Here is a 60,217-nt window from a genome sequence, read left to right on the forward strand (position 1 = left end):
GTTTTCTAAGGGACAGGGAGCCAGCACACAAGTGTCTGCTCAGCAAGGCTGGCAGGGCAGGGGCCTCACCAGCCAGCGCCCAGTCCCCACAGCCCCTGAGCAAGGCAAGCAAGGTAGGCCTGGGGGTAGTAGTTAGGTAGCTATAGGTAGGGATAGGTAGTTATTCTGTCAAGAATACAGATCATCAGATAAGTCCATAATCATGAGGCAGGCTCAAAGTCAAGGCAGGCTCAAAGTCTAGCCAGGAATAAAAGCACGCCAGGGTCAGGATCAGATCCAATGAAAGAAACCAGGGTCAGACACAGTTCCATGACTGCCAGGCAAGTCCATAGTGATAAGCCATATTCGAGGTCAAACCAGGAAGTCAATTTGTAGGTCAGGATCCAGAACAACAGGGTCTATGGCCAGGCAGAGCTGTGATGGAGCTGGAGCTAGGAGATAGGTATACTTGCAACAGACCTCAAATAGAGACTGGAGACCCAGGCCCAAGCTTAAATGAAGCTCCTGGACCCGTGAGCACAGGACAGGGGTGAAGGCTCCAGGTGAGGCTGGTAAGGGCCATTAAGGCCTATTACTGCAGTAATGGCCCTGAAAACATAAAAGAATGGTCTGGTATGACTTTTATAAGGGAAATGTACAGGAAAGGAGAAAAGGAAGAAGATGAAAAGGAAGGACAGTGAGGAGAAAGTGATTTCTGAAATAAAAGATTTCAAAAGGCCTTTTTCAGGGAAGAACTCTCTTATTCATATAAGCAATGAGCTTATATGAATATTTCATTGTACTCTGTATTTGTCTTTTACAATGTTCTGATATTCATTTTGGGAGACAGTCACATTTGCCACTGTGGTTGCAGTCTTTTTCATGCCACCTGTCCTACTATTATTCAGTGGGATGTAGTCTAATAGTAAAGTTCATTGTCCAGAAAGTGGTGGTTTCTCAAAATAGAGCCATAAGGAAGCAGGCACTTTGTTCCAAGCCAAGCTTCCTCAGAATGTGGTGGAACCAGGAAGCCAGAAGTCCTGTAAGAATCTTAGAGGCAAGAGTTAAAACTTTCTAAGGACAATATAAATTCTTAGAAGATCTTACCTGCAATAAGAAGCAAGTGTTCCTAACACGCAACTCCCTCTAAAAATCAGACTACTTCTTGAGAGAGCACTATCTAAAAGAACTTAAATTGCCCTGTGACAACTCAGTAATCACTGCCCCTAATTCCTGAAAAAAATTGACTGGCTGTGCACTGGAAAAGGCAATGGCTTTTGACCCTGATCTTGTATCTTTGGAACTGTGGCTCACTTCAAGATCTGGCATCTTTTCTAAAGTGATCAGTTCCTCTCAACCTGACGATAGGTCCCGCTTTAAAAAAAAAAAATAATTAGAGCTTGTGACATGCTGGCCATTCAAGTATTGTTTCCTGGGCAATGTCTGAGCCATGCTTGTCTTTCCTCTTCCCTCCTTCTGTCTGTTTGCTCTACTGGACGCTTTTCTCCTGTCTGTCAGGCAGCAGTGAAATTGAGGAAGAAAAATGGACATTGTAACCAGCATACCCATGAAATGACCAAAGTGCAGCAATTCAGGGAGAACAAGTGTGAGAAGTAGAGCCATCATGGGAAGAGAGAAAGACAGGCAAGAGTCAGGGAGGAAGTGTGTTGAGAAATAAGTGGGGAAAATGGCCAAATTCATGAGTGAGAAAATGAGGGAAGAAAAAATCAATGGAAGAAAGACACACTTGTAACGAGACGATGGGAAAGATCGTGTTGAAAAAAGAAGGGAAAAGAAAAAAATCCTGCAAGTGTCAAACCACAGGAGTCCAGATTCCAGTCCCTCGTTCTTTCAATGCCTTGCTTCTCTGTACCTCAGCTCCCCTTGTAAAATAGCACTAAGATGGTCTCCCCTTCCTGGGCGACCACTTACTACCCTACTGCAATTGCATGCACTTAGCAGGGCAAAGGGAGAGAAGTTTAGGTCAAGTTTGCACACTCACATCCATACACATCAAGAAACCACACTTGGGAATTATGAGGATGCTATGGGGAGGGTGAGCATAGAGGAATATATACTGAATGAGGAAGAACAGACACAAGAAAAGGACAAAGGAAGCAGAGAGTGGGAAGAGGTAAGAATGAAAAGCTGCTAGTACGAAGGAGAAAATGGACACACAGTAAGGGTAAAATGGAGTTGAAAGTTTAGAAAGCAGGGAGAGAAAAGAGGGAGGGAAGTAGAGGTGAAAAGGATCTAAGTATGAAAGAAGAGAAGAAAAAGAAAGCTTATGTTGTCCCCACCCACCACCGGTTACAGGCTGGCAGCGAATGGAGGAAACATTTGTGGCCTCATCAACAGGGGAAGGAATGGAGGTGATCAACATGGTGCAGCATGAGGACTCACAGAGACTGAGGAATTCAGCGGTGAAGGATCTGCTGTTGGGTCTGGCTCTTTCCCTGAACACTGGCAGCGTTGTTCTCTTTTTTTATGTGTGACATAAGGCATGAAATAATTTCTATGGTTGTGGATGATACCAATTTGATAACAATTTGAACATCTACCCGTGTTTCATGATCACCTAGTAGGCATCATGGCTTATCTTCACCAACCACATCCCAGGGAACTTGAAAGACTGAGGACAAGGGCAGGGACCTTGTGTGCATATTGAAAGTGTTTCCTTCTCTCCTTGGGAAACACAATAAATTCTCAGTCCAAGACTTATGCAATTTTTTTCTAAGCCAGACCTCCTTTCTTGCACTTCCCATAAGCTCTTTGTGTAAAAACATCATCATTAGTAATAAACAAGAATTGATTCAACTGGTGAGTTCAAGGGTGAACTGGTGAGTTCAAGGGTGAGTTCAAGTTCAACTTCAAGGGTGACCCTGTCTTTTAAACTGAATATTCATAAATTCGTAATACATTGTAAGAACAAGAAAAAAATTGCATATCCCAGGGAACTGCCCCCCCATACACTTAACAAGATAGATAGATACAAGAATAGTTAAAGACTCCTCAAAATGCAGACTGTCAATAGCTTTTCCTTTTTCTATACACTATAAACAAAGAAACCAAGTAGTCTCAGTACACTGAAATAACTTCTATATTACACACAAGGTCTGGTACAATCTTAATTGCTATTAGCATCTAAAAGAAAGACAGTCTGGACATGCTGCTAGGATAAAATTGATTAAACAAGTGCAGAAAGAGTATACACTGTTTAAATGGTAAAGATAAGCACAAGCCCAATTTTGTTATTTTTTATGATGGGTAAATAAGTCAAATTATTATGAGGTATTATTCTTTATTACTTGTGAAGTTCAGCTAAGAACTCCAGTCATGCTGGGAACAATACAAATACAGAACAAAGAAACAAGCCTGGTCATAAAGAGTTTGCAATCAAAGTATTTTTTTTCTCTGAAGCAAACACTTTATTACTGTTTCAGTTAATTAATGAAAACAAAATCTCTGAACAGTCTGTTCTTGGAAAATATTTCGCTGCATTGGTCAGTACTTGGAAAGGATTAACACAGTTATTAGGATTTTCACAATTTTTACAATTCTTACATTGGTAAGGGATGTTTCCACTTGCCATTACCTATTCCACAAACAAGCCCCAGGCAGCCAATATAATAAGTAAAACAAAAATGCTCCCATAATTAAGAACAGTTTGAAGAGTATGCAAAAGGTAGGAGTATTTTGTATACTTATTAACTTTGGTAAATTTTAGAACATTGGTATATATTTTCTAATTATCGCAACCTGAAATTGCTATAATTATTATGTTGCTCTTGAGAATATGCCTTAAGCACTTCTCCTGCTACCCTAAAATATATTATTTCTTACTCTTTTTTTCCTCTAAAGTAAATTAATACCTAAAATTCAATTTCAAGGAGAAAGTAAAATCCTACAGCAGCTCTACTCCTCTGTTTGGATGGTAAATACTTATAAATGTATGGATGAGAGAACTTTTAGGGGTGAGAGACCCAGGTTCAGGATACAGAGAAGTTCTTGGAATTCTAATTGTTCAGTTTTCATAGACTTCTAGAAACCCTTGTGACTGTCCCAGACTCCACCCTCAACCATATCCTTAACCCTAAATAGAGACTAAAAGGATCTTGTTGGAAAAGAAAGCAAGCAGAGAGATAATCTGTTCTCAGCTCCCAATCCCCCTCCCATCAATGTGGATGCTTTCCTTTTTCCTTTTGTCTCTTAGGAGTTTTGCTGATGAAACAAAAACAGAACAGGGAAGGCCTTCAATAACCTTCATTATTAAGTGACTTATCTTTCAACCTAGAAGCTGGAGCCACTGAGTCTTTCCTACTGCCTATCTCCATTTATTGGGAAAAGAAGAGAAGAGGATTCTTTCCTCTCTGGTAACTGATATGTGTGGTTTGCAGAGTAACCCACAAGATTTCCCTAAGAGCCAGTCTTAAATGAACAAGTCTTAGAGCTCCAGCTTATTGCCTTGTCCGTTCAACATGACTGTGAGGCTGCTGGAATAGACAGGGAAATGCACTGAACAGAGGGACTAATAATGTAACAGTCGTTCTGTTTGCAACTCCTCAGAAGTTGTTGCCTACTAGAGACTGGGTAGTCACCTTGCTACCTTGGGACTTGCTAAACTCCAGAGTTTTCGCATCTGGGACAGAGTGCTGAGAGCAGTAGGAGGAGACACTCTTCCCTTATGAGGTCAGTTTAAGAATTTTGCTACCATCAACTGCTGAGGAAAGGATAACAAGAAAAGGAAAGTAGAGGAGTGAATAAGAACACCATGTCACCCTAGGGGCCCTGAGAAGATGGTCATACTTTCACGGGTCAGGCCTTCCTCTCCCTGGGGTCATATCTCTCTTCCTCCTTTTCCATGAAGATTACCAGATGTGGCACTTGTTGTCTGGGTTCATTGGGGATCCACTGGAACAGTGGAATTGCTTGGCAAAGTCCTGGCTATTGCTGACAGGCCCAGAGACACGAAGTGGCAAGGGACTGTGCGGATCTGTGCTCAGGGAAGACTGTAGTTTCTCAGGATCCTGATGTCCACACATTGCCTGAAAGGAAGCAAAATAGAAAAGTCAGTTTGGCTGAAAGTCCTCATGTGAACAAGACTTAAAGCTCCTCATGCCTCTGCACAAGTGACTGAGGCTGCTGGAGTAAACAAGGAAACACACTTACATGGTTGCCAACAATGTTCAGAACTTTCCCTTCACCACCACAATTTCTGACTGTTTTCCCTTTCCCTAAACTTCTCTGTCCCAATTTTCCTATCTGAAAAGCCATCCTCTCTTTTTCTATACTGTGTAGTCCAGAACACAAGATATGTAGACCACCTTGGAGTTTAAGCTCGTGCAACCTTGGACTCCATCTAAAATAATGGTATAGATGTAGTCTCAGTGTCTAGATTCAGCTTCTTAAACAAAAGCAGTAAGCGCTTATCAAGAAAGGAGAGCACTTACTTACACAACATCCCTTTACTACTTGAGAGATTGGGGTAAGGTTATGTGACCTTACTGGTATTAAACTGGCAATCCAAGCCTTCACTTTTGTGATTTCAGTCTTTATTCATTGACAAATGATGCAGTAGCTGCCAAATACCCTCTGAAATGCAGAGACCAAGACCCAATAATCTGTGATTGCAGAACTGCTTTTCTACACACTGTTCTGACCTAATGTCAATACACGCACAAAACTTTTCCCTTTGCACAATTACCGTAACTTATAAGGGTGTGGCTTTTCTGAGCACAGAAATCCAATGATCTATCATGAGGAACTGAACTGCACAGCTATGCACAACTGCACAACTTTGCACACATCGTTAAACCAGGTTCCCACAGAAATCTCAAACTATGTGTGCATGTACTTCTAGTTCTTTATCTCTAAATAACATTCTAAACTCTTTTTTTCACTATCAGTCACTCAGAATGACATGACATCTAGTTATTCACCATGACAGAGAGGCGGATGAATGAAGGGATGGAGAGATACGTGCCTTTTCCAGTAAAATTCCACTTTCCATGTGTAAGATTGCTCACAACAGCAAAAAAAGCTGGCAATGAAGCATGCTTTCCCTGACACAACTTGTCTGCTACAATTTAATTTTGGTAGATTTCAGAGCTTTGTAAAAGATATATTTGGAGACAGGCCTTTTGTTACCTTTGAGATCCATAACAGGTTAGGGGCCCTATATGTGAATTTTAGCTTTCTAGGTAAGATTCTGGATCCCCCAGAAACATTGGTCATTCCCAGTTCTGTGAAGAGGTGGAAAAGTGATTGAATATTGAGAAAGACAAACTGTAATAATGTGGAAGACAATGGAGAGTGAGAGAGAGACATGACTAGCCTAGAATTCATTACATGAGCAAAACTGAGGTAGAAAAGCTGGTCGTGTGAAAGTCCAATCTTAGGTAAATCCTTTTCTTTGTGTTTTTTCAGCCAATTCTTGTAGGCCTGTGGAGAGAGAAAATTAATAATAATAAATTCCCCTTCAGATAGTGTCCCAAAACCATGTCTTCTGTCAATGAAATATATCAATCTAATATACATTTAATAAATTAGTAAGTTTGTGTCTCTCTCTCCTCACTCTGAGGCTCCCTGCTGCTGGCCATGCCCCTAATAACTCTAACACGGAAGAGTAACAACATAGCTCCTTTGCTTCCCATTTCAGACACTAGCACACGCACATCGTCAGAAGAGAAGATATGGGGACTGCACTATGAAAGAATGACAACTACTTTCAAAGAAAGTCACAAATATTTGAATGAAAATTAGAAGACTTTCTACCTCCTAACATTCTTTGTGCAAGAATGTAACAAGTACCGTCTGAGCCCTAGAGATCTCAGAGCACCCTGCACTCAGTAATTAATTAAACTGCTGAGCTACTGCATGAGGAAATAAAACATTCTCTCTGGACTAAAGAATTGCTGAAAACATCATTATGGAGTCATTTTACCACCACACAGAATTCTGGTTCATCTCAGCTGAGTTCCTGAAGTATAACATAAACATATAAATAATAACATGCTTTTGTATGCATGACATAAATGGGGAAGTAAAGAAAGGCCCACCCCAGAATTGTTGAAAGAGAGAAGTGGTTTTACATGGAAGTACTAAGGTTATGAGCAAAGCTTTGTGAAGAACCTACGTCTGGAATAGCAGAGGACATGCAGGGCACATGCTGCACTGGCACAGGCGTGCAAGAAACCTGGAACTGGAGCAGCATGTAGGAGAGGGATGCAGCAGCAGAGCAATCTTGTGACATGGTCGTTGAGTTGTGTGGTGAGACTATGAGATTAGAGAAGTAAGTAGGCTACAATACCTGGTAAGCAATAGTGAGCCCTCCAGTGTCAGCTGTATTCTCTAACAGTGTAAAAGTACCATTGACCTTGAAGCCATAGCTTTCATACTGTTCAACCAAGCAGTCTATAGATTTCTGTAGTGCGCTCCTGTTGCATGTAGGACAGCCCCCAGGCAGCACTGTGGGAAAAAAAAATCCTAGAAAGTAAAGGTATTTCTGGCATTCACCTGTATTCCTCACATTAATCACTGAGTCTTCTTAGTAGTCAGCATGGCCTGGAACGGGTTTTCCTTAGCTTCATCTACTTTAATAATCTATGTATACATTGATATAGGGACCAGGATTTAAGATCCCCTGAGGGAAAGTGCCAGCGGGGACCTAGGAGAATAAACAAAGACACCACAGCTGATACCCACCATAACCATAGAATGTGTGAAGAAGTTCATGTGCCATGAAGACCCCAATGGCTCCAAAGTTCACAGCACTGAAATATAAACATGAGAAGAGTGCTTTTGAAAAGAAAAAGAGGATGAGCATTCTTTATAGCCACTGAGCACAACTGTGGGCTTCACAGGAGCATTCTACTCTGAGAGCACACAGAGGCACTTTCTATTTATTGTCTCTCAGGTGTGGGATACTCTGTAAAAATGCAAACACAAGTATAAATTACTCTACCAATGCTTAAAATTGTACTGTGGGCTTGCATTAAAGTATTCATAGCTATGAATATAATATGAATATAATATGAATATAATACAAATATAATGAAGAGTTTGTGAATGAGAACCTGCCTTTATTAACTCTAACAACATGTATTGTTGTTGAGAAAGGTCCTTATTTACCCACTACTGGCTGAACTGCTGCACAAACAGTAACTGCAGTGGTAATCATACAAAAGCAGGATGGTTGGAGAAGCAATATTGCAATAGTTGTCTAGTGAAAAATGATACATAAAACTGGAAAGGCAAATTAAAATCATGAAGGTTTGACTACAGTTACTCTGGTCTAGCATTGGTGATCTCGCTACAAGCAAGAAGTTGTACTAGAGCCCTCCAGCAGTTCTTTCCAATCAGAATTTCTATGATTCTATGCAATGAATTTATAAATGGTCACACAAGTAAGAGTACACTCAAAATACATTTCCATAATATGAAATGATGGGCTCATTCTTTCTTTACATGCACTGATTAATGCTGCTGAAGCATGAAGTGATTGTAGTAGATCATTATTACATCACTGGGAACTCAGTAGGAAGTGACAAGAACAGAACAACTCATCTTCTCTTAGAACTGCTCTTTCAGAAGTTCTGGAGCTGATAACTTATAATTGTTGCCCAGAGAAGTTGTGGATGCCACCTCACTAGAAGTGGTCAAGGCCAGGCTGGATAGGGCTTTGAGCATCCTGATCTAGAGGAAGATGTCCCTGCCCATGGCAGGGCGGTTGGACTAGATATCTTTAAAAGTGCCTTCCAACCCAAACCATTCTATGATTCTATGATTCTATAACAATTGTACTGCTTTGCTGTCTTATTTTAAAAATTATCCTCAGTCATCTGAATTGGCTTTTGTCAGTAAAGTTTAAACTTTGGACCATCATCTGAGAAAACGCTATTGTGCCAACTCTCCAAAAGCTGATCAAGTTTGACTTATCAGTCTACTCAACTGGGATGACAGTGAGAAAAACATATTTTACTAACACTGAATACAAAAGGAATAAGAAGTTGTAGGCACTTTTTCAGAGAGGAAGAATATGGTAAGTGATAGCCCATACCACTGGAGAAAATACTTTTTTTGTTATTCTTTTGAGGTATCCATACTATAATGAATTCATTAAATACTGCAAGCACTAGAAGATGTCATACAACTAGTGGTAGAAGATCACCATGGAGAAAATAATTACTTTTAACTGAGATATGTTTCTTTCAAACTTCAGCTTCTTGCCACAGTGTGAGGTTATCTTTCGGTACAACGGGATTAGGAGAAGTATCTATCCATTACCTTGCAAAAAAGGACATCAAATAATATTTTTACAGTCAACTGTTTTAAGTGCTTTTAATATCAGAAAAATATTGCTTAACAGATCTGTTCCATATGATGAAAGAACCCAGCTATAAGCGTATGGCCTACAGAAGTGTCATTGTTGCAGGGGAAGACCCAGAATTAAAAATCTATTTGCTTATTAGACAAGGTTTCTTTAAAAAAAAAAGAGAAGAACTGTGTTTGATCCGTTTGAAAAAGACTTCTGACAAGAAGTTGCTCTGTGAGGCTCCTGTTTTCTCTGGGTTAGATTTCTATAGGCTATATTTCAGGAATTCTTGGAATCTAGAAAATGAGAGGCAAAGGTGAAATGTCTTCTTTGCAGTTAACCTACATGAGACTTCTGCCTCTCTGCTCTGGAGTAATATACTTGGCTTAGCTTAGTTTCACCTAGATTCTGATTTTGCTCCAGCAGAGTCAATGATCATACTCTTTCAGAATTCCTAAGGCAGTATCCTTTAGAAAAAGCTGGTTTTCCCCCCTTTACTATGTCTTTCTGGAATGCAGTAAGAAAGACGTTAAAAACAGACCCGTTAAGAGGTTAAAGACAGACCCGTTAAGATTCTTCCTGGAAATATGGTGCAGCCAAGGGACTACATTCAGCTTCCGCGTTTGCAGCCCCTCCATACCTGGGAAACTCCATGTGGAAAAAAGGGCTGCGGAACATTCCAGCAGGAAAGACCACCATGTGCTGCCTTATTGAGTAGTATGAATGCACAGTCCAGGGGGACACATGCCAGCTAGAAGCAGAAAAAGAGAAGTGAGAGAATGTATTAACTCCTTATCTCATACTTTGCTCCTTTCCTCCACTGGGCTTGCAAAAATGGTCTGCTCGGTACAACTGTTCATACAGCAGCAGCAAATGATGAAATTCACATTACCTAAAGTTAAAGGTGTTTGAAATAAACTTTCACTTGTTTACAAATGGTCAGAGCTAGTAGCTTAGCTTTCATACACATTAAGGGATTCACACTCACAACATCCCTGTCAAGTAAGTCAGGATTAGTAACCTTCTGTGAAGTCCTGCACAGAATACTCTTCAGGTAGTATAAGGTCCCAAGCATGCCTGTCAACACTGCCTGTCTTCTGAAGCATCCTATGTCCTGCCTTTGAGGTGACCCTGCCAGCATTCACATCATCACAGTGCATTGCTGCTTGCTTTGCTGCTAAGTCCAGGAGAACCAGCTATCCCTCTTACTCAAGGGTTCATGGGCAAAAAAGGGTCTTTTTTCAGGGGTCTGGGGCTCCTTCCACAACAGAGGGGTTTTTTGCTACCATGGGCTCAGGCTGAATACACGACAGGCTGCCAGATTCAAGGCTTTTTTAAGCAGGATGCAGGAATGCAGCCTTGCAGCAAAGAAGGACAACAGCATCTTGTCTTGCATTAGGAGAAGTGTCACCGGCAGGTTGAGAGAGGTGATTATGCCCCTGTATTCAGGACCGGTGAAACCACATCTGGAAGTACTGTGCCCAGTTCTGCCCCACCCCCGCCTGCCCTCCTCCTTCTTCCCCAGTAAAAGAGAGATATAGACATACAACTGGGAACAGTCCTGAGTGACCTGCTCTAGCTGAGCCCACTTCGAGCAGGAGGGTTGGACTAGGTGGTCTCCACAGGTCCCTTCCAGCCTCAGTTAGTCCATGAGTGTGTGATTCTGTGATATTTTTCAAATCACTATCTGACACTTACTTGTCCTGTGAGTGATGTTGAAGGAGTTTCAAGTAGGAATTTTCCCTCAGTACTTTCAAGCAAGCCACCACATTGAGGAAAAAATTGTCTTCATTTATCTCCAACTGTGGGAAGAGACAGATAATGTGACTGTTATAGGACATGAGTGAGGAATGAATTGGGCAGTATGAGAAAGAGAAAAGTCCCATGAGTCAAAAAAGGGTTCATCAAAAGACAAGCCAATGGAATACTTGTGGTTTTTTCCTCCCAGTTCTAAAGACCTTCAATTTTAGATATGACAGGAATGTTATCTGCAAGCCAAACAGAACATACAAGCAGGTCACAACCAATCTCTATCAGGCCAGCCACTCTAAATAGGAGACAGCATAAGCACTATAGAAGCACTAGATAAAGGTTCTCTGGGCCCATATGTTCTTGGAAAATGAACTGTAGGAAATGCGCATTACTCCAGAGGTCATAGCCTCTTAGCAGCAGACAAGATAGCAGTTGGTACAGGTAAGCTGCCAACAATGAGGCAGGCATGTTTACATTATATAGCTCACATTCTGGTATTCCAGGTTCACTTTGGCAGTCTGGAGTATGTGAGCTGGATAGCCAATCTCCACTTGTAGTTTGGAAACCTAAAAATCATAACAAACAAACAAATGAACAAAAAGAAGCATGACCAATAGGAGGTTTTACATTCTAGAAGTCCTTTTTAAACTCTGTTTCTAAACAACATAAACACAATCTATGAATCAGCCCTTCAAAATGACAGCTACTCTGTTTCAACAAGACATCTTCTCTTGCTACTCTGCTTTTTTAAGTCAATGACCTGAGGCCTAATGTTGTTCTACTCTTCTTTTTCTTTATAGCATTATTTTCTGGCATTCAGCTTTATCGTTTTTAACCTCTCTAGGTGTATAAAGCTGAACTGTATCTCAATACAATTAGTTCAAAGTATCCATGGACAAACAAACACTGAGCCTTTCTATGTCTGCACATCAATGTATGATCATACGTGTGTGATGGCACTTATAAAACCACCTACAATTTTCAGTGTATATAAGATATCTATTTAAGATTGTGTGCCTATAGAAGCAGGTAGGAATATGTGAAGGTGCAGGCCCCTTCCATTCCTTCTCCAAAGGCTTCAGGGAAAGGAAGGCCTCAGTAACTTCTGCTTTCTGCACGCACCAACGCTTTAGCCTCTTGGCGAGTCTGTTCATCCATCCACTCCAACTGATCCAGTTGGCCATAGAGGGCATCTTGAATCTCGGAGAACATTTGCTCAGCCTGCCATGGAGAAAAGAAGGCATGGTCAGAACTGCAGAAAAACATTGTTCAGGCTTAGCTACCATCTTTCTATGTTCCAGCAATTCAACCACAGAATAACTGGGGGAAAATTCCTTTTCTTGTGATGAAAGAGGAGATTTCAGCTTCTACAATGATTTAGGCTTAAGCTATTTCGCATCCAGTCATTCCTTACAAGGCTCACCATTCTCTCCCACACACCTGTTCATCTTGCCTCTCATGATAACTAAGAGGGAAACATGATTCTTTTTCATTCAATCCCTGTTGGGATAGGAATGGACCAAAAGATTGCCCCACTGCTTGAGTGAAATGAAAATTCAGTATCCACAATTATTTCATGCTGGTGTCTCCCTTTCCAAAGTTATGGCAATCTGAGTCTCTCCTTCGCAAAATGATGTTTTGTGCATTCAGCTTTGTGCTTCACTACACATAGTCTTAGTTTTCCATTAACTTTTCTTGGGGTTATTTACTCTTGTTACTTTATATACTGCAAACTTTGTAAAACCTTGTGCCTACACTAATTTCCCTCAAAAGAAAAAGGAACTCTGATCATCAAAGGAAAAAAAAGAAATCTTTTCCATGCTGCTGGCAGGTGTTCCTTTTACTGTGGATCCACTGAGAACGTTTTGGCATTGATTTGTTTCTGTACAACTGGTCATATGATGGCTTAATTGCTTGGCAATTGAAAATCTTATTTAAATATGTCAGATTGGTAATGAATACTGTTAATACTAACTGTCATTCCAGGAAGCACACTGAGGTTGCATTTGTAGGGCTGTCATAGGTACTTGTGCTGCACAGATGACTTTGCTAACAGTTGAGATAAAGATAATAACTGGTATTTTAGCATTGATTATTCTAGCAAGGACAGCAATGTCTTGTTCTGACATCTTTCATTCCCAAAAAAGGAGGGCAAGTACGTAAGTACAGGAATCTGTAAAAAGGTATGAAACCTACACATGATTTTGCTGCCTTGATACGGTCTTAAGTTGGCATGTCAAAAAAGAAAGCGATGAAGGTGAGCTCTGCTTGGGGATTAAGAGGATGAGTACCTACAAGTTTCTTGGTCTGCTGAGGGAAAATTTCTTGCACGATCATCTGCCCTAGAACTGGCTCAAAGAAAGAGCTGGTATCAGTCAAGCACTTCCTCCAGCGCTCAGCTGGGTTCTGTAAGAACAGAGAAAGAAATAGAGACACATGAGAGTGAGGACAAAGAGATAGGAAGACAGTAAAAAGATATGTAAACGTGCAGTCAGTAGTATATACGCTGCTATCTAAAAATGACAGCAGTGAATGATAAGAAATGTAGTTCTATTTAAGCTACTTCAGAGAACGTTAATCAAGTACAACATTGATTTCCTTATGATTTACTCCACTTACTTTCACACAAGATGAAGATTCATATGCTAGCTGAGACAAATACATAGAAGAAAGCTGACCATCTGTTGTCCCCTACCCCACAACACAGTGCATTTAACTCTCTAGAGTTTTGTGTGTCATGTCTACTCCCACATTTCTTTGAGAAAATGGAAAAATTTAATGGCCTAGTGAGAGTAGTTTTCCTCCCTAAATCTAAGAAACTACATCCAGACAAGGCATCAAGAGAATATCCAGAAGGCCTGCCCTAGGGTGTTCAGCTTCTGGGGAGGCTGAAGGTGATGGTTAAAGGCTAACTCACCATTTTAGATCCCATTTTTCCATACAGAATCTTAGATAGCTCCAGGCGTGCATCTTGGAATCGACTGTCAAGGGCTGGGGAGAGATTCCCAATCAGACAAACAATCATATAAATGTGAAGGACCCTGTAGGAAAATGACATTTTAAAAGACTGAAGATTGAAGGCTGGTGACTATAAACACGGAGGCGTGGCAAGTGTCAGCGGAATAATTTGAGGCAGAGGAACCCTAGTAACCTGAACAATGACAACAAAGTACTCTGCACGGGCTACACCTGGGGCTATCAAAGGAGGATGATTTGACATGAGTCAACCAAAGAAACTGTCTCCCCAAGAAGACTCAAGGGATAATTGCCTGCTGCGGCACAGGATTCTTTATGGGAAGCAGGAGAAAGAGCATTTTTAGGACTGGGTGAAACTTATTCTAGAATCTTTTGAGGCGTCTGTGGGATTCTGTGAGACTTATTATGGGATGTTTATGGGAAGGACCAAAGGCAGGGAAAGGGAAGGATCGTGGTGGATTGGGAGGGAACATGCATGGGAAAATGGAGGGGAAGAGTGGTAAGAGGGAACGGTTGAATGTAAGCTTGTGGCTTGCCAGGATGTCTGCCTGATTGAGCCCTGTACATGATCACCAGAATCTGTCCTATCTTATTAAATGCTATTCTTAAATAACATTCTACTCTCTGTGTGTGGGGTTGGGACTGGATACTGGAGAGACAAGGAGTCTGAGAGTTGACTACTGGAGGGACTTTGGTTTAAGCTAGCTGCTGGATAGAGCAGAGGTCTGAGAGTTGGCTATTGGAAAGACTAGCAGTTTGGACCAACTACTGGAAAGATCTGCTTGTAGATGCGTGCTTGTAACAGGAAGAGTCTGGAGTACCAGCAACCAAAATAGGGCTGCAAGACTCAGGGGCTCATACATCCAGCTGCAGGCAGCTGTGGACACAAGGGGATCTGGGACCAGCTTCTGGACAGACTGAATATCTAAGGCCAGCTATTGGAGTGATCCATATTGTGTGTGTACATATATATATTTCACTAGTATAGACCAATGCTGATCAGCTGGAGAGGAGGAATAGGATCAGGCTGTCTGAGCTGTTCATGTTTGTATGAGTGCCATGGATGGGTGGGTGCCAGTAAAGGCACTGTGCCCCATCTCTGTTGATCTGTGTGACACACACACACATATATATTTATATGTGTGTACATATATAGGGCGTGTATGTGCAAGCCTATTGGGAATATATGCTAAGCCTTAGCACTGGCTGAACCTGTGGATACAGAGCCACAGCAGCCTTGCAATTGTTAGGCCACTGGGTTCAGCAGCCTCTAACACAGACCTCTTTAATTTATGGTATCTGAAGTTAATATTTCTTGAGGCATGAACAACTACAACCATAGATATTGACTCCTACCTTTCCTTGTGCCATTGTTCGATGAGCTGTGACATGCCTCTTAAGTAATCCATGTCATGCACTGCAATTGGCTGAGAGAGGTTCATTGGCATAGGATGGAAGACAGCCTGGAGACATGACAGCCAGTCAATAGCAGGTGCCTTTTCCTAGAAGCAAAACAAAGCTTACGTGCTGAACAGTTGACTGACAAGAAATAATAGGGAAACTGGGATAATCTCTCTAATACTGTTAAGAGATACTTTCAAGAAGTTAAACTGGTTTTATGATGTGGATATTGATTACAGAGAGAGAGCTGTGGGCCTGAAAAATCCAGCTGTTGTCAATAAAAACCGTAAGTTAATAGGTTATGTAAAGTTCACAGACTCCAAGTGTAAGCTGCAAGGGAAGGGCATCTAAACAGAGTGTCTCATATCACTTTTGATCTGGATCTTCAAAATGTGAATGTCACACGTAATCGTGTTGCTCTAGTTGTAAGGTATAGATACCTGTAGCTCCCTAATGGTAGTGCGAAAGAACAGCATCCCCCTCTGCTGCCTTTCCTGCAGTGGGGTGACAACTTGCTGGAGGTTAGAGATGAAGGACAAGGTAAGAGAAAAGGAATCAGGGGGACCATCCTGTGGCCCTCCAAGTAGGACCCCCAGTTTCTTCAAATATGAGAGATACACACGGAGAACCTGCAATACAGAGCATACGACCAGTGGGAGAAACATGACTGAAAATTAGTCACCCCATTCATCCATCCATCCATCCATCCGACCATCCATCTTCACCATATAAGTTTCAATCTTTCAAAACCACTGCAGCCCCATCCCTAAAACTGTCTTCTTCACTGCTACATCCCTATGTAATTCTTCATGTGGAATACAGTTTGCCAAGTACAGCTCCTCTCTCAGTGAAGAACACTGAATTCCCAAAAGGTTAGTTTTGTCCCAGCTTGCAATTACGTTAAATACCAGAATCATTTGAGAGATGTGGGCCTGCCATCTCTGGAGTCAAAGGAGAGAGATGTAGTGATACAATAAGCCAGTATTTTTGATGGAGAGAAAATGCCAGCTTCTTGCTTCTATGTTCATGAGGTATCAAAGTAATGCTTGTGATGGGTAGGCTTATTTTTTGAGGACTCTTCTGAAAGAGTCAGACTGAGAAACTGAAAGCAACTCAGTTTTTATAAAGTTCAGAAAAATGACAGAGCTGTGATGAAATTAACTTTGTTGCAATAACTCCCAAGGTCAAAGAGCTTGTTTCCCCAGCTTAGGTTAAAACATTTTAAAATAACTTTAAAAATGCTAGCTACCCCTCCCCCAATACACAGATTTTACATTATAAAGCCTTACTTTGGACAAGAACATTTTTTTAAACATTCATTCAAGGTGAAACCTAGAGGGAAGTCCAGGTTCACATTACTTAGCAAATACAAATTAAAACTATAACATTCTGTTTCGACACTAGAAGTTTTAAACCTGGCATCTAAAAATGGGTTACATTTTACAAACTATCTTTTTGGAAAAGTAGAGAGTTTTGTAAATAATTCCTTCTGGAGACATTTTCAGAAATCACTGACCGTAACCCATGGAAACAGACCACTCTGAACCAGGAGGCAATTCAAGGAGATCCCTACACCAAATAGCTATTTTTACCTTTCTTCTGCCTCTGATATGTTACCTCAAGATAATTTTTCTCTTTGAATTTACTCTCAGGTGGCATCTCAAACTCAGGATGGTCAATCTGCAAAAAGGAATAAAGGAAAAACATCTCGCTTTTTCCAGAAACACTGGAAATGTGAGGATATGTTCAACAGGCTTTATTTGTTTCTGTGTCACAGAATTTGAAATGTTAATAAATTGCTTTTACTTTTGGAAAATGTTTGCTAAGTAATTTTTGCAGATCTGTCGTATTCTGCAGCTTATTTACAAGATCATTACAAATCTGCAGTGACTGATATTCAAATATAAACCACATGGTTAAATATTTCTACACGGTGCACTGCTTTTGGCTAGGAGAGACTTAAATTTCTTCATAGTAGCTTGTATGGGGCTATGTTTTGGATTTGTCATGAAAACAGCATTGATAATACAGGGATGTTTTAATTATTGCTGAGCAGTGTTTATCCAGCATCAAGGCCTTTTCTGCTCCTCACACCACCCCACCAGCAAGTAGGCTTGGGTGCCCAAGAAGTTGGGAGGGGACACAGCTGGGACTGCTGACCCCAACTGACGAACAGGATAGTCCATGCCGTATAACATTGTACTCAACAGTAAAAGTGGGGGGAAGGAGGTTGGCCAGGGCTGCCATTGCTTGGGAACTGGCTGGGCAGTTGGTGGTGAGCAGTTGGGGTTTTTTTGCATCACTTCTTTTTTTTCTTTCTTTTATTTTTTTTTTTAGTTATTAAACTGTCTTTTTCTCAACCCATGAGTTTTCACACTTTGACCCTTCTGATTTTCTCCCCCATTCCACTGGTTGGAGGAGTGAACAAGCAGCTGTGTGGTGCTTAGCTGCCTACCAGGTTTAAACCACAACAGTGAGCTGCAAAATTCATAGTACACTATGTGTATTATACACATAGCGTCCGTTATTGTACTAGTCTTACCCATGAACATAAGAAGAACCAGACCCTTCCACAACAAAGTACAATCTGCACTGTCAGGCAGAAGAGATGAGAAGAAAGTAAGCAATTTATTCTTCCTCATCTGCTCATTTTCCAGAAATAAGTGCTTTTTATGTAATAAAATCAAGAAGTTTTTACTGAAATTTAGGAAAACTTTCTTCAGAGAAGAACATAGGGTTAACTTGAGCAAGCCTGGGTCTCATGGGCTGTGTAACTGACTCTTTATTCCCAGTGCTTCCTGATAGTTTTCTTTCTTTAGTCCACTCACCTGAATAATATTGGTCTTGAGGTCAAAAGGACTAGGTCCCACGTGGACTCTGAAAAAGGGAAAGGTGCTGTATCTGCCCATGAGAATCTGAAGAGTTTCATTAAAATCTTTTGCTTTCCCCACACCTGTGATATTCCATCCACCAACCTAGAGAGGGAGAGGCACAACATGACAGCAGGTGAGAAAAACACTTGTTTGATCCATATTTACAATTTTTTTTTTCCATTCCTATGAGCTCAGTCATTATGACAACTGAAAAGCGGCAAAGCAAATAGCAACAGGGGAAACTCATGAAGATTTCTACATACGCTGTTGGCTTTAAAATGACCTGTCACTTTCACTTAAGCAAAGCAACGAACTGCAAAGTGACACAGGGAAAAGGAATTATAATTATCAACAGACAAGGTGTACAGGAGAAAAGCAGAAGGAGGAGAGAGGAAAGAGGTCTTATTTTTCTAAAGCCACCCAGAAGGACAACCAGGGATCAGAGATTACAGGTCCTGCCTCCCTGACAAGCGAATTCACAGGTTCTGCTTCTGCTGGAATGTTCTGCATGCTCATTGGAGACAGGGCATAAATGCTCTTTGCTGGAGGTAGATGCACAACCTTCCCCAGCACTGAGAGGAGTCTCCCAGAATGGAAAGAGGAGCATTTTCCTCTTTAAACAAGCTCTCCTGAAGCCTGAAGGAGTGGATGACAATAAGATCTTAGACACAAAAATTTCAGCCGTTTTGCAAGATGTTCCCTGATCTGTAATTTGGATCCTATTGAACTGAGCTTCTGAGATTAAAAGTGATCCCTCTTTCCTTTTCCCTGGAGGAATTATCTTCTGGAGGGAGAGGAAATAGTACAAACATTCACCTGATTTAGGAGGTCCTTCAATGGTTGACTTCCTTGGGATTCTATCCGTTGGGTATCCATGCAGGAGCGATAGAACTGGATTGCTTTCTCCTTAGCTGAGCCTCTTATCCCAAACTGTGGGCCCTCTGAGAAAAAAAAATAGATGAAAAACTACAAAAGTGGTAAAAAAAAAAAAAAAAAGTTGGGGCAGTATTAGACCAGAGAAAAGTTGTAAGAAATATTACACTGTACTTTGATTCAGAACAATTTTGTAAATACATCCACTTTCCCACAGTCACTCAAAGCAAGAGACCTTCTAGTGCCATGGCTCTTCCTGAGTCCAAATATCTGAGTTTCTTTGCATGGAAACAGGAGCACAACAGGAAGGTGGTGCATATCAAGGCTTCAGTCCTACATGGAGTCAGGACACGACCAGAGTGCATGTTCAGACAAGCACAACAAAAAGGGTCTACTTTTACAAGGCAATAGGAAAATGGTTTGGGTTGCTGTCAGAATTTTAAAGGGTGACTTTCGTCTGTTACACTTGGCAAGGGGAACTAAAATGTTTAAACTGCAGCTATTGTAATATGACATGCTCAAGAATAAATCTGTACCTGTAATGACAGAAGAACGAAGAGACTGGACTCAGTCCCTGTTAGGAATGATTGTGCTCTCAGTTATTAGTATTCCCAGCTCTGATTGAGGAAGATGCTGAAGGTAACACACCAATCATCTGTCCCTACCTAAAAGCCTTTTCAGGATCAACTGGTTTTCTTCCAACAACACATCAAATACATTTAGTGATTCTTCTGTGGTTCTGCTTGACTGTTTGCCTTCCCAGCTGCCACAGGCATATTTGTAGAAATCCTCACAGGGGTCTACAGTGTCATTCCTAGAATTCAGGAGTCTGGCCAACAGTGTAAGACCCAGCTCGGCATCACAGGATCCTGGGCAGGAAGTAAATAGGAGAGAACTGAGCAGTGACAGTGGAGAGTGAGAACAACTCCAAACAAACAAAAAAAAAGAGTTATCTGTGGGACATTTCCCCAGAAAGATTTATTTTTGATATGAACTCCTTTGCATGCAGAGTGTTGAATTCCTTGTAAGGTTTTCCTGAATATAGAACAACGTGTGTTCTCTCTTTCACTTCACAGGAAATTGCCTTTGCACTTTATAAGGGAGAGTCTTTAAATAAAGTACAGGCAATTGGTCCAGAGGTGGTATTCTCTGTTCTTACTATCTAGGCAGTCACAGGTTGGATTATTCTGCCTTCTCAGTGTATTTTCTCCGAATCAGCCAAATTTGGCCAAATGATAAACAAGAAGCAACTGATGGTGTCAGCACATGAAGCAAAAGAAGGACATAGCACACAGAAAGTAAGGAGTTAAGTTTAAAACGTGGAGGGGCATGTTCAAGCATGGGAAACATTTCTCAGCAATGACATTTGTTAAAACAGGACAAAGACTTTCTAGTACATGTTGCTTTGATCTAAAACTCCCTTTATCTAAACCGCTGCAAATCACTGGGTATGTGTTCTCATTTTGGTTCAGTGTCTTGTATCAACATCAGATCAGATCAATTACTTGCTGAAATAAGCCACTTGTAAATCAAAGTAAGACTTTCCATACTATGGTTTCAACAGTTGACATGGGAGGAGATAGGCCGAGTGGAGACAGACAAGATCTAAACTAACAGTCTTTCCTTGGTCTCTCTAGTGAATGGTCTCCAATACATAACAGGGGGTAAAGAAAAATGCTAGGTGGAGTCAATAATGTTTATTTTGGAGCAGGGAATGTCTGTATCCACCAATATAAATGCACCTTCAGTTCTGAGTGTTCTATATGCATAAATATCTACATGGACCATTCTGCAGCCAGTTGTTTAGCAAATTTGAAAGGCAAATTAATATTTCTGGTCTATGCTTACAGCTCCCCCATTAGCAAGAGACTATGACTTTGTACACTATGACTGCACTGGTCTGTGCTAGAAAACTAGGACTAGACTTAGTAAGTCAGAGATGGAAATGTGGAGGAGGAGCTCCAAATGTCAGATTCAGTCCAGTTTCCTGGAGGTGACTACAGACAGAGCATGACACAATGATGAGATGCAAGACAATATAATGATGCTCTCCCTCAAAACTGGGCCCAGGCATATTAAATGGCAGGCAGAGGAGGAGGACAGGTGTGGGATCTCTCCCCACTATGACCCAAGGAAGAGGCAGAACAGTGTACCTTTTTTACAACTGGTGTTAGGATTCTTTGAGATTCTGAAAGTCTGATTCTTAACACAGATGTTAAGTCTAATACACAGTGGAGGAAGGTAGGAGAGAAAGGAGTCTTACAAATGGAGTGGATGAGGAAGCAGGGAAAAGGGTATCCCGTATTATACCTAGACCACAAGTCATCATGATGTAGGTGATAAGCAGTGTAAAGCCAAGGAGAGTACTGAGAAGAAGTGTACACAGAAGTAGGCTTTTCCCCTGAAGGCATCGTTCTTTCTTTGCACCTGTTCTCAGCTCCTGGTCAGAGGTCTAAAGAGAGAAAAATGAAACAAACAGAAAAAATGAAGAAAGAAAAATTCATATTAAAGTTAGCACTGGTCATATACTCCGTCTTCCACCTAATCTACTAGAAAATCACTCACAGGACTAGTGCCAGAACACCAACAGTCGTCCAAGTCATCTAGGTGACTATACTCTGGGGGATTTCTTACCTCTTTCATTTCCCTGTCTTTTCCAGCTACAGCTGTTGCACAGTGTTATGAATTATGCGTTGAAAAGCCAGCTTGCCATGAGGGAGGCCTGTCCCTCTGTAGTTCCTTCTGGTCTATGGAATCAACTTGCATATACCTCCTGAAGATATCAAAGCCTTTTTGAGCCCATAAAGCTAATAATGGGATGGACTGGTGATTCTTTATTCTGTTACAATCTGGCAACCTGAACACTAATTTCAGATCTCTCCTCAAGAAACAACTCCTGCATCCTAAGCCCTCTAGTCCAGTTCAAGTGGGACAAAAGATTTGCCCTATTCTAAAAACTGCAATAAGCTGTAAGTCACAGAGAAGATCTTATATACAGACAGGTTTTTATCTCACTTAAATTTAGTTGTGTTCATAATCTAGGTGTGTCTTTTTAGTCAGTGGAGAAGGCTAGGCACCTTATGAGTACAGCTTCTATTTCAGACATCTGTCTTAGGATGAGCTGAAGCATCCTCCAGTGACCTGTCTTTTTCTCCATTGACTGCAAAGGAAGCTAGATGACTATGTTAGGTTACGCCCCTAACATCTACCTGGATAAAGTTAGGTAAAATGGCATTTACTGTGTGAGTCCACTGCTTCTACATGCTTTGATGTACATAAGTCTGGAGAACAGCAGATTACAAGAGAACAGACATGGGAATAGATGCTGGTAATATAAGGAAAGGGAAAAAACTTGAAAAATGAAAAGCGGAATAACTGAATAAGAATATACAGTGAGAAAAAAGGAGGCAAAAGGGAAAAAAACAGAAGATAATAGAAAACCTGGGAGGAAAGAGGGATAGAGAAGAAACAGTATAGGAAGCAAGGAGTAAATCTCGTAGGTGTGAAAGCTGCTGGAAGTGCTACTTTCAGAGTCTTACATGCCAGTGTCAGGGCCTGGCCTGTATTGCCCCCACAGCCTCAAGTTTAGCTCCCTGTGCTTAAGCCTGGTTCTCTGATAAAAGCAAGCTGTTTGAGAAACCTTGACAGGCCTTGGAGCTCTTTGAGAAAAAGCTAGAAGCAGCCTCAGTGGACGTGCCCATTTCTTCACTTGGGAGCTGCTTTTTGCAGCTCTCATGAGTGATCCCCATCTGAGCTATGCTGCAGCAGCAGCCATGCCTATGGCTGGCCATGTACTCCATTGATCTGGATCCTGAGCTTAACATACAGACTTGATTCTACAGGTTTGACCTTGGACTTGCCTCCTTGCAATGGACTTGCCTGGCAGTCTACACTCTTGGTTGACCCTGGCTACTGTCACCAGACCTGCCTTACCTCCCTTCATTCCTATACTGTGGGGGTGTACTGCTTGCTGGTAAAATCATTACTTGTTGTCTGCCTTGTCATGACTCTCAGGTTCTAGATTGTCTGCCCTTGCTGCTCCTTTATATGCAGCAGCTAAAATGCATTTGTCACCGCACTCGGTATCGATCTTTGCCACAGAAAACATAGATCTTTACAAAAATCACAAGAAGAAATGAAGGAAAATCCTACAAGAATTAAGTACCTCACAGCATATACCCCTTCACCTGAGGAAAGGCTAAGGAAATGAATGAGTCTGCTGTTAATCATCTTGCCTAATATACTATGCACAATTCCCATACAAAAACATTAACAGAACAGAAAACACAGAAAGAAATACAAAAACAGACCTCATCCTTTTATATCTTTCAAACATGCATTTTATTCAGTCAGTAACAGAAGCCTCTCAAAAGCATATGTCAGCTTACTTGACTCATGAAAACTGCTGACAAGATTTAAATACCTAGCTGCTTTTCTCCCTTTAAAATCCTATTCTCCTGACTTCTTTAGGCAGGATACAGAATAACTAAGTGGAGAGCAAGTACATACAAGTAAATCCTGGCATTAAAAGGTGCTAGGTACAGAACATGACAATACTGGCAAAGTACTGTGTAGGAAATCTAAACAAGGAAATCCAAATTCCTTTCATACGCCCCTATAGTAAAACGCTTTAGCTTTTATTCCTCAAGTGGAGAGTAAGTGTCACGACCTAACAGTGTGGCAGGGAAGTGAGCAAAAGAAAATTTGCTTGGCTGAAAAGGAAGAAGAAAAAGTATTCTTCAATGTACAAGCCCTCATCTCTCACCCTTTAGGAGAGAGTGAATGATTTGCATCCACAATACTCCTGACTTCTCTGTTGCAACAGACTTCTTGTTTTTCACATTGGAAATCTGGCCTATTCCTACTATGAAATATTTATAATTTTGCAATTCTTTGGTCTCATGTTATCAGAGGACATCTGTTTCTCTCTTTCGAGTACTAAATGGCATGGCTGTGGAGATACTATCAAGAAATTGGTATTTCAAGACTGTCACTGCAATTTCTGCCAGACTTCTGGTTAACAGTAGGTCTATATCGGGCCTGTACATTATGTTCCTTTTGAAATAGAAAATGCATCAAATAATAGATTTTTAAAAATCTGTAGGAGAACTAGACTGTCCCCCTCAAGACTCCAATGTGAAACAACTAGAGAAGTAGCCGTCTGAGAACAGTATACCCCAAAAGAATAGCGTACCCCAAAAGAAGAGACAGGGGAGTGGAAATCGGTTGTGTACCTCTACTTAGAAACTGGATTAAGGTCTGTGTTATGTGAGCCATAAGGATAAAAAGTGTTCTTCAAACACTTCACCTTCCATAAGGAATGTCTTTCTAATCTTGCCTCTGTTACTGGGGCTGGATTTGAGAGAACTTGTGCACCTACATGAACAGAGAAAAAAGAGGAGGGCAGTCATACTTCGTTGTCCCTTATATCTTTTTCATGACAATAGCTTAAAGAAATCTAGACAAATACCTGCTCCTTCAGTACTCTTATAAAGAGACTGACCCGGGCAATATTCCTGTCAGATTCTTTATCTAGTATGAACTTCACTTTTATGCCACAAATGGACTAAGTGGTTCACAGAACACAGGCACTGAAATACAGAGCCCATCCGAGTTCAGTGATTCTTGGTCAAGGAAGTGTAGATGTAACTAGACAGAGCTGGAGGTGGGATATAAAACTTCCAGGGCACAGGATGCAGGAACATTGCATAGCTTGCAGGAAGCAGAAGCACTGTATTGTGGCATGTTTTGAGGCTTGGTTGCCTGATCCAGCATGCTCCATATAAAGAGACAAGTGAATAGTTTGAACAAGCCTGTGGAAAAGGATAAAGAGCCTTTAATCTCTGACAGAGCTTTTCCATGTGGGCCTCTCTTATGAGTAAGTGAGAAGAATGATTAGTATTTACATGAAGTTGAAGATCAATGCAATTTCCAGTACAGTTTCAGTTCTTTCATGCTTTTCTTTTAAGACTGTGCAAGTGGTCAAATTCAAATGGCTTCACTGTAAGTAATTGAGATCAAATGCCTGTAAAATCACTAAAAGCTGACTTCTAATTGTCCTTAATTATAAAATGAGTAATTTTAAATGTATGTACTACATGAATCATCTGATTCAAATGTGAGCATGACTTAGGCTAGCAGAATCTTGATAGGTACTCTTATCACTAAAGTAAGAACTGTTTGATGCAACTGAATCAGCCAAAGAATTTGATTTTCCTTTAGCATCTCCTTCTTTCTGTTTGTGAGCCATTCCTGAATTCTGCAGGGAGGTTGAAGTTCCTCTTCCTAATTCTTCCTCACCTTGCATTTTCCCAGTGTTTAGTGCTGTTGCAGAAAAAGAAGCATCTAACTTTCATGAAAATAAAGTAAATTAAAATAAAGAGATCAAAAGCAGGGAGAATTAGAGTTATTTTTCATAACTATTTATGAGACAATTTAGGGGTATTATTTTTCAGCCAGTAGATTATTCATGAATTACTGACTTTGGCTGTTACCCAAATTGTGTTTATCACATTAGTCATGTGGATGACATGTTTTCAGACTAATGCTCCAATAGTCACAAAAACTTCAACGTTTTCTTAAATTTATCTTTTGACAGCAAATCACTTAAGCACATAAATTGAACACATTAAATGCCATTTGAGAAATAATATTTTAGCCTGTGTTCAAAATATAGTACCTGCTAACATGAGAAACTAAACAGAAAGTTTGCTGAATTATATTCTAGACTACTAAAAGTCTGAAGCATAGCCATGGCCAATAACTATTTAAAATTACGATTGTTGTCTCATCTTTATCACACAGAAATATGAGAATAGATATACAAAACAAACATTTCTGCAAATTTTTCAGCCAGAAAAATGCAGACAAGATAAAGTGGCCATTTGCATTATGGCCCCAGCTCTTGCAACACTGAACAGCTCTCAACATAAGAAAACATACAGATTTCTTTTTTTATATTTTTTAGTTACATAGAAAACTTTACTTATCTCTATTGTCCTTGAATGTTTTGTACATTTTAGCAACCCTGAGCTAACAGTTCAGTTCAGTGTGATTTTTCTGTAAATATGCAATTAACACTTTACTAGTTATTTATCTAAGACATCAAATCGGGAAAAGGACACCACACTACCTGGGGAGCAATTAGGCTTACAATGTCATTCTCACATTCAAAAAACTATGCCATGTTTACCCACAAGTATTTGTGGGGGAAAAATTTGCATGCTTCTGCATAAGTACTTTCTTAAAAAAAAATCGTTGAAAAAATGGGGATATAAGAAAAGATGCAAATAATCAGATTATTATTATTACTACTACTACTACTTATTGGTCAGTGCTTCAAACAGATCTGAACACAGCCTCAGAATGGCCATTAGGACGACTAACAGGAAGGACAAAAAACTCTAAATCCCACATCCCACATCATTAATTCTGAGACCTGGACAAGCCTCTTCTGGATACAAACTGTCAAAAACTCAACTGCTCCAGTTCCCTAGGGCAATAAGCAGTGTAGCTGTGACAGGGGAAGAAAAAGAGAGGGGTGCAAGGAAGGTACCTCAGCAGACTGCAAGACAGACCCATATCCTTACCTCTAGAAGAGTCCTCATCCTTGTCACTGAGCAGGCTTTGCTCCTGTGGTTACTACAGTTGTCAACTCTATTTACTTGTTTACTATCAGTCTTCTGTGCCAAGACACACTACTGACTTCAGAGACAATCTCTTCTTCCCAGCTTGCCTGATTGCTGTGGGGAGGAGAGAAGAGAGGAAAAGCTCTGAGAAAAACACCCTTAAAGAAAATGGGAGGGAGAGAAATTGATACATTTCTGCAACTCTCCACCCACCTTCTCTTCCTAACACCTCTACTTCTCATAAACCTATGTATTTTTTTGTTCCCTTCTGCATCTCCCTGTGAGCCTTGTGTCTTTCTGTCTCTTGGAGCTGCACTGAAATCTTTTTGATTAGAAGTACATGATTCTGTATCTCCCCCAGCCTCTTCTCAACTATTCGCGGCTTCTTTTCTCTCCAACAGCGTTACTATCCTGTGCACCCAACAAGCCTGTTTTGGTCTGATATTCTCACTGCTACTAGCTTGTTTCAACCTGCTGCTCTGGGGCCTGGAGGCCTCTGCCTATTGCAAGATAATGTGGGTTATGGATCCTAGTGCTCCTTCTCCCTCAAAAGAAAGGCCAATATGCTGACTATTTTTGCTCTCTCATCTGCATCCAAAAGTCCATTCAAGCGGTGAACACAAATCCATTTCTGATTCTTTTTCTTTTACATTAAGAGTCATAAAAGAAATCGTTCATTACTGATTCTATTTACAGTTGTTCATTGCTTCTCAGGAGATGGCCAGCCTGTGTGTCTTTGTTTCCTTAAGGATGCATAGTGGAAAGATTTGGAAGGGAATTTTCTCAGCTTTGAGGACTGGGAACCAGGATCACTTCCCTGAGACAATAAAAACTGAGTAGTGGATGTTGGGAGTTGAGACCTTCTCAAGCGGCAGCTGGGAGCTCAGAGACATGGTGGGGACCAGTTTGATGTCAGCTTCCCAGATGACTGAAACAAGCAGAATACCAGGACAGAACCGTTTACCTCCCCACCTTGCTAGTCTCTCAGGGGAATATGATGTCTTGGTTCACTAGTCTGAAGATAATTAGATTATCTGTTCAGTTGTTCAGAGCTTCCCAAATCTTTGATCTTGCTCCTGAAATCCAAATCTTCTTCCCGTCTGCATTGGTCTGATTTTTTCCCTATTCCTGTAGTGCTTGCATAATTTCTTAACATCTTTGATTATACTGTGACAACAGACTTATATGTGGCTGAAACCAGTTACTTACAATTCTTGCTACCTCTCAGGTCACTGGCAGCTATATATTTCTACATTTACCAAACAAACAGCTCTAAATACTGTAAAAAAGGTCCTTGCATACTGCAATAAAGGTCTTTGCTGACCTTTCTTTCCTTGCAAGAGGTCTCTTCCCTTCATCTTAACATCAGAATCCAATCTGCAAATACTTCTTCCATAAATGATTGAGATTCGACTTGGTGGAAATAACAAGACACTCATGTGGTAGTCACAACTCTTGCATCACTGAGAGGAGCATTACTGTGATCCATACTGTCCAACAGATAGAGAGGTGCTTTGTTCATTGTGGCCTAAATTAATTTACAGCTAGTCAAATCCCAAATCTTTGTGCAAACTGAGAAATGGGAATATGTAATCAAATTCAGCCCTTATAATTCTTTGTTTCAACATAGCTTTAAGTCTTCCATGTGTTTCTGCCACATTTGCCTTTGAGCCTTTTCTACTCTTCCCTATTTTACATCTTTTCTCACAACAGCTACAGTTCTAGTACTCTTTCGCAAATGCTTTTCAGTAGTTGCACTGTATAGTAAAGACAAAGAAATGGTATGCAAATGTGTGTTAACTATAAGTAATCTTACAGTGGAGATATCTTTGTAAACTGACTGGACAAATTTGTTCATGACAATGTGCAGTTTATTTATCTGTCTTATCTATGTGTCTGAACACTTCCATCTTCATAATTACAGCATCTAACAGCGCCCAAACTTCAAGTAATAAAGTTAATTCTTCCTTGTTTTTTTTCTAACGAACACTATCTAGGCTTTAAAATTTCTCTGGGCAAGGAATGTATTGCCTTTTTGATTATAAAATGGCTATGATGGTTTTGAACACAATGTAATTTAAATTAAGGCAAGTAATAAAACCTTGGCTGAAGTATTCAGTTTTAAAATGAAACTTGAGAAGACCAAATAAGTCTTTTGGTCAATATGCCAATGGAATATGATTGGTGTTAACACAGTTTCATGAACCAGTATCTTTTAAACAGGTCCTCTACCTACTCTTGATTAAATGTAATTTTACCACATAATTAGACAAAACGTTACATTGATATTGCCACACTATACGGATTGTCACACACACACTATCTAGAAATACTTTGAATGTGTATGTATGGACAATTTTTTCCAAACCTTGGAAACTAATCAGGACACATCTTGAAAAGTAGTTGGGTCACAACCTCATTGTAAGTGTGCATAGGATGTTTCAGGAAATGAAATGCACATCACTTTCTCAGTGAAGAGCATGGGTCTTTGAATTAGTACATGTTTCAGTGGTGCTGTGACGCTGAGAAAGCTGTCTTGCAAGATCTGGCATGGAGGTGGTGTTCACTTTCCTAAGTCATCACAGACCATAATAACACTATATACTGGATCTAACAGAGGCTACTGTTGGATTCTGTTGGAAGAGTGTGCTCCTGAGTAGCATTCTGCTGCAATAGAGTTTGTTAAATAATTCAGTAGGAAAGTTGAACTGTTATGGAGAGAATCAAGTTGTTAAAACTTTTATTTATTCCACAATTCATGTCTCTCTTTGGAGAGAATGTGAATTTATTTCACATAGATGTTCTGTGTGTTTGTGCTCTGAGATATCCATGTGTAAGACATATTTTATCCAAAATTATATGACGCACACTTCAGAAAAAATCTGTTTGACTGTGGTCATTGGCTGAAGCTGAGTAATTCAGACCCTGTACTTTTCTTGCATCTATCAGAGTACGGACAGAGCACATTTGCATCTGGCAGCAATAAGCCAGGGAAGCATATATTACATTTTCCACACAACCAATTGGATATGGAAGTCTTCTTCAGGTTAGGTAACACCGAACAATGTAATGTCTGTATATGCATTTAAGCCTTGAAAAAGGTCTACCTTGGAGGGCATTACTTGATGGCAGTGTGCATGACGTCTTTCTTGAATATACAGTCTGTAGAGCTTTGGGGATCTTGTGACCTGAGTATGTGAAGTATTCACGTATGCAAGAATATGGAGCTGTGTATGTGTGGTTGTTTTTTCCTGCTAGCACATAAGTTTCTTTGAAGACGCCTTTATCAACTACTGAAAGTGAAGACAAAAAGTTTCCCTGTAAACTTTTTCTAACTACAGAAGCAGGAAGAGGGGTTGGGGGGTATGGGGGCGGGGGGAAGACGTCACAAGTAATCCTTATCAACTGATTCCCTTCTTATCTTCAAGGCACAGATGACAGCTCTGCTCTCTTGAGTCCACAAACTAGTGAGAGGACCTCTGGCATTTTTCTCTGTGACAGACTCTTTCTTTTCTCTATGCAGTGCATTAGCTTCTCCAAATGTAACGCTGATCAGCACATTGAAAAGAATACAGTGTTGGACATGCCTTCCAGCTGTCATACACAAAAATGTTTAATGGCAATTATCTTTTAGATACCTCTTAGACTTAAATAGATGTATGATTCAAAGAAATGTGGAATTATTAAGTGCATTGATGTGTGTTTGACAGATGTTGTTGCAAGCATTTCTTATACATTCAAGATGGTGACGAATCTGGGCAGATTTCAGAAAATTATTTTCTTAATATCTGTCCGGAAGTGAAATTGAATTGGGACTTTGATCTTCTACATTGTGTGAATAGTAAATTCCCCTGCCACAGTGAAGTTTTGCTTGATAGATCGATATTCCAGCTTCAACCTTCCAAAAATATGTATGTACCATAGACTGCACAAAAAAACTGCCAGCTTTATGTAATTAAACTAAAAAAAGAGCATTAGAAAAACATGATGCAGCAATGTTAATGCCACCGGCCATCTTGAAAACTCATGTGGAAAGGTTATCACTCACAAAGAGACTGTACTTAGTTTTAAAAATAAACTTGTCTAACTCAAGCTTTTCTACTTCAAACGGTCACTGATGGTGCTAGCAGTAACCAGTGTGTTTTGTGGATTAAAGCAACGTGAAAGAAATTCTCATTTATATGAAAGACTGTCTGCCAAAGGTTAGTAATAGTTTTGGTAAAAATCAAAAGCACAAATTTGTTTTGAAAACATCAGAACACTGTAGCACCTTCACTAGAGAAGCTCAGAAAACCGGGGGCACGATAACCTGAGAGCCATCCATTGTGGATGGGAGGATTGACGGCAGGTTAAATTCATTTTAAACAGCCCAGAATTGGAGCTGTCAGTCAGGGATCTAGCAGAGTGTTCTAACTGCCCCATGGATGACACAGAGAGATCCCTTCTGGGGCAAAAATGCTCTCAGAGACTCTTAGTCACATCTGCAGATGGGAACTTTTCATTACCTTTTTTTTTCCGCGAGATACTTGCTCTCTTATCTACCTTCAGTCCATCAGGTACATCGAATCATAGAGTCACAGAATAGCTAAGCTTGGAAGGGACCTTTTAAAGATCATCTAGTCCAACCCCCCTGCCATGGTCAAGGGCATCTTTCACTAGATCAGTTTGCTTAAAGCCCGATCCAACCTGACCTTGAACACTTCCAGTGATGGGGCATTCACAGCTTCCCTGGGCCACCTGTTCTTCCAGTTTCTCTGGACCACTTGTCCAACATCTTTATTCAGGAAAAAGGACTGAAAAGTCACTGATAGTTCTAACCACTAACATCAGTCAAAAGACTTTAGGTTCAGAGGAGGCAGGAAGAAGGGGAAAGACCAAAGGTTGTAACCATGGACGAGCTCAATGTGTGGTAGTTCAGTTACCTGGTCGAATCTGTTAAAGATGATGAGAAAAAAGGTGGGATAGTCTCACCTGTGTGGGTCCTTCGAACGGAAGATTCATCAATCCATCCAAAAGGAAGAGTATACTCAGACCTGGAAGCCAAGTGGATAGAATGGACGCAAGGTATGTGTCCTGGTTTTGCCTGGGACAGAATTAATTTTCTTCCTAGTAGCTGGTATAGTGCTGTGTTTTCGATTGAGGATGAGAATGATGTTGGTAACACACTGATGTTTTAGTTGTTGCTAAGTAATGTTTATACTAGTAAAGGACTTTTCAGCTTCCCATGCTCTGCCTGGTGCACAAGAAGCCAGGAGGGAGCATAGCCAGGACAGCTGACCCAGACTGTCTTTATGTCAACACACCGGTTTTACTTCTTTTTCCCCGATTCTCTCCCCCATCCCACTGCAGGGGGTGGAGGGTGAGCGAGGGTGTGGTGCTTATTTGCCGACTGGGGTTAAACCACAACAGCCCTTTTTGGCACCCAACATGGAGCCCAAAGGGTTCAAGATAACAACAGATCTGACCAGAGCATGTTAAAACAAATTTGTGATAAGCATTCATTGTATTAGTTTAATAGTCGCTGGTCGCCATGTTGATTTATTTGCTCTCAGAGCTGTTGGGCCTGCTCTCAGAGTTGTGTTATGTAGCACCTTACCTGCCGTATGCACTCCCTGTGCTGCTGTTTATCACCTCTAGGAGTTTGATTAAAGATACCACTTTGCTGTACTGTGTAACTCTGGTTTAAGGTATGATAAAATTATTGGTCATGAAATTGTACTCAGCGCTGCCATCATCCCCGTACTTTTGGAGCCATCTCTCAGAAACTATTAATAATTACACTTTTTACCTCTTCTCCTTGGAGAACCAATCTATGGGGAAGACAGTGGGACACACCTTCCCCTACTCCTTCACCTTCCCTTTCTCATTCAGACTCGTTACAGCAGCTGTTGAGAATTTTGAATATCCTTGGGATGATCATGGTCCTGTTGCTGTGTCTCCTGAATGTGGTTCAGGTCTTGCTTAGAGTTAAATAACTATTTAAGAATACCACCCAGAGATCTACCTCCGCAACAGGCATTGCGGCTACTCAAACCTTGGCAACATGCACTACAGCTACTCAAACCTCGGAGACAGGCACTGTGGCTACTCCAACCCCTGCAACAAGCATTGTGGCTGCTCAAACCCCAGCAACAGGCATTGTGGTTACTCCAACCCCTGCGACAGGCACTGCAGCTACTTCAACCCCCACGACAGGCACTTTGGCTACTCAAACCCTGGTGGGAGGCACTGTGGCTACTCAAACCCCAGTGACAGGCACTGCAGCTGAACCAGAGAACCAACCTGTGCTGCTATCAGTTGCCCATATACACAAGAAGAAATCCTGGAAGTGAAAGTCAACTCATTTAGAAAGTGTTGATGAAAAAACAGGGCCATCACAAGCAGAGGAGGAGGAAGAGGAAGAACTCATAAACGAGGTAGAAACCACCCAATCCCTATTCTTGAGTGAGCTGCGAGATATGCAAAAAGATTTCAACTGCCATCCAAGAGAGCACATTGTCACCTGGCTGCTCCGATGCTGGGATAGCAAGGCCAATAGCCTGGAATTAGAGGGTAGGGAAGCCAAACAGCTCGGATCCCTTTCTAGGGAAGGGGGCATTGACAAAGTGATTGGAAAAGGGGCACAAGCCCTCAGCCTCTGGAGGCGACTCCTATCAGGCATGAAGGAAAGGTATCCATTCAAGGAAGATGTTATATATTGCCTAGGCAAATGGACCACCATGCAGAGAGGCATCCAGTACCTGAGGGAACTAGCCATGCTGGAGGTGATTTATGGTGACCTGAACAACAAGCAGTTAACCAAAGATCCAGATGAAGTCAAGTGCACGCAACCCATGTGGCAGAAGTTGGTACGGAGCACACCAGCATCATATCCCAACTCATTGGCAATACAGACCTGGAAAGATGACGAGGAACCAACAGTGGATTAAGCAGCTAGCCAGCTCCGGGAATACGAAGAAAGTGTCTCTTTCTGCCTTGTCTCGGCTGTGGAGAAACTGTCTTGGGAGTTCCAGCAGCTCACAGAGGATATGTCCTACTCTCCACCTGCAAAGAACAGTATCTCAGCTAGTAGAAGTCAGCATTCTTCTGCTCAAGAGAGAGGATATAGAGGGTACACACCACAGGGTAACCTATGGTTTTTCCTGCATGACCATGGAGATGATATGAGGAAGTGGGATGGAAAACCTGCCTCAGCCCTAGAGGCATGGGTATGTGAGCTGCAAGGAAGAACAATCACACAAGGGGGTTCTTCCAGGAAAATTGCTGCTCCCGTTTCCAGTGGACAGTTCCCCAGACAAAGTAGAAGGGCTGATCTTATTCCTGATTGTAATGAAGAAACTCCTGACTCATGTTTACAAGAAGTGATTAATGGATATCATGACCAGAATTAGAGGGGCCCCACCTCCAGCCAGGTGGAGGAAAGGGACAACTGGTTTTACTGGACTGTGTGGATTCGATGGCCTGGCACATCAGACGCACAAGAGTATAAGGCTCTAGTGGACACTGGTACATAGCATACCCTAATGTCATCAAGCTACGAAGGGGCAGAACCCATCTGTGTTTCTGGAGTGACAGGGGGATCCCAACAGCTAACTGTATTGGAGGCTGAAGTGAGCTTAAGTGGGAATGAGTGGCAAAAGCACCCCATTGTGACTGGCCCAGAGGCCCCATGCATCCCTGGCATAGGCTACATCAGGAGAGGGTATTTCAAGGACCCAAAAGGGTACCAGTGGGCTTTTGGTATAGCTGCCTTGGAGACGGAGCTGTCCACCTTAAAGAGCTGTCCACCTTGCCCAGTGTCTCAGAGGACCCTTCTATTGTGGGATTGCTGAGGGTTGAAGAACAACAGGTGCCGATCACTACCACAACAGTGCACCAGCAGCAATATCACACCAACTGAGACTCCATAAGCTGATTTGTGGACTGGAGACCCAAGGAGTGATCAGCAAGACTCGCACACCCTTTAACAGCCCCGTATGGCCAGTGCAAAAGTCTAATGGAGAGTGGAGACTAACAGTAGACTATCGGGGCCTGAACGAAGTCACACCGCTGCTGAGTGCTGCCGTGCCGGACATGCTATAACTTCAATACAAATTGGAGTCAAATGCAGCCAAGTGGTATGCCATAACTGACATCACTAATGTGTTTTTCTCAATCCCTTTGGTGGCAGAGTGCAGGCCACTGTTTGCTTTCACTTGGAGGGGCATTCAGTACACCTGGAATTGACTGCCCCAGGGGTGGAAATACAGCCCCACCATTTGCCATGGACTGATCCAGACTGCACTGGAACAGGGTGACGCTCTGGAACACCTGCAATACATTGATGACAACATTGTGTGGGGCAACACAGCAGAAGATGTTTTTGAAAAAGGAAAGAAAATAGTCCAAATCCTCCCGAAAGCCGGTTTTGCCATAAAACAAAGTAAGGTCAAGGGACCTGCACAGGAGATCCAGTTTTTAGGAATGAAATGGCAAGATGGACATCATCAGATCCCAATGGATGTGATCAACAAAATAACAGCCATGTCTCCACCAACTAGCAAAAAGGAAACACAAGCTGCCTCGGGCATTGTGGGTTTTTGGAGAATGCATATTCCAAATTACAGTCCAATGGTAAGCCCTCTCTAGCAAGTGACCCGGAAGAAAAACGATTTCAAATGGGGCCCTGAGCAATGACAAGCCTTTGAACAAATTAAACAGGAGATAGTCCATGCAGTAGCCCTTGGGCCAGTCCAGGCAGGACAAGATTTAAAAAAATGTGCTCTACACCGCAGCCAGGGAGAACAGCCCTATCTGGAGCCTCTGGCAGAAAGCACTGGGGGAGACTCGAGGTCAACCCCTGGGGTTTTGGAGTCAGGGATACAGCGGATCCAAGGCCTGCTATACTCCAACTGAAAAAGAGATATTGGCAGCATATGAAGGGGTTCAAGCTGCTTCAGAAGTGGTTGGTACTAAAGCACAGCTCCTCCTGGCTCCCCAACTGCCAGTGCTGGGCTGGATGTTCAAAGGGAGGGTCCCCTCTACACATCATGCAACTGATGCTACATGGAGTAAGTGGGTCGCACTGATCACACAACGGGCTTGAATAGGAAACCTCAGTCACCCAGGAATCTTGGAAGTGATCATGGACTGCCCAGAAGGCAAAGATTTCGGAATATCGCCAGAGGAGGAGGTGACATGTGCTGAGGAGGCCCCACCGTATAATAAACTACCAGAAAATGAGAAGCAATATGCCCTGTTCACTGATGGGTCCTGTCGTCTTGTGGGGAAGCATCGGAGGTGGAAGGCTGCTGTACGGAGTCCTATAAGACAAATCTCAGAAACTACTGAAGAAGAAGGTGAATTGAGTCAGTTTGCAGAGGTGAAAGCCATCCAGCTGGCTTTAGATATTGCTGAACGCGAAAAGTGGCCAGTGCTCTGTCTCTATACTGACTCACACATGGTGGCAAATGCCTTATGTGGGTGATTGCAGCAATGGAAGCAGAGCAACTGGCAGCACAGAGGCAAACCCATCTGGGCCACCGCACTGTTGCAAGATATTGCTGCCCGGATAGAGAACTTGATTGTAAAAGTACGTCATGTAGATGCTCGCATACCCAAGAGCTGAGCCACTGAAGAACATCAAAACAACCAGCAGATGGATCAGGCTGCTAAGATTGAAGTGGCTCAGGTTGATCTGGACTGGCAACATAAGGGTGAATTATTTCTAGTTCAGTGGGCCCATGACACCTCAGGCCATCAAGGAAGAGATGCAACATACAGATGGGCTCGTGATCAAGGGGTGGACTTGACCATGGACACTATTGCACAAGTTATCCATGAATGTGAAACATGCATTGCAATCAAGCAAGGCAAGCAGTTAAAGCCTCTCTGGTATGGAGGATGGTGGCTGAAATATAAATATGGGGAGGCCTGGCAGATTGATTATATCGCACTCCCACAAACCCACCAAGGCAAGCATTCTGTACTTACAATGGTGGAAGCAACCACCGGATGGCTGGGAACATATCCTGTGCCCCATGCCGCTGCCCGGAACACTATCCTGGGCCTTGAAAAGCAAGACTTATGGCGACATGGCACCCCAGAAAGCATAGAGTCAGACAACGGGACTCATTTCTGAAACAACCTCATAGACACCTGGGCCAAAGAGCATGGCATTGAGTGGGTATACTGCATCCCCTGTTGTGCACCAGCCTCTGGAAAATCAAACGATACAATGGACTACTAAGTACTACACTGAGAGCAACAGGTGGTGGGACATTGAAGCGTGGGGATACACATTTAGCAAAAACCACCTGGTTAGTCAACACTAGGGGATCTGCCGATCGAGTTGGCCCTGCCCAGTCAAAACTTTTACACACTGTAGAGGGGGATAAAGTCCCTGTAGTGCACCTAAAAAATATGCTGGGGAAGACAGTCTGGGTTACTCCCGCCTCGGACAAAGGCAAACCCATTCATGGGATTGCTTTTGCTCAAGGACCTGGGTGCACTTGCTGGGTGATGCAGAAGGGTGGGGAAGTCCGATGTTTACCTCAAGGGGATTTGATTTTGGGTGAAAATAGCCAATGAGCTGAATTGTATGTTAATTGCTATATAATACTGTATGTCATCACTTCTATGGTGGCTATATACCATATCAACAGTATTACAGTAAGGATCACCCAGATTAATGAAGAATGAACTTTGAGGAAACCGAGCAAAGTGCAGCAGTGATGGAACCAGAACTGGCTTCAGCATGCAACAATCCAACACCACACACCACCTTTCCTGCCCTGAAAGTCTGTTATGACAGATGGAGCCCAAAGTCATGGACTGAATTAACTCAATGGACATTTTAGAGCGATGGCCCATGGACTAAGGGAATGATATCTGTGTGTATATATCAAAAGACAGAAAAAGGAGGTGATGACTAATTGGAATGTACTGGAAAGGGTAGGACCTGGACATGACGTAGATGGTATGGAACAAGGGGTGGATACTGTCCTGGTTTTGGCCGGGATAGAATTAATTTCCTTCGTAGTAGCTGGTGTAGTGCTGTGTTTTGGATTTAATATGAGAATAATGTTGATAACACACTGATGGTTTAGTTGTTGCTGAGCAGTGCTTACACTGGTCAAGGACTTTTCAGCTTCCCATGCTCTGCCCGGTGCACACAAACCCAGGAGGAAGCATAGCCAGCACAGCTGACCCAAACAGGCCAAAGGGCTATTCCATACCATATGACGTCATGCTTAGTATATAAGCTAGGGGGGAGTTCGCCGGGGGGCAGCGATCGCTGCTTGGGGATGGGATGGGCATCGGTCAGTGGGTGGTGAGCAGTTGCATTGTGCATCACTTGTTTCGTATATTCTTTTATTATTGTTGTTGTTATTATTATTTCCTCTTCCTCTGCTGTCCTATTAAACTGTCTTTATCTCAACCCACGGGTTTTACTTTTTTTTTTCTGATTCTGTCCCCCATCCCACTGCGGGGAGGGAGGGTAAACAAGTGACTGTGTAGTGCTTAGTTGCCAACTGGGGTTGAACCACAACAGTATGTTAATCGGGAAGTAGACAGGAAGGTTAGCCTTGATGACAGAAGAGAAAAGGGGATGGTTTCAGGTACTAGAGAAGGGAATTCTGAGAATGAAGATAGGATGGTAGAGAAGTGGGTGGCATCCCTGCCTGTGGCAGCAGGGGTGGAGTTAGATGATCTTTAAGGTCCCTTCCAGCCCAAACCTTTCTATGATTCTATGAAGATCAGGCAAGAAAGCCAGGAGAAGGGGAAAGAATTGAAAGTAAGAATGGCAGGACAAGACATTGAAGCTGAAACTACAAAACACCCCCCTTATTTTCTTGAGTTTCCCTGGGCATAATCTTGCCCTACATTAATGTCTTTTATTATTTTCTATGTTACTTTAATATCTCAATTTTTTGCTTCACTAGGCAAAATCTCTAAGAATAAATAAGCTTAATTATATCACTTCATGCTATTGTTAATGATTTTGTAGTTTGTTGCAGTTACTGTACTAGTGAGAACTTGAATTTTTTTCTATGTAACAGCATAAAGATTTATATTAAAAAAATTATTTTTGTAGTTGTATATCTTTTTATACATTCAGACATTAACTGTGAAACCATCCTGAAACTCCCATGAGGCATTGTTTTTCCATTCAGAAAAGCAAGCCCTAGCCTCTGAAACTTCTATTTAAAATGAGGGAGGGGAAGAAAGAATACTGTGGATCAACTTTCACTGTGACATTCCTGCAGCTTCTTGTTCAAACTCTTCTAAAAAGTTTGCAATGAGAATATATGTGACTTTTTTTCTATAATTTTAAAGCTCTAATCGTAAAAAGGATCTGACTTTGTAATTTTGAAGCCTGCCACTTCTTGCCCTCCCCATAATGTACATGGAGAAAAGTTTATTCCTGTATCTTCAGAGTTATTTTTTGCATGTGTAAGCCCATTTGCAGATTTCTTCTGTCTATATTAATCAAGGCTGGTGGTTTCAATGATTGCAATTTTTTTTAATTTTTGCAGTTCTGCAACACAACCTTAAAAGAGCTACATAGAACAGTACAATGCCTTAATTTTGACAACAAACAAAAATTGTTGTTTGTATATCCCAGCATGCTATTTGTCTATTTCACAATTGTCTTCACAGCTGTTGCTGTACCCACCAGATCCATCTCTTCAGTTCTGCTGACAGCTTCTTCCCTATCCAGTGTTTATGCATATGTTTATTCATATCTATAAGCATTTGTCCATATTTTTCAGTCTGCATCTCCAATTTGTCAAGATGATTTTGAATTCTGAATCTGTCTTCCAAAAACTTTGCGGCCAGTCCAAGCCTGGTGTTATCTGCAGATTTAATAGTCTCCAGTCACTAGAAAAAATAAAATTACTCCATAATATTGGATGCAGTATTCCAGATACTGTCTTAAAAAGTGCTGAGGGAGAGAATCACTTCCCTTAACCTACTGGCTATGCTGCTGTTAAAACAGCCCAGAATACTGCACACTGTATACTTATTCTCTGTACTTTAACTGAACTACTTTATGTACTTAACCACCCATCTACTGTGGTAGTTAATTCCCTTTAAACAAACTTTCTTGGTCAAACTCTTGGCATTTACTTGTGTTGAGTAGCACTGATATTATTCATTTTACCACCAGATGGTAGAAAGATTGTACTGGGATGGACTCACTGATAAAGTTCCCAGGTATTGCCATAGGGCATACTGTCAGGGCCTTGAGTGCATTCCCTCTCCACTGCTTATGGTGTTTCGCCTGCCTAGATTCAGAGCCAACTTTCACAGTGCAGCTGGCTGACCTTAAATCAAATTGCTGTGAGAAGCCTCAGTGGGGCTTGGCCCCCCTACTTTCAGGAGCTGCTTCTAAGCTGGGCACTCACCCTTGGTCTCTACCTGAGCTATGCTGCAGCTATACCTGTGCCTTTACACGTGCTCAGCTGATCCTGACCTGTGGACTTGAATTCCTGCCTTGATCTTGGACATGCCTTATCGCTATGGACTTGTCTGGCAATCACTGGACTGCTGGCTGACCCTAGTTACCATCACAGACCTTATCTGCTATCCTCACTCATATGCTGTGGGACTGCATGCCTGACAGTGCCCTTACTGTCCCTGCCTGCCTTGTGGTGATGCTAAATTCCTGGCTCACCTTCCCTTATGGAACAGCTCCTCCTGCTGCTTCTTGTCACACATGGCCATTGTAATCTATGCTTCATCCATAATTCTCCCTCTGCACTTGCAGCAAATTGAGTAGCTTTTGAAATCGATATGCTGATAGTAGCCTCTCTATAAACAGCGTATGGGTTATGTACTTTGTTAATTGTCTCCATGAAGACGGAGAGTTCGGGTTCAGCTAACACCCATCTGATCTCTGTGATGTTGTTTTTGATTCATGGTTAGATGGTCTGGAAGATGCCCTGGAAGCCCTCCATCTTCATCTGCACTATGGACTTCAAATTGGCTGCCTAACAATCAACATCAGGATGGTAAGGCTACACAATGCAGTGGAGGATCTTCTTCCCAGGCCTTGGCACCTAGAGTGTGATATGGTGACACTTGGTGACAGGCATTAGGTCACTGCATAGAACCTTGAAGGTGACCTTCTTTATGTCAAAATTTGACACTTCCTGCTGGTCCACCCAAGTGCACAACACTATATGACCCCAGGAACTGGAGGGTCATTTTCTGCAGCATGAAGACATTATCTGCCCTTCAGTAGTTCACTTTGCCCCTTCCTGGAGAAAAAGATTGGTCCAATACTTTCTAGATAATTCCTGAACATGAGCGTAATTGAAAATACAGCAGCAGTAGAATCAAAAAGAGCAGCTAGAACGGCAGCAGTATCAGTCAGCTTGCCAGTTAGTTGCCAGACAGGGTAGGCTTGGCCTGGCTTTTGAGGTATGCAATGAATATATGCATGTGAGTCACCCCAGGTCTCTTAGCCATGGAAACAAAGATCATTCCCTGGAATGGGTCACCAGGGCAATAGAAAGTTGCATGGAACAACTGGAAGTTTTATAGTTTAATTGTTACATATGGGATGAATTGTAACATACTAATAGTCTACCAAAACTAAATTAAGAATAATTTTTGTAAGCAATTCGCTGACATGATCTGTGTCCAGTTCTCTAATTGTACAAACAACTTCAACCGTTAGAATGGTACTGTAGTATGTTGATAACTACTAACAGACGTTAGTACATTGTTACATAATTTCATTTAATGTAGAACTAATCAATCCTGCTGAAACATCGTCAGCATAGATGGAATTTGTGATACTTGCTTAAAGCAGTCTCTATACTTACTATTCTTCTGAATCAGATTCTATCATCTAAGGATTGTACTGCTACAGGTTGATGAATCTGTTATCCTGATGATGCATGGATGCTGTGGCTCTGTTTTCCTGAGGTCAAGCTGGTAGTAAGGCTGAGCACATACTCCTCAGGCATATCCAGAAACACACACAAGCACATACAGTCAGAATACTCAGGCACACAGCTGGCCACACAGATCAACATGCACAGAAAGTACCTCGCCCTATATAATGTGCCTTGAAAAGTTAGTTGATAACACTATGAAGCCATCAGAATTAGCAAGACATTTAAAAACTAAGCATCCAGAACATGAAGACAAACCACTACATTTTTGTCAGCGACGTTTCAAGCTATATGATATTCAATTCAGTACTTTACAAAATTTCACTGAACTTAATGATAAATGTTTAGAAGCCTCCTTTGAGGTTTCTTACTTCAGAGCAAAAGACAAAAAGCCACATACCACTGGGGAAACACTTGTTCTTTCTGCCACGGTGAAAATGGCTGAAATAATAATACACAGAAAGCAATACGGCGGCAAACTAAAATGCTTTCCTTTGTCAGCAAACACTGTTGGAAGACGCATAGAAAACATTGCTGAAGACTCGAAGAAACAAGTGTCAGTACAAATTACACAGTGTGAGAGGCTTACTATGCAGCTGGATGAAAGTACAGATGTTTCTAACATGTCTCAGCTTACGGTATTTGCTAGATTCTGTTTCGGTAGTGAAATACATGAAGAACCACTTTCTGTGAGCCACTAAAGGAAAGATCTACCAGAGAAGCTATATTCTCAACAGTAAATTACTTCTTTAATAAAAATGTTCCATGGAAAAGCTGTGCAAATGTAACAACTGGTGGTGCGGCTGCTTTGACTAAGAAAAGGATTTCATGGTAAGGTTACATAGATAGCACCACACCTGAAATTCATTCACTGCATCGTTCATAGGCAAGGTACTGCAGCAAAGAAACAGGAGCCAGGCGTGCACAAAGTGCTATAGGATGTCACTGATGTGGTTAATTTCATAAAAACAAGACCTTGAAACAGCAGAATCTTTACAATACTTCGTGTGAGATGGGGAGTGGCCATGAAAATCTTTTGTACCTGTGGAGGGTTGACCTTGGTTGGCTGCCAGGTGCCCACCAAGCCACTCTATACTCCCCCTCCTCAGCAGGACAGGAGGCACAAATATGAGGAAAAAGCTCTTGGTTTGAGATGGGGAGATCACTTAGCAATTACCATCACAGGCAAAAGAGACTTGATTTGGGGGAATTAATTTAATTTATTGCCAATCAATAACAGAGTAGAGTAGTGAGAAATAAAGAACAAAACCAAAAACCTTTTCCCCCCACCTCCTCCTCTTCACCCATGACCCTTCTACCTCCTCCCGCCCTGAGCAGTGCAGGGGGATGGGAAATGAGGATTGCACTCAGTTCATTGCACTTAGTCTCCGCTGCTCCTTCCTGCTCACATTGTTTCCTTGTTCCAATGTGGGGTCCCTCCCATGGGTTACGGTGCTCCATGGACTGCTCCAGCATGGGTCCTCTCCACAGGGTGCAGTCCTCCAGGAATGGACTGCTTCAGCGTGGGTCCCCCACAGGCCGCAGCTCCTGCCAGAAAACATGCTCCAGTGTGAGATCTCCACAGGCTGCAGCTTCCTTCAGGGCACATCCACTTGCTGTGGCATGGGCTTTCCACGGGTTGCAGTGTGGATAACTGCTCCAGTGTGGTCTTCCATGGGCTGCAGGGGGACAAGCTACGTCATCATGGTCTTCTCCAGGGGCTGCAGGGGAATCTCTGCTCCAGTGCCTGGAGCACCTCCTCCCCTCCTTCTTCACTGGCCTTGGTGTCTGCATAGATATAAATTCTCTCACATTTTCTCACTCCTCTCTCTCATGGCTGCTGTGCAGTGTTTTCTACCTTTTCTTAAGTATGTTATCGCCACCAGCATCGCTGATTGGCTCAGCCTTGGCCTGCAGTGGGTCTGTGTTAGAGGCGACTGGAACTGGCTCTGTATGACATGGGGGCAGCACCTGGTCTCGTCTCACAGAAGCCACCCATGCAGGCCCTCCTGCTAGCAAAACCTTGCCACATAAACCCAATAGAGTATCACACAGACATTTGCTGGTTATCTCATGGCAATGGGCTTAAAAGAGTTGTTGAATTTAAAGACCAGTTACACATTTTTCTTTTACAAAAAGGCAAGTGTTCTGAATTTGCTGACCTTTTCTGTGACGGCAAGCGTTTGTCAGCAGTATGCTACCTAGCAGGTATTTTCAAAAAAATAAACACACTTAATGTTCTTAATGTAAAGGTGAAAATGACATTCTAACAGTGGGTAAGAAAGTAACTGCTTTTTAAAAAAAACTTGTGCTGTGGAGATTTTTGTGATTTTTCTTGCCAAAATTGATGTAAGTGTGTAACCCACAAAAACTCTCATACATGTACACTTACAAAATTTGGAAACAGAACTATCTATCTAACCTGTTTAAAAATCATCCAAAGAAAGAGTTTCAGTGGGTTTTGAACCTATTTGTTAAAGATATAAAAATGCAATACCTCTGATTGATTAGTTTGCAAGAACAACTGATTGACATTAGGGAAGATGGACATTTACTAGCTGAATTTCAACAAAAACCTTTGAATAAGTGGTGGATGGGACTGAAAAATGAGTATCATGATTTAGTAACTGCAGCCAACAATATATTTCTTCCATTTTGATTTATGTATCTTAGTGAGATATCTTTTTCAGCTATGACAGCCATTAAGACCAAGTATCAAAACCAGACCTTTGAATCACTGTATCACAAAGTGTTAAACCAAGATTTTAACAAATAATGAAGCATATCCAATCCCATTGCTCTTACTAAAAATAATTATTAATAATATTTTTAGTGAGAACAAAAAAAGGGTTGTACCATTAATAAAACAAAATAAAAAATATTTTAAAATATTGTTTATTTCATGTTTAATCTTTTCTAATTTATGTTTTTGTGTATGTTTCATAAGGTACATACTAAGTACATGTACATAATGTACATAATATATACAGTGGTACACGTATATAATTTATGAGTAAATAAATATACATATATCAGGGGTGCATGCTCGAATTTTTTTTTTATTCCTAGGGGTGCGTGATTAAGAAAGTTTGTTCACTGCCCTAGGTAATCACAGATTACGTTAAAGCATTTTTAAATTCAAAGTACACAAAGAAGCAGCACTGAAAAAAAAAATATTTCAAAATTTCTCCCTTGATAACTGCCCACACCTTCTACTATACTACTGACAGCAATTTGTATCACTTCATTTCTAAAAAGCCTTTCTGTTTTTCCTTCAGCGTTGTATCCTACATATAAAACATCCTTCCCAAACCTTTTCACTAAACCCAAACCTATCCACTCACTTAGAAGACCCTTAAAATTTTTCTTCTTGTATGTGGAAAGTGTTTCAATTCACTTCTTTTAGCAAGTACAACAGAATTTTAAAAAGGTATGCACATTCCATATGGGAGCAAGACTCTGACTTTATTAACACTTGTGCCATTTTTCCTGTATTTAATGCTGTATATTTCCAGATCTTAAATTCTTCAGGTGAGTTTTGTATTTTTTTCAGGAGACTAGAGCAAAATGGACTGGTGAAGTACTTTGGTAAAATAAGTTTCATTTTCCTTGTTCCTATCTTCCTACAAATTTATTATTCTAGTTTGGGACACTCAGAACAAGCATGTCATGATAATTATAATGTTTAAAAATCTCCACACACATAAGAAAAACATGATAATCCTCTTTGTAACAACCATTTTAATATATCTGACAAAGATAAGGAGCTGACCGGAGGTACCAGTATAAGGACATCCATTTTGTTTCTTAATGTAGAAAAGGCCATGGTAAGTATTTCTCATAAACTCAGAAGTGATGATTGTGCAATTCAGGGAGAGGTTTAGGCATCAGATATAAAATACAAATATAGGCATGTAAAGTGGGACATCAGACACCGGAGTTCAAAACTGTAGTTGTAAAAACCCCAGTTCAGCTGCTGCATAACCCTAGACATGTCTGTATTTCACAGCGTTAGGATGTCCGTATGTCTGGTGTCTCACCTCTTCTTCTGCCAGTGCTAAGGAAAGCACCAGGTTTCCCAGTGATCATTGAACAGACACAAAGGAAGAAAAGTAAAGAAAATGCCCACATCTCTCGCAACGGAGCGAAAGAGATGTAGATACTTTCCCATCCAGAGTACTATTCACCTTGAAGTGCCTTTTCAAGGTAGAGAGATTCCTGTTCTTCTTAGTAACATCACCTTCAAATCATTTCTGAAGTTACAATGCCTTTTTGTCATGGGAAATGAGGCAGGGTCCCTATATCTTTCTCCTCTGCTACACAGGAGTTAGGACATGTAACTGAAAGTTGGAAGGCTTGGCCAGGTTCTCTTCTGGCCAGGGTAAGTAACCTACCCTCCAGACCACTATGCTCCAGCATGGTGGGTGAATAAAAATAGGGACAAGAAGTTAAAGAATTATTTCTATTGGAGTCTTTCTTCCCCTTATGACATAAGCTGTTCCACAGGTGACAGCAGTGGCTTGCAGAAGAATTTTGTAGGCATTTAACAGAGCTGGTGAAAATTCAGGATATGGCAATGACACCATGATGTGGCATTTTCACCATCTGTGAAAGATAGTGGTTCCCAACTGAGCACCATGAAACACATGTTGGGAGGCTTGGTCTATCCTCTGCCCCTGCATGGTGTCTCCTCACTGGCCTTAGGGAAAAAACCTAAGATCTCTCTGACTCCAGGAACAAGCAAGACAAATGGGGTATAGCCAACCCATAAAACATGTATTTTGTCCTGCTCCAGGCTGAGCTATAAGCAGGGGTACTCTGAACAGCCTCTATCACATAATTTGGTTTAAATTACATTATTCCTTTTCCATTTCCCCCCTCATGAATAAACAACCTAACCACATGTCATGGTTTAACCCCAGCCAGCAACTAAGCACCACACAGCCACTTGCTCACTCCCCCACACTGGGATGGGGGAGACAATCAGAAGAGTAAAAGTGAAAAAACTCATGGGTTGAGATAAAGACGGTTTAATAGGTAAAGCAAAAGCTGTGCACACAAGCAAAGCAAAACAGGGAATTCATTTACTACTTCCCATCGGCAGGCAGCTGTTCAGCCATCCCCAGGAAAGCAGGGTTCTGTCACACATAATGGTTACGTGGGAAGACAAACGCCATCACTCCAAACATCCCCCCTTCCTTCTTTTTCCCCCAGCTTATATAATGAGTGTGATATCATATAGTATGGAATGGTCCTTTGGCCAGTCTGGGTCAGCTGTCCTGGCTATGCTCCTTCCCAGCTTCTTCTGCACCTGGCAGAGCATGGGAAGCTGAAAAGTCCTTGACCAGTGTAAACTCTACTCAGCAAGAACCAAAACATCAGTGTGTTATCAACATTATTCTCATCCTAAACCCAAAACACAGCACTATACCAGCTACTAAGAAGAAAATAAACTCTATCCCAGCTGAAACCAGGACACCACATTCCTCAGTAGTCATGAGATTTGAAGGAGGTTCAAGTTGTTGCAAAGACATGTGTTGAATGAATCTAAAATACAGCATGGACAGACATTCCAGTTTATTGTGATAGTATATATGTGTGTGTGAAAGCCCAGGAGCAGTTAACATCAGTGCCTCCAAAAATGAAGGAAATTTCTGCTAAAAGGAGTTGTCATCAAAACACAGTTTGCTGAAACACAATCACAGTAGGGGTATATCTACAAGTATATCTTAGATTCATATGGATTCCTAGATCACTTATTTTAAAGGGCAGAAAAAGAGACCTGAATAGAAAACTTCATTTTTCCCAGCGAAAATGTTCATTTTAACACATCTCAGCTTCTCTGTGTATGTGCGTGTGTGAAAACTTGTCCTGAAAGTACATACTTTGCCAAACCCCTTTTCTGCAGAAATCACTTTTGTAAGGCTTCTAAATTTAAACTTAATTGATATATAGACACTCAGGTTTGAAAAGCTGAAGTGACACACATCAGCCTTAATGGTATAAGAGGAATTAGCTACCAAATTCTTTTCCAGCATTGTCTGAGCAAAGCCTAAGAAGATCCCACTGCATAAGAATAAGGCATGAAGTAACTCGCAGTCTCTAAAGTGGGGAAAGAGTTGAAAGGGAAGACAAACATGACACATACTAAATACAGGACAGAGAGAGCCAAAGGGCCAGAGAAAAACTGAAGGAAAAAAGTAGATAATCGTATGACTGATTATGAGTACAAGGGACTAACAATACAAAGGGAATCAATTAATTAATTGGTGGAGGTTTCCTTAATCATCTGTGTTGGTTTTTTCTCAGCATCTGAGTATGTGTTTCTTCACCATTTATGTTGGCATTTTTCAATACATGGACATGCAGGATCATCAAAGTCTTCACTGTTTGACACATTCCTTCTAACCAGAGGCAGGAGCATAAGGACATATTATATGAATAGCCTATATTATTTTGCAATGGGTTGTGTCTTTTATGCCCAAACTGGGTCATCTTCTGGAAGAGAAGCAGAGGGGGCAGCATGTTCATACATGTTCCAGTTGCTAGAAGAACAATATAGCCTTTCTCTGGAAGCAAGGAAGTAAGAGAAGGACATTGAATTATAGAAAGATTTCACATACGTATGGATTTTCCCTGTGTATTTGAAAAACAATTAAGACTGTATTTTTGAGGAAGTCACAGGTTTTGTGTCTAACATTTTTTAGCAGAGTACATCAGTCTTACAGTTACACCACAAATGAGGCAGTTTTGTATATTCCTGTGCTCATTAAACACAAATATGTCTCAAGGGTTAAGTGGATGACTTGAAACTCCATACATACTTTTTTATGTACTCAATATTTTAATGAATAACTGAGTGTAAGGTAATTTTTCAAATTGTTTTTGAACTCCTTTGTACAGTTATCATATAATTGTATAATTATTTGGTTTGAATGTAAGTTCTTACTGTAAACAGTATTATAGTTTCACACTATGTTACAGTTTCAGACATTTTATAGATAATTTCCTAAGTTTGAATAATCTTAGCTTTTGAATTTGTAAGGAAAACTTTTTATGATTAAATAAAAGTAAACTGTGCTTAGTTCTGTAATTTTTTTCACCAAATAATACCGTGTTATGGATTAAAATGTTCTGCATCTATATCCAAATCTACAGGTATATGGTATCTGTGTGGATTTTTCACAGACTATTTTTTCAAGGTTTCCTGACAACAATGATTTTGAGAATTTCGAAAATAAGACGACTGTTATAACTGCTGTTATCTGCTGTAGTTCATCTTTACTAACGGGTTAATCAAAACACTTATGAACTGTGGTATGCGCCTGCTCTCTGACCACAGTAAGAACTCAGAGGTACCAGGGCTACAGATACTACAGATAGCTACATATTTAGGAGAAGACTACAGAGGAATTAACTTGAGAAACAGTATTACCAGCCTCATGCATGGGCATATTATGCAAACAGGTTTGCTGTCCTTGAGAAGTAACTTTTCTCTGGTTATCGCTGCACTTCTTTACATTTTTGTGACTTGCCAGCAATAACTCATCCTAAACAACGTAGTGTCAAATATAAAGACAAGTCATCCTCACTCTGTTAGGAGCAACAACCATGCTATGTCTGCAAGACAGAAGAGGACTTAACCCTTACTATTTCCTCTATATAACATCTTGTAAGAAAGCCAGAACTGAAATAGAAGTCCAAAAAACACTGAAAGAAACTACCAAGAATTGCTAGATCTCTGATTCCTTGTTTTTGAAGTTTATTTGTGCCTAGAGTTTCAGTTCTGCAAGCACCAAGAAGTGTTCTATACTATTTCTGACTCGAATTCTGGTGGACTAATAAAAAAAACCAACAACCTAGGTAAAGCAGCATATACATTCACCACACATTATGTTTGCCCTGCCCACATGCAGCATAAATCAATAGAGTTGAGCGGCTTCAAAGATCTAATCACAGCTGCCTTATTTTCATTAAGAGTTAGTAGGAGAGGAATGTGGTTCTCCTCCCTCTCCTTGTCTGCTGTTCAGAATACTTCTTCAAGGAAGAGAGCCTGGATTTAGTGTCTTGTGCAACCTGATAACATGCAAACAAACATACCAGCAAGATGTGACTAAGCTGTAAGTGTGAACGGGGTTGGGCAAGTAGGAGGTTCTCTCCACTCGCTTGGTGGAGGTGCTTCCTAGTATAACACTAATTGGACATAACAGAGAAAGTGACTGCCACTTAAAATATTAAGTGTCCTGAGCTGAGAGAGCAGAGTCCTTGTTGCCAGTTCCTTTTCTATCCATGGATTATCAGGTTTACATGAAACATTTATTGGACAAAAATCCAGTAGAAATGGGGAAAGAACAAAAAACCAAAAACAGATGCAATCCTACACATAGGAGCTGAAGTGTCTTCCTGGGAAGACATGCTCATGTTTGGACTATACACCCTTGGCCAAAGTTTTTCTGTAGAACCGTCCTAGGTGTTCTTTGTACATGGGTTCCCCTATGGGGATCCTATCGCTTTGCTTTACCAAATTAATTTCATACAACCTCCAGAGCCTTGGTTATTGATATTAGCTAGGTTGGCTCTATTTTAAATGTATGATACTCAATTTTACTTTTGTAGACTGTTCAGGCAGCAGTTACAAAGCAGATGCAGATTAACTGGCACAGCTTGCAATGAATTCCTGATTTTTTTATTGCCTGTTCCTTCTGGGCACAAGATGGAATTGTACAGAAAGATGATACACAGGTGAGACATAGAAAGAGTCAAATGATCCAAACAAGATATGCAAACAGCCATTCACTGTAGTTTGCATCTTTGTGATTACTGATTGGGCTTTTACAATCAAAGCATTCTTTCCTGGGGAAATGGAAAATCCTGCTGCATCTGTGAGGCTTTCCCAGAGATCCACAGTTTTGTCTTTACCTGGGTATGTATATTAAGAGCAGTACTATCATCCTGATTTTAGTTTGATTAATTCCTATACACAGATGGTACTTGTGAAATGTGATAAATAATTTTAAGACAGCATCTTGAAAATGGGCCTAATATATGTTGTATATAATACAAAAATATAAAAAACTCAAAAGATTAGTCAAAAGTGACTAATCATACTTGATGCTCAAATTCTCAGTGCTGAAATTATTGCCGTGAAAAGATATAGGCATTCTTCTATTCTCCAAACTTGAAAATTTAAGGATTTAAACAGCCATATATAATAGGAGCATTTAAAACTCTAGAATAGATTTTCTCCTTCTGTATATCAATATATATGACATTAAGGTTATTGCAAATTCCACTTTCCTTGACAGAAGATTATGCCATGGAGAAACCCAGACCACATACAATATTTACTTTAATGTCTTTTATTAATTAAGCTGCTATTTTATTAGAATACATTTTTCATTAATAGATAGGTATTCACACAGTACATACACTTACCTCCCTACACAGTTCCCTCTCCCTCTTTCTGTCTCACATACACATGCTGCCACCCCCCCATATACATGCTCCTTCATAGTAACCTGGTCAGAATAATGGCTGCGAGACCAACCCCAGCTGTTTATTCAACAGCTGTGCAAAAGTAGCTTTTAGGTCAGTGTTCAGAAAATTCCTAAAGGGATCCTTTCTCTCATCAAATATACATATATATGTATATCTATACGTACATATACCTGTATTTGTATATAATCTTCTAGTCTTTGTATATAACAGCTATGTGCCTCCTTGGCTGTGCTCTGAGCTATTCAACCTGCTGTTGACAACAGTGTGTGCTGGTGACTGTGCACCCATTCAGCAGTCTTCTCCTGTTCTGAATTTATCAGTTCCTGTGGATTCAACAGTACCACTGGTCTCTGGAGTGTATCAGTTGTTGGGACACTTTCTCATGATACCTCTAAGCATGCAGTTTTCAGTTCTTCCACCTGCTGTTTTGTGGTAACTATTTCTCCACCTACATCCTACACAAACTCACACAGAACAACTTTATGGTGTAGTGATGATAATTTTTGCAAGAAGATCTTGTGCTAGAACAGGGAGTATGAAGGGTTGCTCAGATCTTTTTTGTAATCTTCCTCCCTCTCCTTTGTATGTATTTCCTGTCCTACAGTACCAGATATAATTGGGGTTTTTCTGTATTTCTCCTGTACGAGTAGGATTCACTCACACACTCCTAATGTAATTACAAAAGACAACAGATTTAAAATATTAGCAATAATCAGTCACTAGCACTGAAGGAAGAAAATACGCAAACATTGTGAGCAGCAGTAGAAAGTTGATTATTGACTGATTTGCATCCCTAGGATCACCATCTGAAATCACTTTCTTAAGATAGAACTGTTATTTTCAATCTCACTCTTTCTGAATCTTTCTTTGATACCTAGAGAAAAACATCCTGAAGAACAGATGTACAATCATGCTCTAGTAAAACTTTTCACCCCAGAATAATTCCTGCTGGAACCCTAGCCTGTGGAGTTTATCTGGGAAAAGGCTTCCTCCAGTTTCTGAAATGCACTTCAAAATTACTTCTGCAAAGTAATTTCCTGTCATCCTTAACATATCCTGAATGTTGACTTGAATTATGTAGAAACCTAGACACTGTGACTGTGTTAACAATGCTACTCACTTCAGGCTAGATGGTCCTTTAGTGTGATTTTAGCTGTGACCCTAAAGAGGTTCTAGTATGGACTGCAACTTGTAACAAATGTCATAAAACATTACTTTGTTAATTATCACCAGAGAACTCCGAAGACACACTATTATACCTTTATGGAAAGTCAACCTTGAAAAACAGTTGCTCTTAATTTTTCCATTTGTGTTCATTGGCTTTATTTCTGTTTCACAGTTTTTAAGACTGTTATCTATCATTGTCAATTAACCCAGGTCACAGCATGTTTTAAGGACAACTTCGAACCATGGTTCCTTTTTTCCCTGATGAATTTCTGTCTTGCTTTCTCCATGTATGAGGTGTGAAGACAGCATAGCCTCCAGCATTACAGGGGGTAGTGCTCTCCTTCCTCAACCCTACAGAAGTCTGTTGCAAGTCAATATGAACATGCAAGGTCACACGTTTGACCCAATCTCCAGTATAGCCAGCATCAGCAGCCCTATGTGCATGTCTATACCACTTTTCTGTGTATGTTTGAGGAGGAGGGTGACAGAGAGATATGCATGAACTTTCTGGTGAAATTAAGGCCTTGGGTTCAGAACTCTGAAGAACTTACAGGAGGTTTGTGGTTTCCCATTTAAAGATCCTGCCACATGATCCACACAGCTCACCAAAAATGGAGGTTATGGGCTACTCATAACAGTGGTGTCAACTCGTCCATTCCCCACAAACCAGAAGGACAAAAAGTACATCCTGAGGAGGATTTCCTTTTATATTGTATTCAAGAGTGCTGGCAGCTGTGGTAGGTGTTGGTCATGTTAATGCTTTTTCCTGTCCCCACTTAATACAGCAAGACAGCTGTCTGTCAAGCTTTTTCAAGGGATTTGAGGTGTTTAATGGGAATTTCCTGGTGTTTTCTGGCATGCATATACCATAGCAGCATGTGGGTACCTGAAGGAGAGGTCAGAGTGTTTTAGGGCACAGCTATCTCCACAATGTCCTTCAGGAGACACAGAAAAGGAGTCCAGGACCACCAGCTAGCTGGGAATGGTTTTGTGCACTTGCTGGCCTGTACTGAGATTCACATTCATGTGGAAATGCTTCTGAACAAGCCTCTGGATGTTCAAATGTGAGATGCCAAGGTCCCCTTTCAGCACACTCCTTCACATGTCTTTGAACAACTTTAGGGATTTGATGGTGTTTCCTGGTTTAGCCACCCTTAGTGGCTTTGGGATGACAGAAATGAGGGATCTGGAACCCCTGTTGTCAAGTGCTATCTGGAATTTTCCAACATTTGAGGGTATGTTATGCTACAGTCTGGTGCTTTTGGGTACTGCTGGCTCCTCCACCATACCCAAGTAGCTGAGAAAGGCGAGTCCAACGCCACCGGCTACCTCATGCTTAATGGCTTTTTGGAGCACAGCTGTCCCTGGGCCAGTATCCTTGTTTCTTCAGAAGGAAGTTTGCATCCATGAGGTGCTACCCCTTCCCTGGCATTTTTGGGCACAGCTGATTCCACTGCATCCCCAGGAGGTCCACAGTAGTGTTGTGGTTTCAGAAGATGGCTGACAAGAATTTTTGTGCTTTTGCTGATTTTCTTACAAGAAGGGGTGTTTTGTAGGCTAATTTGGTATTTTTTAGTGTGTCACCACACAGATGCAGATGATCATAGTTTCTTTCTCCCTTTAAGCCTCTCTGTACCTTTATGGAGGGTCATAAGTCAAATCTGAGATCTACTGAAGGAGTGATTGTTTTTTTCAAGTATTTGGTGATGTTTCCTAACAATAACATTCTAGAAGTTCAAGAGTGTGTGCTCATTCAGAGTTTCCATATTTTAAGTAGTAAATCTCAGAACTATTTTTTTAGCCTTTTTAAGGATCAAGATTCCTGAGACAACTAAGTTCATAGGATACGTATACTTCAGATTAATAAGTAAAAATCTGTTAAGGATACAGCTATACAAACACACAGAAAGCAATCAGAACAGTGACAAATCAAGAACAGCCAACCTAATCCCTCTGAATCAGCTACTTCTAAAACCATTGAAGATGTCTAATTTAGTAATTGCCCCTGTTGTAAGACACTCAATGGTGATTCAATTCTCTTTGGAACGCAATGCGAACGAAGACAGACTGCTGCATAAAGGAGTACGGAAGTTAAAATGGGGAGCTTGGGGGAAGAGGAGAATTTGGGGATTAAACGATGGAATTTTGGGAATATTGAGGATGAATTATGGCATGTTTACAGGGAACGGGAAGGATGATGTTATGGATGAAAATGGAGAGATGGGGAAGAGGAGTATAAAAGATGTCATTGCACATAAGCAGTAAACTTCTCTGCGCCTGATCACTACAGACTGTCCTGTCTTCTTATTAAATTCTAACTGATTTTATGTAAGTATGCTCTCTATTTCTTCTGTGTGTGTGTGGTCTGCCAGCAAACTTCAAGCTGGACTCACTGGTGAGTAGAGTGAGAAGTTTAGGAGCTAGGTACTAGAGAATCTGAGGGTCCGGAGGCCAGCTACCAGAGAGACCTGATCCGCTGTTTTTCATCCATGCCTTCAAATTCAGGGATGAAATGTTTAAATATTTAGAGAAAAAGTCTAGAAACCCTATGTTACAAAAAGGGACAAACACAGACATGCACACATCACCTCCTTCCTGTTGAAACTTGAAAAAAATAATTTTGTTCTTCAGAATTGAGATCCTGGCATTTAATTAAAAACTAGAGGTGAACTCACAGTTCTCTGAGGCAAAGGTCACAGCATAATGCACCATCATTAATGCAACTTTTCAGAAGCCATTGGATCTGTTGTTCTGTCATTAGTAGATTGCATACTTATCATTAAATCCTCAACAGTTACCTCAAATTAATTATACCATACATGGCTTGAATAAATAGTGATTTCATGACTACTTGGAGTTAATAAAAACTGGAGGGGAAAAAACTAACAGAGAAACATATTAAAAAATTTATTTTTTTTTTTTTAGGAAAAATGGTACAGAAAGAAATAATAGCCACAAAAAGAAACCACCAAAGTTTCCATGTATAAATTGTCTCAGAGAAAGTGCACTGAAAACATCTGCCTTAGATCACAATTCAAAGAAGTCATCACTAAAACTTTACTTTCAATTTGTTTAACTCTTGGGGTCAGAGACATACAATGGATCATAAGATCAAAATATAGTTTGTTCTGAAACTGAATGACACCTTAACATTTCTTACAATATAAATCGTATTGGCTTGCACTTGAGCCATCCCTAAAACCAAATCTTGTCAAATATATATATATATATATATATATATATATATATATATATATATATATTTCTTTAAAGTATGCTTTCCTCAAGTCATACTTTTGTTGGAAAATTTCTGACTGCCACTTCTCCAAAAGCATTTGGGCCCACAAGAGAGCAACAACATGCATGACTAGCTTTTGGAAGTTTTTGAAAAATACTTTCATAAAGATTCAGAAAGATAAATACCACTCCAGATGACTTCATTTAAGATGTTTGTTTAAACCATTGTCAGTTTGAGATACAGAGATTAATCCTTCTCAAAGCTCAGGTTTAACTTAACCACAGGATACATCTCATTTCTCTGAAACTCAAAATCCCTCCAGCACAGCCCGAATAAGGAAGAAAGTGGTTTCCTTCCTAACTGCTTGTTTTCCTTCAGACACCCCCATCTTTACCCCAGCATCAAGTGTATTAGCTCCATCTCTTAGCTCCATCTATGTTTTGTTTCAAGATAACAGCAGTTCAAAGACACATATACTTACATAGCCCCAAAACAAGTTTTGAAGCAGCCTGTGTTAGCTTTGGACTACAAGACATGTTTGTGTGTGTGTGTCTCTTCCTCACCTGCTTTCACAGATGTATGGGACTGAAGGTCTTAAGACCTGGATGAGGCTTTTAGAAATGTGTACAGCCTTCTGTACAAAAGGGTTTATATTCTGATTAAATCCATTTAATAGCACAGAAGGACAAATATTTAAGAATTTATTTCTCCCTGTAAGACTAGTAGTTTGAAAGCTTACCAGAAGCCCTTACTGATGGCACTGTCTGGTAAGCAGAGAGTACAGCAGCTCTTCCTGAACACTGCAGAGCAACGGTTGCCACAGTGTTGGGGTAGTAGCTCCTTCACCTGCCTACCTTTAGCATGCTAGAGAGGCTGACAGGGATAAGCAGCCAAGGGGCAGCAAAAGTAGCTGCAGGACGACAGTCACTGGAATGCTGTCTTGCTGTGCTAGGTGGAGACCGACAAATTACAAAGATTTGCTGCACTCTACCAATTTTAATGGGAAAACTGTGTGCCCCTCGAGTCAAAAGTATGGAAAATAGAGCTCCATAAGGATACAGTTCCTGTCATTCGAGGGGAAACACTGTGTCAGCACATGGTAGAGGGAATTAAAACAATCAGGCAAGAGCTGTTTGCCTCTTAGTTATGGTGCAGTGAGTGACATATTTTAAAGTTGGAAGTTTTAATGTGCAGCAACCATAAGGTATAAATTTCGCATAGATACCAGAGAACTGTGTCCAAAGGGACTGCAGGTAAAAATTACTTCTGCAAGCTGAAATCATGGGATGGGAGAGTGTCTTGTGGGACATGTGCTGGCTTATGGATCAGCTTAGGTACTGCATTTCTGTCATAAAAGCCTGTATTGGGTGAATTTGCATGAATGAGAAGTGCCTATGTGTGTGAATGGAAAAAACAGTAACCAGAAATCAGATCTAGGAAAGGATGGGCAGGTGCTGAGAGGCAGCATGTAAAAGCCTCCCAGGAATACATAAGGTCTGGAGACTCTTAGTCCTGTGGATCCACAAGAGCAGAAAAACTCAAAATATGAAGAATCTCAAGTCTGTCAGGGCCACCAGTACACAATGATATCAACAGTGTGTTGAATAACTTAGACCACATCCTAGGATCCAGTGATTCTATGTAAAAAGATAACAGAATTATATACACACCTGCTGAAAAATGGGCCCTAAAGGATCTTTCTGAGCTCAGTTAGAAGCCCCCAGCATGACAACCCTTTGCTTCTGGGATGGGCCTCCCAGATCTTGTTCTAAAACAGGTAACTGTCAGTGAGTGTCTGAGTGTGAGGCAATAATTGAGCATACTGTGTGAATAGTTACCTGCTATTAATAACAACAACTTGATTCTATTAGCAGTTTAACTAGTAAAAGGTGATCTAACAAACACTGATTGAGATCTTTTTCTCCCCTGACTTGAACACCTATCAGGAAAATTTACAGTTCTACTCATGAAACCATTCTGTCCTTGCTTGACTCTAGGATTAGCACAGGCTCATCAGTGGTTGTCTCCCTGAGTCCCATCTGTACCTCACTTGACCAATAAATATTCCATTAATACTGCTCATTCCCCCTTCACTGACCTGCCTCCCTTGCATTTTGTTGGTCAAGGTGTAGGGCAATCTGAGGTTTTGCATGTCCACAGGAGAGAGTCCATTGTCCACTACCAGGTGAAAATGCTACGTGGTCGCTATCAAGTAAGGGCTTTTTGTCTACTCTACATCAATCTTTTCTTCGTATTCAGATTTACTTCTCTGGATAGTTCCAGGAAACAGAAGAGGTTGTAGTTCTATCACATCTTGCACTATATATTCTCTATGTGTTTACAGCAAAAGTATGATTTATACAGAAGGTCTGTTGTGGTAATTCCTGAATTATGGGGCAAGGGATTTAAGAGGACCACCTCAGTCATCAAGTCTACACTTGTGTTAACCAAAGGAAACGCCCAGTAATTCCTTTCAGTGACTATGACCTTGGCCATTACTAGAAAAATTTCTTTCTGTTACCATTTTTATTGGAAGCTTATTCCAGGACCTCATTTTTCTAACTGTTAGAAGCCTCCTTGTCACATCCAGTCTTACATGTCTTCACAGCAACTTTGTAGTTTTCTTCACATTATAGAGTCCTTGTTCCGGTTAGTGTTAACCTGTCCAAAAATACTTAGAAGTTTGTTTTGTTAGACTGACATTTTTTGTTAGTCTCTTCATCACCCTTTGACTGTAAGGTGGACTTCGTATTCCTCTGATCATCCTTGAAGGCCTTCTTTGTATTGTTCCAACTCCAGTGCATCATTTTGGTTATACATGAGCAAAACTATTTACTGTAAAAAATACTCTGTAGAGTGATTTTAATAATCCTCTATCTGTACTGCAAATTCTCAACTGATACAGCCTAGAATTGAATTTGCCTTTTTTTATAATGATACGGTTCCTGTTCATTGGTTACAGAATGACAAGATCTAGGCATTTTTCTTCCTTTTCTGCAGTAATGTGTTTCATCCAATCACCTTACCCTCATCCTCAAGTTATCTCCTTCCTCCTTGGTACTGTTGGTGTATCCTAACTTTGCATCACCAGCCCAGATTACTCCTCCCACTGTCTTAAGGGAACACCATGCTTGTTTCAGTAGAGTATATCTTGACCATTTTATCTTCCAAAAAGTACTTCTCTTCTATATGGAATGGTAACAGGTCTGCTTTTAAAAATATTTCCCCAGAAGAATAATCAGAGAGATAACACAAAGGGCTGTTGGTATCACAAGTGTGTCTTTCTCATGAGAAGAACAAAAAACGCCAGAGCCTCATAACAGGAAAGATTTTGAGTTAAACTCAAAAACTCAAGTCCTAAAATCCATAGTGGAACAGAGTTTTGATAGGATTAATGTTGCAGCAGAACTGGGGTATGACATGACCCAGAAAACAGAGGTAAAACCTGAAATTAGGAATAGCCAAAACATACAATCCAGACAATTGCAGGCAAAAAAGGAAAGGAGCTTTAAGGGAAAAGAGGAAATATAGCTCATTATAGAAGAAGGCACTACTAAAGATTCGAAGGGTTCTCTTTAAGAGAGAGAACAGAGAGCCTCTTGAATATTTAAAGCATGCCTTCCACCTCTGCTAGACATAGAAGCAGAAATAACAGATATCGTATTAAATCCAGCATAGCTTTTTGTATCCCTAATACAAATAAACCCAATATTTTGAACAGAAACGGAGATTTGGAAGAACTAGGATGAAAGATATACTGTACATTTAAAGACTTGTCATAAGCTCCTTCTAAGAAAGGAAGGAATTAAATGAGATTCACTATTTGTTTAAGAAAGCACACGTAAGTTGGAGATGGAACCTGCCTTTCAAAAATCTCTTTACCATCAAGAACAGGAAAAAAAAAAAAACCACAACACAAAAGAAAAGTTAAAAAACCAAAACATTCCAATTCTGAGAAACTGAAAGATTTGTTCTCTAGACCCTTCATCAGCTTCATTGCCTGTCTCTGGACACGCTCCAGCACCTCCATGTCCTTCTTGGAGTGAGGGGCCCAAAACTGAACACAGGACTCAAGGTGCAGCCTCACCAGTGCCCAGCACAGGGGCACCATCACCTCCCTGGTCCTGCTGGCCACACTGTTCCCGATACAAGCCAGGATGCCATTGGCCTTCTTGGCCACCTGGGCACACTGCTGGCTCATATTCAGCCGGCTGTCGACCAACGCACCCAGGCCCTTTTCCACCGGGCAGCTCTCCAGCTGTTCTTCCCCAAGCCTGTAGTGTAGCCTGGGGTTGTTGTGACCCAAGTGCAGGACCCAGCACTGGGCCTTGTTGACCCTCACCCAGTGGCCTGGGCCCATCGACCCAGCCTGTCCAGATCCCTCTGCAGAGCCTCCCTGCCCTCCAGCAGATCAACCCTCCCGCCCAGCTTGGTGTCACCTGCAAACTGACTGAGGGTGCCCTCAATCCCCTCGTCCAGATCATTGATAAAGGTGTTAAACAGAACTGGCCCCAATACTGAGCCCTGGGGAACACCACTTGTGACCGGCTGCCAACTGGATTTAATTCCATTCACCACAACTCTTTGGGCCTGGCCATCCATCCAGTTTTTTACCCAGCAAAGAGTATGTC

The 60,217-nt window shown here is 41.1% G+C and overlaps 1 protein-coding gene across 10 annotated transcripts; it reads right to left on the reverse strand.

Moving 5' to 3' along the window:
• Window positions 1-3,355: 3,355 nt before the first annotated feature.
• KEL (Kell metallo-endopeptidase (Kell blood group)) lies at window positions 3,356-27,203 on the reverse strand. 10 transcript variants are annotated; one of them, XM_087759402.1, is made up of 21 exons: window positions 27,009-27,203; window positions 26,757-26,909; window positions 24,402-24,543; window positions 21,431-21,619; window positions 19,833-20,036; window positions 19,704-19,741; window positions 19,111-19,235; window positions 18,250-18,396; window positions 17,039-17,101; window positions 15,862-16,050; window positions 15,377-15,522; window positions 13,962-14,085; window positions 13,340-13,450; window positions 12,167-12,265; window positions 11,533-11,610; window positions 10,991-11,094; window positions 9,933-10,043; window positions 7,684-7,751; window positions 7,289-7,446; window positions 6,127-6,420; window positions 3,356-5,024 (listed from the first exon to the last, which is right to left on the reverse strand). In XM_087759402.1, the coding sequence occupies exons 7-21, from the start codon at window positions 19,168-19,170 to the stop codon at window positions 4,848-4,850; spliced, it is 1,929 nt and encodes a 642-aa protein (XP_087615528.1). In that variant the 5' UTR covers window positions 19,171-19,235; window positions 19,704-19,741; window positions 19,833-20,036; window positions 21,431-21,619; window positions 24,402-24,543; window positions 26,757-26,909; window positions 27,009-27,203; the 3' UTR covers window positions 3,356-4,847. The 10 variants fall into 10 exon arrangements, with proteins under 10 accessions (XP_087615528.1, XP_087615524.1, XP_087615523.1 ...); XM_087759398.1 differs by lacking the exon at window positions 19,704-19,741 and having other exon boundaries at window positions 21,478-21,619; window positions 24,476-24,543; XM_087759397.1 differs by lacking the exon at window positions 19,704-19,741 and having other exon boundaries at window positions 21,478-21,619.
• Window positions 27,204-60,217: the final 33,014 nt, after the last annotated feature.

The sequence above is a fragment of the Nipponia nippon genome, unplaced genomic scaffold (genome assembly GCF_047370975.1).
Source record: "Nipponia nippon isolate SJK-2023a ecotype South Korea unplaced genomic scaffold, ASM4737097v1 scaffold_2, whole genome shotgun sequence".
Classification (NCBI taxonomy): domain Eukaryota; kingdom Metazoa; phylum Chordata; class Aves; order Pelecaniformes; family Threskiornithidae; genus Nipponia; species Nipponia nippon.

What these genes read in the sequence shown, in the direction of transcription:
- KEL (XM_087759394.1), bottom strand. An exon ending in GAAAAATGGGATCTAAAATG is followed by an intron (nt 13,451 to 13,961) that starts GTGAGTTAGCCT and finishes CTGTTCTTACAG; the next exon opens with AACCCAGCTGAGCGCTGGAG. An exon ending in GGCTCACTATTGCTTACCAG is followed by an intron (nt 6,421 to 7,288) that starts GTATTGTAGCCT and finishes CTCTCTCCACAG; the next exon opens with GCCTACAAGAATTGGCTGAA.